Raw genomic sequence first — 71,684 nt, forward strand, 5'->3', positions numbered from 1 at the left:
GGCAAAGCCAGAGACAGCAAAAGCTGCCTCCAGCCCATGATACCCAGAGCTGTTCTCTCTTCTATTGCAGGGCTGCCGTGGACAGTTGCACGTCGTGCCCTGCACCAAGCACCCGGAAGAGGGTTCAGGAGCTGCCCTGTGCTCCTTGCACCCATCTGTGGCCTGACGAGCATCTCTGTCTACCTGGCAAAAGGAGTGTCTTTTCTAACTGAACAAAAGCACCAGGTGGGCTGCAGCAGCCCGTTTCTTCCCACATTTTCCCTCTTGCATTGAGGGGCGTGGGGGAGCTCTTAAAATTATATTTATATGCAATAGCAACCTCCCACATCCTGCCTCCTCACCTCTGGGGCAGGCAGTAACGACCACGTCCCTGATAAACAGGCACACACGGTGATTCAAAGGTGGTTTGGGATCTGTGCAGACCCTCGGTGTGCCCTTGGCTGCCCCTTCTTGGGGTGGATGTGAGAAGTCTGTAGTTTCCGGGAGGTGACGAGAATGCCAGCTCGGCGGTAGGGGCTCAGCTCTGCCACTCATGAACTGGCTCCTCAGATAAAAGTCTCTAACCCTAACAACACCAGTTCAGAACAAGGGCTGTTGCGAGGATTCCAAGAGGTCATGTGAAGTTAGTGTGTGCGTGTGTGCTGCTTGTGTGTACGTGTGAGCAGAGCCCTGACGTCGACGTCCCAGGACAGGCCACCCCCGCCACGCGTGGCTATGCGTGTGTGCACGCCTGGGGCCCCACCCCTGGGGCTGCCTGCAGGCCGAGCCTTGGCGACATCACAGCAGGTGCTACACGGTACTGTCTAGACAGTAGCGAACCTCCCAGGAGGGGCGTGTCCCGGGTCCCCTCCTGCCCACGTGGTGCCAGCCTGCCTCCTAGGGAGGGAAAGCACAGACCCCATGCTCTGACTGGCAGGAGTCCTGCTGCCACATGTGCCTTGGGACACGTGCCCAGGTGAGGGTCAGGCCCACATGGGCTCCTGCACTGGGGTAGACAAGCCCGTGTTCAAGGCCTGCTCTGCCAGCCACGTGACCAGGGCTACATTCACTTGCTCCTCGCTTGCTCCTCTGTGAAAGCACAAAGCACCCTGGATACCCAGGTGTGAGACAGGACAGGTAAACTGACTGTGCGGGTGTTCGAGTTCCTGCTATGGCTTGGACATGATCGTTGATATGATAATATGTTGACAATGACATTCTGAATTACGGCCCCGCGTGGGCAGGAGGCTGCACTTCTCTTAGGCTCAGTTTCCTCCGTGGAGCGAGGGGTGGGGGTCTTGGCCGCTGTGAGCCCAGACACGGAGTGAAAGCAACAAATCCCCGAAAATTGCATGCAACATGATAACCTTTTGTAAGAATACAAAACAACTGAAACGAAAGAGTATGTTTTTAGGAATATATATATGTGATAAGACTATAAAAAAGGTAAACACAGGTTCAGTATAAGTGGCGCCTCTAAAAGAAGAGGGACCCATAAGTGGATGTGAATGGCCATTAATGCTCCACGTCGAGTTGCTGGTGGACTCACTGGGGTCGGGTACATGCATATCCGTGTGCACGCGTGTGTGCACATCTGTGCATGCGTATCCGTGTGCATGCGTGTGTGCACATCTGTGTATGCACTTCCGGTGACTGGAGGATGGTCATCCGTGTCTATGAACCTGACATTGGAGAGAGAGAGACACAGACAGACAGACAGACAGAGACAGAAACAAGGTGTTCGGGGCTACCTTTCCCAGGCAGTCTTTCTGTCTCTTACCTGACATTCCCTGGACAGGAGAGCTGTCCCTGTTCACAACTGTTGGGGACAAGCATAAATGAAGGCCCACGTGTCCTAAGCAGAGTTTGGAGGGCGAGTCCCTGAGACCAGGCATTTTAGTCAGGTGGCAAGAGGACATAAATAGTGACTCCAACATTTCAGCAAGGTTTTAAAAGAAATACAATGTGCAAAAATATTATTGTGTGGCCATATGGTCCAAAGCTGTTTATTTTTCAGATGAACAAACTCCCGTTCCTTTAGTGAAATAATCAGAAAGGGATATTTCTGGTGCACGAAGCCAGTGCTTGCCTGGTGCTTTCTGTAGGTTCACAGCAAACCCCGTGAAAGCCAGAATCCCGATGTGCTCCGTGGCGCAGTGGTCAAGAGTGCAGGTGCCCAATGGCTGGTGCCACCGAGGATGGGAGGCAGGGGACACCCTCCCCCCGTGGGGCATGGCCGAGTGGTCGGCACTTAGGAACAGCAATGCGGCAGTTTCCCGTAAAGTGAAACACACGCTGATCCCATGGCCCTGCGATCCCACTCCTGGCGGGGGTTTGTCCAGGGAAGTGAAATGGAAACACTTGCCCGTGGAATGACTTGCCCGAGAGAGTTCGTTGCAGCTCTACGCATCATAGCCCCAAACTGAAACAGCCCAGGTGTCCGTCCACAGGCAAACGATCGCAATTCGTGCTAGATTCAAGCCATGGATGAGAGAGAAGGAACCACAACATACAGCAAGCTCTTTATTTATGTGATATTCAAGAGCAGGCAGAACCACTCTACACCGATAGAAATCAGGACAGTGGCTGCCTCTGCACAGGGAGTAGCTCAGTGAGAAAGGGGCACGAGGGAATTTTCGGGGGAGGAGGACGATCTGTTCGAAGTCTTGATTTGGGTGGGGGCCGCACAGACGTTAAAATTTATCAAGTCGTTTTGTGCATTTCACTCCACGAAATTTTATCTGATTAAAAATATGTTAAATCTTAAAATCTTAAGAAAAATGTTCTAAAAAATCTTTCTGAAGAATGTAGGTCCTGAAGTCAGACTGCCTGGGCTTAACTAACCCTTTCTTTACTGTGGGAGATTCCTGTGGCTGCTGTCACACATTGTCACAAACCTCATGGCTTAAGACCACACAGCTTTATTCTGTTCCAGGCCTGGAGGGCAGAAACCCGGAACTAGTGTCCCTGGGCTGAAACCAAGGTGTTGGCAGGGCTGTGCCCTCCCTGGAGGGTCAGGGGAGAATCTGCTCCTGGCTTCTGGTAGCAGCCGACACTCCACGGCCCGTGGTCTCTGCCTCCGTCTCCCAGCCGGCAGCACGTATTTTATTTCAGTGGTCATGTTGCCTTCGTCTTCCATAGCATGACCATCTGTAAGGACTCATGATTGCACTTAGGACATGCCTGGAGAACCCAGGACAATCTCTCCATCTCAAACTCTTTAACCACTTCCAAAAAGTCTCTTTAGCCATGCACGACACTTTTGGCCCCGGGAGCTTTCACAGGGTCCGGGGGTTAGGACGTGGATATGTTTTGGGCAAGCCGACCGCATGTACCACTCGCTAGCTGTGTGTCTGTGGGCAAGTTCCTTCCCCTCTCTGAGCCTCAGGACTCTCATTTTTAGAGTGGAGATAATTATGGTGTCTATGTCACAGCTGTGTGGATTCACTAGAAAGGGTTTATCCAGTCGCATAAGGACAGATAAAGCATGAATCCACTTCTGTGAGGCATCTGAAAGCGTCACACTCCTAGAAGCCGAGAGTAGAATGGTGGTTGCCGGGGCTGGGGGAGGGGAAGTGTGGAATTACTGCTCAATGGGTATAAAGTTTGGGTTATGCAAGATGAGTTAAGTTCCAGCTGCTGTTCAATGCGTAACTATGGTTAGCAATACAGTATTGTGCACTTTAAAATATGCTCAGAAGATAGACCTCGTGTTAAGTGTTCTTACCACAAAACACAAAAACATAGATGAGCAGGGAACTTTTTGAAGCTGATGGGTATGTTCAGTATCTTGACCATGGTGATGGCGCCATGGCTGAACGCGTATGCCCAAACTCATCAAAATTAGACGTTAAATATGTGCAATTTTTTTGTAGAACAATTATATCTCAAAAAAAGTTAAAAAAAAAAGACTATGCAATAGATTAAAGAACCATAAATAAATAAAATAAATAAGTAATGCTTAGCCCAGGGCCTGGCACATAGCAAGTGCTCCATAAGTCATAGCTCTTGTTATTTTACCATGATCATCATCATGATGCCGTTTGTTTAATTGTGCCAGGCACAAGCTAGGCGTTGGGGGTCCAAGGATGAAAAGACACAGCTCCCATCCTCAAGGAGTTTACAGTCCAGTGGAGAGACAGAAATACAAACCGCGCATCAGACAGCTCAGGCTGCCGTAACAAAACACCCCAGACTGGGGGACCCAAACAGCAGACGTTTACTGTCCCACAGCCCTGGAGGCTGGAAGTCCCAGATCAGAACGCCAGCAGGGTCGGTTTCTCCCGCAGCCTCTCTTTGGCTTGCAGAGCAGCGTTCTCGCTGCGTCCTCACATGCTCTGTGCGTGTCTGTGTCCTGGTTTCCTCTTCCTATAAGAACACGAGTTGCATTCGATTTGGATTCATCCTAATGATGTCATTTCGCCTTGCTCACCTCTTTGAAGGCCCCGTCTCCAAACCTAGTCCCCTTCTGAAAAACTGGGGGTTAGGGCCTCAACATAGGAGTTTTGGGAAGACACGATCCAGCCCATAACACGATGCACAGCGAAACAAAAAGAAAATTGCAGAAGGAAAGCACCATGTAAACAGGAAAGGAGGGGAAAGGAATGGCATCTCCTTATGGGCATATCTGCTCATGAGAGCAAAAGTTCAGCAGTCTTTCTGCCACTTGAATTAACCACTAGCAGTGGAAAAATGGGGAAACAGGCTTTGTGATTCTAGGAAGGATGGTGGAGGGTCAGACAGAGCATGTGGGTCGCAGCACTTATGCCACTGCCTTATGGAGGCAGCTGGCAAGGACAGGAGAGCTCAGGAGAGGTGGCGGGTGGCAGGGGTCGGGGAAAGAGAGCTCTTGTGTCTCCTGGCCTACTCTGTCCACAAGAGGCCTCGTGTCGGACCCCAGCTCAGACACCCTGCACCTTTAGGATGGGCACCTTGGCCCTCGCCTTGTGATGGCGAGCAGGAGACATTCTAGGGGACACTCCGGCAGGGAGTCACGCACACCTAGCTACTCAATAGATGCACATCTTCCTTCCTCCCTGGGCCGAAGCCCTTGTAGGCGACGTGTATGGCATTATTTTGCTTTCGTTTTGCAGCCTTCAACATGGTGCATTCTACTTTAAGAGAACTTGGAGGAGGGAAGACTGGGCAGGATGAAGTTCATTTTTTCCTCCGTTGGAGCTAATCACACCCCAAGAGAGCCTTAGTGGTTCTTACTTGAATTTGCGGCCTACGTGGGGCTTAGGTGGGAACCGCGGAGCAGACGGGAGAAGCGGAAGACATGCATTATGGAGAGAAACCAACAGCGGCTTTTGAGTTGAAGTGACTAAAAGGGGCATGTTAGGGCCTGGCTCAGGGTATGAAATTCCTGGTGCTGCTGTGACAAAGTGCCACCAACTTGGTGGCTTAAAACAACAGAGATTTATTCACTCACAGTTCTGGAGGCCGGGTGTCTGAAATCAGCTGGCTCCTTCTCGGGAACCCAGGCAGAGACTCCCTCCATGCCTTTCCCTGGTCTCTGGCAGCTGCCCACGATCCTCAGTGTTGTTGGCTTGCAGAGAATGGCTGCCACCGCACGGTGCTCTTCCTTTGTGTCCGCACGTCATCTTGCCTTGGGGCCTGGCTACCTCCTCTTCTTACAAGGACATTGGATTTAGGGTCCACCCTACACCAGCATGACCTCGTCTCAACTTGATTATATCTGCAGAAACCTATTTCCAAATAAGCCACATTCGCTGGTAGCAGGGGGTTAAAACTTCAATGTATTTTTTGGAGGGGACACAGTTCAACCTGACACACTCGGCAGTGCCCCGACTGCTGGTGGCTCTCTGAGTGGTTTGTGCTACAGCAGCAGGCATGTGGGTGACGGGCTCCGAGCAGCCGCCTGTGTTGTTGGAAAGTCTCGGTTCCTCCCAGGGGGGGACTCGCTCCGGAGGGATCAGCTGGCCTTCCAGACCCCTGAGAGGAAATGGCAGCTTCTCAGGGCCCGCAAAGCAGAGAAAATGAGGAACTATCTTAGGTCGTTTGCTGGAACTGACTATTGCCTGTTTAGCTTCGTTGAATCGAAGAAAGAAAAAGGAGAAGCAGCAGCTTAGATCTTTATGACTTTTTTTTTTTGGCCTAAAGGCAATTTAATAAAACGAGGGGTGGGTGGGAACAATAATGAGGGTGGTCTGAGAATAAATGCCTTAACCGTCCCCTGCATCTGGACGGAATGTACTGGAAGGAAGTCATATACGTTTAATGATGTGTTTGTTAGTATTCAAGCTCCCTGTGACTATTTAGGAACCGTTTCTTTAAAAGCATACTTTTAGGAAAAAAAAAAATCTGCTGGGTGGGGGGTAAGAGCATGAGCTAATCCAACCCCCCCACACACACTTTGTATATTGCACTCTGCCCGCTGCCGCCGGACCAACAGAGAAGCAATGACCTCACTTCCCAAAAGCAATGTGTTGCGCAACCTCAGAAGGAAAACTGGGGTTTGGACTGGGGGATGTTGCCCCATACGGAGTTTTTCAAGCTTCTGGCAGCTTGTCTGTTTCCTGTAATAGAGTGGGTGACGGCCGGCTCAAGGGGAGGCCTTTATCCCCAATGCCATCCTTGCCATCTGACCTTTAACTGTTTAATCCAAAGCCAGCTTCAAAAATACAAATACTCTCGGGAAAATATTCAAGGTACGCCTTGCAGGTATGGCCAAAAAACCCAGTTTTTTGGATGCCTCCTGATCCACGGGCTGCCAGGTTGGATTGCATCCCATGAGTTAACCTCTCTGCCCGCCATGCATGGGGACTGCCCTCCAGGCTGGCTGTCAGCCAATAAAGTGTCCTGGTAAAGGACTCTGCCTTAAGGCTGTGGTAGCTAGACGGTGTCCCCTCTCCCCCGCCAAAGAGGCCAGTGTCCTAATCCCTGGAACCTGTGACCATGTTACGGTACATGGCAAAAGGGGCTCTGCAGCTGTGACCACATTAAGGATCTTGTCATGGGAGATTGTCCTGGAGTATCTGGATGGGCCCCAAAACATGCCACTTTGGCATCAGGATTGAGCTGAAGGCAATTGAGAAGAAGCAGATATAAAAGAAGCTCCCTGCCTTTCCCCTGTTTCTCCAAAAGTAGGACATAAGCTTGCAAAGATACCCTTCTCCCCTCTCTACCAAGAAGTACAGAATGTGATCAGCCTACGATGGCATCGGAGGAATTTCCATAACAAGCCTTATCAACTAGCCCTTGTCTACCGTTGGAGAGGTTCCCCATATCTTTGCCTCCCCACACTTTGCCTTCCTCGTGAAACTCAAAGTTCTTTTCCTTTGTCTCGTCACGTTTCTGCAGGGCTGTTCTTTTGTTAAGATGCTACGTGCGCCTAAGTTCTAACCACCCCTCCACGTTACCCATCACTGAGTGCTCTCGTGTGTGAGACGCTCACGTTGATAAGCTTCTGTCTGCTCTTCTCTTGTCAATCTGCCTTTCATCAGTGCCTTGGTCCATTTTCTGCTGCTATAACAGAACACTGCAGACTGGGTAATTTATTTACAAAAAGAGGGTCCCAGTTCTGGAGGCTGGGAAGTCCAAGAGCACAGCACCAGCACCTGGGGAGAGTCACCGCGCAGCGAAGGCAGAAGTGAGCGCGAGAGACAGAGAGAAAGTCAAGCTGAGCACAGCCTTTGTATCAGGACCCCCTTCCCGTGACAGCTCACCCACTCCCACGGCAGCAGCACCATCGATCCATTAATCACCTCCTAAAAGCCCCACCTCCCAATACATTACATTGGCAATTAAATTTCAACTTGAGTCTTGCAGGGGACTTTCAACCCATACCCATAGCAGTTAGTGCCATTTACAGGGCTGTAGCTGGGGAACCTAGGAGGGTGAGGAAAGAAGTATTTTTCCTCCCTCCAGCCCCCAAATTGTGTTTCTTTTAGAACCACTAAGCCCATGGACAGAAACAGCAGGGAAACTAACGAAAGGGATATGGAAACTGGATAGTGACTGATCAACCCATCCCGCTGCCCTCCTGGGAGGCATGAGCGAGGAGGAGACAGGCTGAGAGCTGGCATTCCAGGAGGAGGCTGGATCTGGGAACCACGTGGCCACGGGGCTCACAGCAGAAGCAATGAGGAGGGAGGAGGGAGAGGCAGAGCTGCCCTTGACAGGAGCAGGGGACAGAGCCACCATCCTGGCAGAGCGACAAAGAGGAAGCCACCAGCCTGCTGGAGCCACCAGCCCACTGCACTTGCCCCCTCCTCCCTAGGGCATGTGCACAGCTCTGGGCAACGTGGCTGGTGGCTGGTGCAGAACGTCCCACCCCCACTGAGTGCTTATGCCCGCGTGTGCGTGAGCTTAAGATACCCCTCAGTGCGCAGGCTTGCTGCAAGGAAGAGAGTTGGAGGGAGCCCCGGGGCAGGGTCGGGACAGTGCCACTCGACCTCTCCATCATCATCGCCCCTCCAGGGGGAAAATTAAAGTAATTAATTTAAATTGAATTTCTTGCCAATGATGGAGATTAAATACTAAAGAGTAAGACTTTGTTGGGATGGAGTCAAGATTTAAAAGGCCACAAACCATTGTAATAGCTAAGATTTGCTCTCCCTTCGAGAACCCGTTTTCTTCCCTTTGGGGACGGCATGGCCCCGGTTGAGAACGCATGAGTTTGGGGAGGTGAGGGTGCCGCCTGCAGACGGGAGGGCAAACCGGAGGCATCAGACAGCCAGCTCTGTTTAGAGCCTTTCCTGTTCACCTAACATCATGATTGCTTCTTGACGCCCAGTTTTCTCTCGACCTCAAACATGTACAAGTTCTGTGATTACAAGAAAATCTTTCTTCAATAACTGGTGATGGTATTTGGGCCTAGCCAGGCCTTTATCTTGTTCCTTGGACTGTGGGGTATCTGATGCGGGGCATGATTTCATTTCCTCTCGGCCTTGCCACCATCCATGGTCTTCTCTCTGTCTCTCTTTCTCTCTGTCTCTCCCTCCCTCCATCCCCGTGGAAGTAGAAGGAAGAAGGGTTTTTATCACTTCTTTTTACCCTCCTGACCTGCAAAACTGCAGCTGATATTTCAGAATCTTAAAGCATCAGGGTTTGTCTGGTTGGGCTGTCTCTCTGCTTGCCCAAAAGCTTTCTTTGTTCTCCTGGAAACCACTGCTTCTATAAGACCAAAGCAAAAAAATATATTCGTATTCATGGCAAAATTAAAATCCTGGAAGATTAAAGATAAATATTCACTCATAGACTTAAGAGAATTAATGTTCCATTTGTTTCATCAGCAAGCATTTTGTGAGTTCCAGCTCGGGGTAGGCCGGTGTTTTAGGCAGTGAGAACTCAGTGGTGGACGAGGTGCACAGTTTCTGCGTTCGTGGTTTTTCAGTGTCGGGGCCTCAGTAGGTCTGACACTGTAGGTAAAACGCAGACACTGAAGACTAAGGAAGGTCTGTGGCCTGTGACCTGGGTCCTAAGGGCCAGGGACCTGCTGTTCTTTGGCCTGTTGAGTCACCTTGGAACATCTCACATGTTCTTGTTGCCACATTTTTTGAGAGCTGTTGACCAACCTGAGTGGGGTGTGTCAATGAGGAAGCAGGTTGGGGGGGGTGCCTCGGGACCCCGTAGCCCAGAAAGTAGGATGGAAGTCACAGGGCAGCCAGTCTGGAGCGAGGGCCTTTGAAGTTACACGTGAGCTGTTCTCAGACATGCAGAGGAAGCTTTTGTGTATGAAGAGTGTGCTGCGGGTTATCTGCTGCAGAACTGTGAGAGGGCAAATTGCTATTGGCCCCAAGTGTCACTGAAAATAGTAGCTTTAGCACAGAAAAGTTGCTGATGCAAGATACAAGGAGGAGTGGGTAGGGGCTGCGGAAAGGTGAATCGCAGCCCAGGCGAGGAAGCCAGTGTGCACTAGGCTGCAAAACGCCCCCCTCGTTCCCCCCGACAAAGATATCCACATCCTAATCCCTGGGACCCGTGAATGCGTCACCTTATATAACAACGACTTTGCAGATGTGATTCAATTAAGAGTCTTGAGATGGGGGATTATCTTGGCTCTTCCGGTTGGGCCCTAAATGCAATCACACATGTTCTTATAAGAGGCAGGCGGGAGGCCATTGGACAAAGAGGGGAAGTCCATCTGGCTGCTGACGCAAGGTGCTGCCCTGCTGGCCTTGAAGACGGAGGAAGGAGCCACGAGCAAGAATGTAGCTCTAGGTGCGGGAAAGGCAGGAATAGCTTCTCCCCACGGCCCCCCGAGAATCTGATTCTGGACTTCTGGCTTCCAGAGCTGTCAGAGGATAAATTGCTATTGCCTTAAACCAGGGGTGGGGAACCCTTTTCATGATGGAAGGCCGTATTAATTTATTTACCTGTAATCAAATAAGGCACTATTCAAGAAACTTCAATTAGATGTATTTGGAAATGTACATTATTTTGTAAAAATCTTTCCACCCTGTTGTTAGGGTGGAAAGCCCAGTAGATGCTCATGGAGTGGGTGGAGAAAGATTTCTCACACAGAGGTTCAGATGTAAAAGTAAAATTTATTGCATCTTCTTGGGGGGGAGGAAAGAGAGCAGGAAGATGGCGTGGCATCCCAAAGAAAGAGAAGGGAAATGCCAGCCGCGAGGCCAAGTGGCTCGCTGGTTTTAAGGGGGGGTGAAGATAACAAAAGCGGCAGCAGGATGTGAAAGTCCAAGACTGGGTTTCCTGCCTTTCCTTGGAGAAGGAATTATTTCAGGAGATGTGGTTGAGGCTTGGAGCTCCTTCTCCTGCTGTTTACTCAGGAGCTCTGCAAAAGCAGATTCTCAACAAACAATTTTGAGAAAGAGAGATTTACACCTCTTTTCCATCCATTCAGCTCTTTTCAGAAGTTGTGCAAAACAGGACTCCTGCAGGGTTGCCTGTCCGTGAGAGAACTCATAGGATCTGTCTTTAACTGTTACTGGGGAAACTGTAGAGATTAGGTATTTTCCTGCTATTTTTGCAAGGCCGCCCCTACAATGTACTTAGTAACTTCAAAAAGTGAAAACTAGTTGTTAATTTTAAAGCTAACTAATCTTTTAATAACTTCGTTGTGTCTGCTTTTTGTTGGAAAGCATTTGAATATCTGGTTGCAGCATGGAGGTCCAGTTTCCGTTTATCTTCCAGATGGGTATCAGCCATTCGTGACCTTAAGGGCATCTTGATTTGGGTTAGGTAGCAGCATGTAGAAATTCACAGCAAAAAGTGGTTGAAAAGCAAGAAAGCATTTTCTGGGCATGTTAGCAAAGGCATGGGTATTCTGTTGCATTTTTCCATATTTTAGTTGCATCTTTCTTATCATCAAACAATGATTTTAAAATGTCATCTACTAAGAGCTCAATCAATTCCATCTGTAGTTCTTTGGGTACCTTGGTGATATCAACTAGGTGAAGCTGAAATGCTAGTTTTATTGCAATGTCGTGATTCTCAAAGTTGGTGAAATTTTCATTGTATTCTCCAATGAATAGGTCTATGATGGCTGCATATTCTTCAAATGATTGGCATATATCATCCTGCTCATCAGTGATCTTTGCTAACTGGGGAAAATGTTCATCCAAAATTTCCTTTTGGAAAAGAAGTGCCTTAAAAAAAGTTGGCTTTTTTTCAAAATGCTTGGATTTTAGCTACATAACGTATATAGACTTCATTTTACCTTGCAAAGAAATATTTAAGTCATTTTGATTGATATATCACACAGAAATGCTGCATTCCTATAGACATCTTTCAGTAATTCATACTGCAGATTCTGTTCTTCATAAAATTTAACTATCTGTTCTAGCAGAGATAAAATTTTAGCTCACACCTGTCCCTGTGATAGCCAGTGCACTTTACAATGATACTGCAAGTCCACACGGAATACCTCCTTGCTCAACTTTAGCATGTTAGGAAGCTGACAATGCTGTGTTGCATTTGCAGGACTATATAGATTACAAATGCTTATAACTTGTTGCAAAGTGTCACTTGAAATAGTAGTTGCTTTAGCACAGAGATTTGGCTAATGCAAGATAAAATGAAAAGAAATGAGAGCATCCGGATCTGTTAATATATTTTTTTAATCTATACAATAATCCCTTCATGTTTTCCTGTCATGGAAGGTGCACCATTGGCACATACACTTACTAAATTTACCAAATTCAGTCCACTCTCATGACATTTATCTTGAAAGTTGTTGAAGATATCTGTCCCCTGTGTTCTGTTTGCAAGAGTGCCCAAAGCAAGTAAACCTTTGTAGCAAAGAAAATCTCAGTAGTATCAGTTGATTCATCCAAAGCAATTGAATAATATGTATTTTCCTTCTGGAGTATCTCATGAAGTTTTTCGGTTAAGTTGAAGGCTAATCCATGCTGCTGATCAGTTATGGTTCTCCTTGAGAGAGGCATACTTTGTACTTTGAAATGTTATCAGGGTCTAAGCAGCCTACAACTTTGACAATGCGTTTTTTCACAAATTCTACATCACTGAATGGCTTCTCTTCTTTCCCCAAGTATATAAGCTACTTTATAAGTTGCTTCAGTGCCATTATTTCCAGGTATTATTGCTGCTTGAAAGGATTCTTTGCTTTTCACCTTTTAATTTCTCCAATACAACCTCTGGTGCCTCTCCTTCTAATTTAAAAATATTTGTGGCCCTTATGAGTGTTATAATGCTGATGAACATTGAATATCTTTAATGTTGATATTGCAGTATCACAAAGCAAGCAAATCATCTTACCTTTAGCAGAACAAGATAATATTGCAACTCCCAATCCTCATTAAATAATCTATCTTCTTCTTTTAGCTTCCTCTTGAGGAGAAAGAGGGGGGTCTTCTTTGACATTCTAGGCTGTTAAGCAGACAGAATTAAAAAATACCGTCAAGCTATACAACTATTCACAAATTCCACTTCAAACAGAAACACGGTGCACTTCTGTCAAAAGCTGATAACAGTCCGGCATATTTGACCCCCACAAACTCTCGCCAGCCAGCCTTGTGCGGTAGTGGCGCCAGTCAGATGGGGAAGTTAGAACTAAATCATGAGCCCAGCAGCGGTCAACTTAGCCCCTATGGCTTACTAATGTTCTAGCTGTGCTGGTCAGTCTGGGAGGATTATTTCACTGAAACTTATTTTATTCTTTGGTATTTTATTTTAAAAAATAAAATAAAACTATAAAAGACGAACAAAATGTATCGATAAAAATAAAGAGGATTTGTTCTGTAAAATTTGGATTCAGTCAAAAGGCTGCAATTAAGGACCTAGAAGGGCCACATGTGGCCTTAAGACCTGCAGGTCCCCCACCCCTTCCTTAAACCCCCAAGATTAAGGATGTTGTTGCAGCAACAGAGGAAACACACCCCACGCCAAACAGTTCCGTGTGAAGTAGCGAAGTGTCCATCCCTGATGGCGACCAGGGACCGGCGTGTCTCCGAGTGTGTCCATCAAGGGGATGGTGGCTCTGGAGGGCAGGACCCACGGGGGATTTCTGAACCCCTCGCAGCTCTGAGACTGTCTGCTGGGGCTGCCACCGAGAATGCCACCGACTGGGCATCGCAAACACCGGAAACTTACTTTCTCACAGTTCTGGAGGTCCGAGATCCGAGATACAGGCGTCCGCAGGGTTGGTTCTGGGGCGTCTCTCTTTGGCTTGTACATGCCGTCTTCTCCTTGCATCTTCACACGCGTGTGTCTGTCTGTGTCCTCATCTCCTCCCCTTGTTAGGACGCCGGTGACACTGGGCCAGGGACCACCCTCACGACCTCGTTTGATGATAATTACCTGTTAAAAGACCCCATCTCCAAACCTCAGTCCAATTCTGAGCTCCTGGAGGCTAAGGCTTCGACACGTGAATTTGGGGGGACACAGTTCAGCCCTTAACAGTGGTGCTGTGTGATGACGTGGCTGGCATGGCTATTTCAGGGTATTTTTAAACACATCCCTGCTTTGAATTTATGTGCTTTAATGGGGGCAGGTAGAAAGAGGGAGAAAAAAAGCTCAAAAATGAAAACCCATGGTGCCAGGAAGCCCCGACAACTTTACGCCTCACATCCAGTCCCTTCCCACGGGAGACCTAGCTGGCTGCGCTCTGGCTTCCGGAAGCTTCCAGAAGCTTCTGGAAGCTTTCAGCAGCCCCAGAGCCAAGGTGGTCTCCCTGCCCATGGTCACAGCTGCGGCCCACTCTGGGGCTTCCTCCTGAGGCAGCAAACCACACCCAGCTGTCCCTCTGCAGGGACAGGACGCTGTGCCAGGACGCCGGCCGGACAGACGGGTTGACAGACAGAAACAGAGACGCCCTTGCTTCCCCGTTGTGACAAAGGGGGAGGAATTTGCTTTTGAAAAGAGCAGAGCCAGCTTTGTTGCTGGTCATTTTCTTCTCGCTGTTGTCCCTGGCATCACCTTCCTTCTCGCCCATCTGCTGACCTTGTGGATGGGACAGTTTTCTGTCGTGGGGGCTGCCGTGTGCCCTGGAGGATGCCGGCGGACTCCCACCCCACCTGTCAGGTGCCAGCGGCACCCTGTGCCATGTGTGCCAACCAAATGTGCCTCCCGAAATTGCCAGTGTCCCCTGAGGGAGACATGGCCCCCCGTGAGAGGGACTGGTCTAGTTACTCAGTGGGGGAGACAGGGCGGGAGGGACCGGGTGGCCTGGTGGCCCGGCTCTGTGTCTCCGGGGAGACTGGGACAGGCTGCGAGTGACGGTGGCGTGTGGATGGCAATGACTAGTGGAGGCAGGAGCCTCTTCAGCAGCGTGCAGCGGGGACAGGGAGCTGGTCACTGCGGTTTGGATCACACAGGTTTTCCATCAGCCTTCCGGGTGGTTAAGAAGCACATGCTCAGGGCTCCGGGTGAGAACAGAGAGTGGCCCCAGAGGACAGGTGGACACTGGCGCCACACCTCCCTCACGATGATGCTTGGTGTGAAGGCCCCACCCACTTCTGCACGTCCGTCCCTCCTTCCACTCTAGCCACAAGCACTGGCCAGTCGCTCCTGGAAAGCCCAGCCCCCTACCCCAGGGCCTTTGCACTTGATGTTTCCCCCCATACAAAGCGTTTCTCTGCCTCTTTGCTTGCTGGCTCCTTTTTGTCACTGAGGTCTTAGCATAGCTGTGCCCTGACCACCCCCAGGGCTCTGCAGCATGTCACCCTGTGTGCCGCTCCCCACAGCACGTGTCATTGTTTGAAGTCTGTGTGTCCTTGCTTAGCACTGTCTGTCTGTCTCTAGATCCTCAGCGGTGTGACAACAGGGTTCCGTCTGTCTCGTTTGCTGCCAGTTCCCGACCTCTCGAACACGGAGTGGGGACCCAGTGACCTGTCCCTGCGTGACTGAAGGAGGGAGTGAACGCAGCCGCTGTCCGCCTGGCCCATGGGAGTCCAAGGGCAGAAGGGCCCCTCCCGCCAGTCGTTCCCCCAGCCCCTTGGGCCTGGGCCATCTCCCATCACACGCAGGCATTCCTGAGACCCAACGCCCCCTCCTGGGGTTGGTGGGGCGCCCTCTGAGAGGACAGTGGCCTCAGGGCAGAGGGCAGCAGGAGGGCAGTGGAGGGAGAGGTGGAGGCCGGGCTGGCAGCCTCGCTGGGGCCGCCCCTGCCTGCAGCCTCTCATCTTGCTCTCGACAGGCAGGGGCGTTTCCTAAGGTCAGGGAGGCGCTGGCACCAGCCACCATGCATTCCAGAGCAAGGGACACCGTCCAGGGGCTGCAAGCACGGCCTGCCTCCATGGCCACCAGGCCCACTTTGCTGCGTGGGGACCTCCTGGGATTCCAGGTGGACTCTCGTCCTGCCTCTGCCGGACTGTGGGGTGAGGCGGAGAAGGAGTGGGGTGGGGGAGTCCACAGTGGCACCGAGGGCGACCACGCCTGTGTGATCTGCCCGCCCCCTAGAGCTAGTTGTCATCGCTGGTGTCACATGGCCCAGGGCCTGACGTGAGAAGGGGAAGCCCACCACGGGCGTTCACGTCACCCCAAACCAGCCCTAGCCAAGGCAGTGGGAGGTGCCTACGTGTGAAAGAAGGGTAGCAAGCTTTATCTGTGAAGTGTGTCTGACGATCTGGTCTGTGTTTGATGAGTTCAGTCCTCCGATATTCTTACTTTACCCAAATCCATCCAGGTACATGGTAGAGAGAGAGACTTGACCGGCCGGTTCTGGACAAATCCAGTTAAACAGATCATAATATGCTTCACCGGGGTTGTTTCTGGAACGTTATGACTGGTCACTTGCCCCGCTGTAGATGCCTTTTAACATGTAGTTCTGCAATGTGGGATGTGTCTCAACTGGACAGCATGGAAATACTCGGGAGATGTTTATCACCTCTTGAGTCATGCCAGAGGTTTTCTCGAAAATGAAGTTCTCCAAAGATCTTTATTCCTGCCATGGTTTTCTTATTTAAAACTCAAATAGTGAAATATCTCTTAGAGGTTTGAGCCAAGTGCCATTCATTGTCCTTGAACGGGCACACATGAAGTCCTTTATCATGGGCGACATTGCTTTTTAGGTGTTATCAAAAAATACCCAACAAGTAAAGTGCTTCCTAAAAACATGGGGTTGCCACACAATTAAAAATGAAGGAGCGGTTTTCAGATTAGGGTTAATTTTATGGCCAAATGGAGGGCCACGCTGCTTTGAACACGCCGCGGTTGACAGTTTATTACACGAGAACAAAGGGGTAGGTTCGTAAGTGCGTGTGATGCTACGATAACTGAAAACAATCCTTGGAGCCATCACATCTCTACAGTTGAGACTGTCTCCCAAGAAGGAAGGCTGCACCTGCTGCCTGCCAGCCCTGCCCGTGTCTCATGGGGACCGTGCCCATTTTGTGACGAAGCAGGTCTTAGCTCCAGCCAAGCCTTACCTTTGAAGAATGAATAACTTGATTATTTCTGGAGTAGCCATGCTGATAAAATCAAAAACAGGCAGGGAGAGGCCTCGGACCACTGGAATTTCTCAAAGTCTGCTCCCAGAGAAAACTGAACTTCTTTTTAACTGAGGTAAAGTGTGCATATGAAATTTACCATTTTAGCCATTTGTGAGTGCACAGTTCAGGGGCATTAAGTACATTCACTTTGTCATACACCCATCACCACTACCCATCTCCAGATCTTTTTCATCTGCCCAAATTCAAACTCTGTCTCCATAAAACACTAACTCCCCCTCCCCAACCCCTTGACGACCTCCATCCCACTCTCTGTCTCTGTGAATTTGACTACTCTAGGGACCTCATATGCGTGGAATTCTATGATGTTTATCCTTTTGTGACTGGTTTATTTCATATTACATAATATCCTCAAGGTTTGCCCATACTTGGAGCAACTGTTCAGAATTTTATTGCTTTTTAGGGCTGAATAATATTCCACATTTTGTTTATCCATTCATTGGTCATTGGACATTTGAGTAAAAACAGAACTTTTTATATTAATAGCTCAGACAGGATCCATGTTTCAGCTAATGATTAAAAAAAAGTTAGTGTCTTCTTTAAAACAAGAACATTTTAAGCAAGACTGTTCTCAACCTCTTTAATCCTTTGGGGGGGGGGGAAATACATGACAAAATCCAGAAGTGGGCAAATAGCATGTTTCGAGAATACCAAATGTGTCAATAGGAGTGTCATTCCTCCCCCTCATCTCAGAAGTTTTTTTTTTGTTGTTGTTGTTTTGGAAGATATTCGGGATACAAAGTCTACATTTCGAAAATAGAATTTATGAGTCTAATCATCTTTACAGGGAGCATAAATGCCAAAACAGCCTCTATGAGTCATTTCTTGGATTCTACATGCAATTCGTTTCAAACAGGAGTTTTCTCTTCTTTGAGGTTTGTTTTAAGAAGTTCCAAAAGCAAAATAGCAAAGTGCCTGGAGCCACAGATCTCAAAGTCGGCCTTTGGCGAGGCAGCCCTGGTGTGGAAGTGTGGGGCTGGCTCCTGGCTCCCCATCTCGCCTGCAGAACTCGGGAAGTCTCTATCTGACTTTGAAGCCACCACGCTGAGGAAAGGCAGGGAGTCGTGGGGGAAGGGGGTGCAGAAAGGGGACAAAAGGATCTGGGGGCTTTTGGAAAGACATGACCATTTTTGGAAAGAAATCCCATCCAGCAGCACCAACTTGATTACTCATTTTTCTTTTAAAAAGAAAGAGAAAGGAAAAGAAAAGAAAAGAAAAGAAAAAGAAAAAGAAAAAGGAGAAAAAGAAAAAGAAAAAGAAAAAAGAAAAGAAAAAGAAACAGGAATTCTGTTTTCAGCCAAGGGTCCATGGCTGAATTGTCTCATTGGCTCGTCCTTGCCCAGCCCTTGTGCCTGGGGGAAAAATACCTCCTGGCAAGGCTCGATCACGTCCACGTCTACACTGCCCCAAACACTGCAGGTCCCCCCTGCTGGGGGCTCCAGGTCCTGTCACCACAGGGGGCCAGGGAGCTCGGTGTGGCCAACAGTGACGCTGACGACATCAGCTCCTTCTTTCTCCGTGACCAAGTAAGTCTGGTGATCAAATAGGTTAGGGAAATACTGGGTTAGCCAATGACAAACGGGTGTGTCCACTGCAGGAATTATCAGAAATGTGGTGTGCACCAGGAATCTCCAGGACATGGACAAGGGATGACACGTTTTCCAAATGTATCTACCCATCAGGTGCTCCTGTCAGGGAGCGTCTCCTCGGAGCAGTGTCCTCAGAATGCATCTCGGAAAACCTCAGCTTAGGCACCTGTTCAATTCAGCAATTTAATGTAGTGTCCAACACATCATGGCCCATCAATAAAATAGCGATAGTGTTTCGGAGACCACATGTCGCGTGCGCCAATAATCCCAGTCTCTCCTTCCGACCCTAAGCTCAGTCCCCTCCGTCCTGTAAGGCCCGTTGGGCCTGACCTTCTGGTAGAAGGAAAGAAAGTACAGGGTCCCACGGGGCAGAGGGGTACTGGTGGGATTTTCCAGGAAAGTGTTCGAGAACTCCTGCTGCATAAAGAGGGACAGACAAAGCAAGAGAGTGTCCTGGAAGAATGTGGCAGGATTTTCTTGGAGCGGAGAAGAGAATCCCAAATAACCCAAACATGAGATGCAGAGAAGAGGATGGAGAAGGAAGGCGGGAGAAGCTGAGCGGGGTATTGTGCCGGGATGTTCCCTTGTCCTTTGCAAGGGACTTCAGTGGTGGCTTAACTTGCTCTTTGCTTCATTCTTTGGCTGCTGCCTTGTTTGGTTTGTCTGATTTTGAAGAAGCTTGCTTAAAGTTTTCTTTTATTTTACTTAAATTTTTTTATTTTTATTTTTCATTATCATGGATGTATAATAGTCATACCCAGTTAGGGAGTACGGGTGATGTTTTGATACGAGCACGAGATGTGTCATGATCAAAGCAAGGTCACTGGGGCATCCATCACTCCAAGCATTGATCATTTCTTTGTGTTAGGAACATTCCAATTCTACTCTGTAGCTATTGTGAAATACATAACAAATTATTGTTAACTACATTCACCCCACTGTGTTACCAAACACTGGGTCTTATTCCTTCTCGCTAACTGTATTTTTGCCCCCATTAACCTTCCCCTCTTTATCAGCCCCTCCCCCCTGCCCTTCCCAGCCTCTGGTCACCATCACTCACTCTCTGCCTCCATGAGACCAGTTTTTTTTTTTTTTTTTTAGCTCCCACCCATGAGTGAGAACATGTGATATTTGTCTTTTTGAGCCTGACTTTTTTCACTTAACATAGTGCCGTCTAGTTTCATCCATGCTGTGCAGACGGCAGGATTTCATTCTCTTTTATGGCTGAATGATATTCTACCAGACACTGAGCCACGGCTGGCTTCAGGTGCCAGCAAAGCGACCTGACTCAATGCAGGTTCACGGGCAGCAGCGTCAACTGTTGGCTGTTGTTCTTGTCACCATCTACCCGCAGATCTCCTGGCTGGCCATCTCTCAGACGGGATGTTGGAACTGGAACCACGGAGCTGGGTTTATCAGGTTGAGGACAGTTCACCAGTCACCCTGACCGAGATGAATGCCACCTAAAGACCCCACAGCTCTAACCCATAGTGAAGGGCTGGCTAAGGAAACCAAGGCCCACACAATTTAAGGGACCCCTTGGTCAGCAAGGTGAGCACTGTTTCCTGCAGGTGAACCTGACACACGTGGTTAGGGCGGGTCTGACCCTGCTTTCTGGTGGCAAGTGGCATCTGGGAGGTCCCTTCTGCCCGACTTTGGGAAATCAACCTGGTGTGTTTTGTTTCCTGCTTATCATTTCTGCCAAAGCCCAGTTGACCTCAAGGCCTCTTTCGAAATCAATCTCCAAAGCACAAAAGGAATTGTTTCGCACCTTCTTTCTTCACATCAAGGGTCGGATAAGCACGGTTGATGATTAAACCTGATGAGCCGGCTGGCGGAGAGCTTTGATTTGCTTCCACAAAGGCTCTTTGAGCTCGCTGGGTGGAAAACCAGAACCTGTGTGTGTTTGCTTTTGTTTGTCTCGGCTTTTCTGTTGAAGACCTTGCTTTACGCCTTCAAAGCGCCACGAGGTTTGCGGGAAGGTTCTGCAGGTGGAGGTGGCCGCAGCCCACCGAGGGGTCTAAATGAGAAGGTGGTCGCCGGCCACCCCGGGCAGCTCCCGGGTGATGGCGCCAGCCAAGGACGTGTTGGGAAGGGGTTTGCACATGATGTAGCTTTCAATGGTTTACTTTCCTAATTTTTAAATCAGAATAGGAAAAAAAAAAAAAGACCCAAAATGGAAGTGGTGCAGGAAGGGAAGAGGCTGATAATCTCTCAGCCTTTCAATGGGCCACTCCCAAGGGGTCTTGAGCAGTGGACTCGCTGTGGCTGGGTCACAGTTTGGTTATTATGTATTTCAGAGAGACAGGGGTTACAGGTAAAGCCATCAATCAATACATGGGAGGCATACATTGGTTTGGCCAATGGTCGGTTTTGCCTGACAATGGTCAGTTTTGCCTTTCAATTTGGATCCCTTTTGGGTCCCTGGGTAAGGCAGGCATGCTCATGCGCATATCAAACAGCCAGCATTGAAGTTTCTCCGCAGCTTCTTTGGTTATTTATTCATCCACCTCACAAAGTTACCTGGTGCCAGGCAGGTGACGCGACAGCTCAGAGACTCACTCAGGACGGTTTTGAGTCACTTCTGTGGGCCCCTCCACCCAGAGAGGCTGACTCAACCAGCACAAATGCTCTTTAACTACAAATCCTAAACTTTTTTTCTATGAGTTAGACATGGCTGGAAAAAAAAAAAACCCAACCTGCATACAAAGCTTTTTATCACGAAAGCAAGAGTTCCCTGCCCTGTCCGCTGCACACCCCCCAGGCTAGCTTCTCAGAAATCACCATTTTAAATGAAACCCTGTAACTATTTCTGCTTTAGCCCCGATGGCAATCGCCCCCAGGTTGCTAAGTGATATATGTGTGCTACTTCAGGAACACCCATTTTTGGCACCAGCGCTAGACTTTCTGCCATGAGAAGTGAGGATCTGCTCATCCCCCCTCCTGCTAATACAGTGCTTACGTTACTTTGGTTTCTTAGCTGGTGGTTTTGTAAGTTTAAATAATAAAGCTTTATTTGAAGCTTCTTAAACAGTGTCTTCTTAGGCATTCAGATGGAAAGACAATGATGCTGAGCTCCTGCCTGCCCCTCCCCACCTGGAGGCAGGCTGGTGGGCCCCAAGGCAGCCCTCGCTGCTCCCCTTTCTAGAAGCCAGACATTTCTCCTCTGTCCCCAACCCACAGAAGCTAATTTAGGACCAGTCACATATAACACAACTTAGCTTCAGAATCCCTGGTCTTTGGCATTGGGAAGGGCCTGGAATTTGCCTTCTTAGCACATGACGGTGGTGCAGGCGGTCCGAGAACGCACTCATAAAACAGGTGGCACAACACGGCAATTCTAGTCTGTGCAATGACACCGTGAATACCCACGGAAACAGAAAGTTAAAGTGGGGTACCCGTCTCGCAGCCAACCCTAGGAAAGAGTATAATATAGGAAAGGTCAGAGATACCATCGGAGGCTAGACTTCATTCATTCAGCAAATATTGACCGAGCAGGAGCTCTTACCCTGCGTCATGCACATGGCCTTTTTTATTGTAGTTTTTGTCACTACCCCCTGGCCCGGTGCTTTCACATATTTCTAACTCCAGGAGTATTTATCCAGTGTGCTGTTTCAAGAAAAAGAAAGGCTTCATAAATAGGTGCAACGAGCCACAGCCTGTCCAGGTGAGCACCAAATAAAAAAGCAAAAAGCAAAAAACAGGGGAAGACGTTTGATTTCTTTCTGATTTTCATACACAGAGAAGGAGAAAATAGCATCAGCTCCATTTTAAGTTCTTTGAGTTTGTTTGATAAAATAGACCCTCCTCCCTCCCTCCCCCTTCCTGCCTTCTCTCTTTCCTCCCTCCCTCCCTCCCTCCCTCCTTCTCTCTCTCCTTCTCTTTGTCATGCGTCAATCCTTATTTCTAACTAAAATATCCAGAAAACAAAGATATAAATTTCAATTAATTTTACAGGCATCTCTTTGATTAGCTCAAAAAGTAACCAAATGATGGTTTGATTTTTCTAAGGTGCACACAATTTATTGTGGGAAAACATATCCAGGGGCAAAGGAAAGTGCGGACTGTGGGCTGTTCTTTTGCAATCAACATCTCATTTAATCTTTATGGCCCGCCTGCCAGCAAGCTACTGTTACTACCGCCCTTCAGAGATGGGGACACCAGTCTAGACGTGTTAAATCAACCTGAGGTCATTCAGCGGGCAGATGGCAGAGGCAGATTGGAACTTTTGAGCTCTCGATACCAGCTACCATTGATTAAAAATGCCCAGTTCACACCTTCTCTAGCAAGAACTCTGAGATTGACTTGGTTGTGCAAAATATGCATTTATGTTGTGCTAATATGACAGGATGATGCCTGTCATGCTAGCACTCTGGGAGGCCGAGGCGGGCGGATCGCTCAAGGTCAGGAATTCGAGACCAGCCTGAGCAAGAGCGAGACCCCGTCTCTACTATAAAGAGAAAGAAATTAATTGGCCAACTAAAAGTATATAGAAAAATATTAGCCGAGCTTGGTGGCACATGCCTGTAGTCCCAGCTACAAAAAATAAAAATATAAAAAAATAAAAGAGAGTCCATCTAAGTTATGCAACGCGTAGCATTTTAAATCACTTCTCCTAAATACAATTCACCCAGTTAAACCGTGTCCTTGGAAATGACGCATCTGCCCTGAGTTCATGCCTCATACTGAAAACGTCCTCAGCAGCATTAGAAAATGGCTTTAGTCAAAAATCGCAGTATTAGAAAAAATAAAAATAGATAAGATGTCCAATGAAGAGCCCGGAACAGAGATGTGGGTCGTTCTCATTTTCTCTTCTGCAGTTGTTCTCTAGGTTGCGTTTCTCACGGTTGCTTCTGAGTGTCTTTTTGGCTTCAGATATTTTTAAACATGCTTTTTAATCCCTGAAAACAAAAGGTGAGTGTTTGTCTCTGTGCTCCATACTGTGTGCTCAAATAACCGGTGAGGTGAAGACAAGCAGCTTGCTCCCGCTACGGATAAAGGGGCCGGCCTAGCCCGCGTTGCTCTGGGCTTTGAGTTGGGCGGTGCTCGGTTTACTCTTTGAAACCCCCACCTCGACGCTCGGGCCTAGGGAGGGCCGGGTCAGAGAAGGCAGCCTCCCTGGAGCATGCTCTTTCCCGTGGCGAGACAGTGAACCGGGGAGGTCCTTCTACTTCCAAAGCCCACGCTCTCCGAAGCCCAGTGGTGCCTGCTGCGTGTCGTGTGCCTTTCAGGAGGGGACAGACGCCGGCGTCCAAGCAGGGGTTTGAGGGGGGCAGAGATTCCCTCAGATCAGCCTCTGGGAAGAAAGAACACGGAAACACGGGTCTCCAAAGCCCTTCGCTCTCAGAAAAGTTTTCCCTTTCCCATTTTATCAGCGTAATAGCTGGCTCCGCGTGGGATGGAAGGTTCTCACGGCGTGTGAGCTTCTCTCAGACACGGAAAGGCCGTCCGTGTGATGTCCCAAAGAGCCCGCCGGGGAGTGAGTGCCGCGGCCGGTCGCTCCTGGAGGTGACAATGAGGGAACTCTGTCCCGGAGCTCGGCCAGGCCTCTGTTCCCTCCCCGGCAGGACGGGGACGCGGGGCCACCCCGCCGTGTGCCGCCCCCACAGGTGCCGCTCAGGTCTCCCATGACAGGCAAGGGGACAGCCTGTCGCCAGCCACTGGCCACCCTCTTGTCCTCCCTGCTCAGCCCTTTCCCGAGAGCCGGGCCTTGGCATCACCTGGCTTGGCCTCCGTCCCCAGAGGGCAGCGGGCTTGTCGCCGGTCGCCTGGCGCAGAGCGTTCCCGAACCCGGGTTCGCTCCACGCCTCTGGCGCCGCACGCCCTCCTGCAGCCTGGCAGGCCCGCTCCGGGCTGGGAGGGGCTGGGGGCAGCGTGGCGGCGCTGAGGACACGGCGCTCGGCGAGCGCTGCTCTGGCGCGGATGGCGGCGCGAGTCCCGTGTCCGCGGCTTCCCGCGGCCGGCTGCCCCAGCCGCTGACTGCTCCCCTCCCGCCACGGCGAACGGGCGGGGACGGAGACGCGCAGACAGACAAGTGTGCGCGCGTGTGCTGCGGCAGCGTGCGGGCTGCGGCTGTGCCGGCTGTGTGTGTGTGTGTGTGTGTGGTGTGTGTGTGGTGTGTGTGTGTGCGTGTGGTGTGTGTGGTGTGTTGTGCGTGGTGCGGTGTATGGTGTGGTGTGTGGTGTGGTGTGTGGTGTGGTGTGTGGTGTGGTGTGTGGTGTGGTGTGTGGTTTGTGGTGTGGTGTGTGGTGTGGTGTGTGGTGTGTGGTGTCTGGTGTGGTGTGTGGTGTGGTGTGTGGTGTGTGGTGTGGTGTGTGGTGTGTGGTGTGGTGTGTGGTGTGGTGTGGTGTGGTGTGTGGTGTGGTGTGTGGTGTGTGGTGTGGTGTGTGGTGTGGTGTGTGGTGTGTGGTGTCTGGTGTGGTGTGGTGTGTGGTGTGTGGTGTGGTGTGTGGTGTGGTGTGGTGTGGTGTGTGGTGTGGTGTGTGGTGTGTGGTGTGGTGTGTGGTGTGGTGTGTGGTGTGTGGTGTCTGGTGTGGTGTGTGTGGTGTGTGGTGTGGTGTGTGGTGTCTGGTGTCTGGTGTGGTGTGTGGTGTGGTGTGTGGTGTGGTGTGTGGTTTGTGGTGTGGTGTGTGGTGTCTGGTGTCTGGTGTGGTGTGTGGTGTGGTATGTGGTGTGTGGTGTGGTGTGTGGTGTGTGGTGAGTGGTGTGGTGTGTGGTGTGGTGTGTGGTGTGGTGTGTGGTGTGGTGTGTGGTGTGTGGTGTCTGGTGTCTGGTGTGTGGTGTGGTGTGTGGTGTGTGGTGTGGTGTGTGGTGTGGTGTGGTGTGTGGTGTGTGGTGTGGTGTGTGGTGTGGTGTGTGGTGTGGTGTGTGGTGTGGTGTGTGGTGTGTGGTGTGGTGTGTGGTTTGTGGTGTGGTGTGTGGTGTGGTGTGGTGTGGTGTGTGGTGTGGTGTGTGGTGTGGTGTGTGGTGTGGTGTGTGGTGTGGTGTGTGGTGTGTGGTGTCTGGTGTCTGGTGTGGTGTGTGGTGTGGTGTGTGGTGTGTGGTGTCTGGTGTGGTGTGTGGTGTGGTGTGTGGTGTGTGGTGTGGTGTGTGGTGTCTGGTGTCTGGTGTGGTGTGCGGTGTGGTGTGTGGTGTGTGGTGTGGTGTGTGGTTTGTGGTGTGGTGTGTGGTGTGGTGTGTGGTGTGGTGTCTGGTGTGGTGTATGGTGTGGTATGTGGTGTGTGGTGTGGTGTGTGGTGTGGTGTGTGGTGTGTGGTGTGGTGTGTGGTGTGGTGTGGTGTGTGGTGTGGTGTGTGGTGTGTGGTGTGTGGTGTCTGGTGTGGTGTGTGGTGTGTGGTGTGGTGTGTGGTGTGTGGTGTCTGGTGTGGTGTGTGGTGTGGTGTGTGGTGCGTGGTGTCTGGTGTGGTGTGGTGTGTGGTGTGTGGTGTGGTGTGGTGTGTGGTGTGGTGTGGTGTGGTGTGTGGTGTGGTGTGTGGTGTCTGGTGTGGTGTGTGGTGTCTGGTGTGGTGTCTGGTGTGGTGTGTGGTGTGGTGTGTGGTGTGTGTGCCTGCCCAGGCGACGCGGTACCGGACTGGGGCTGGGCGTGCGAGGGCGCTGGGGCTGGCCGGGGCTGGCCGGGGCTGCGTGGCTGCGCCAGGGGCAGGCCGCTGCTCTGCGGGTCGGGGATCCGAGGGCTCGGGGCAGGGGACGCCGACCCGTGTGGCCCTTCACACAAGCACGGGGCGGGTTGAAGAGTGACGGGCAGGTGTCCCCTCCTTCCTGCCAGGCAGAGCAGCCCGAGGAGCGCCCGCTCTCTGGGGTGCAGCCGCAAAGCGCATTTCCCATCGAAGCCCCGGGGGGGGGGCGGGGGGGGGAGCCCGCCAGGCGGGCTGGGGTGCCCAGGACAGCAGCCCAGGGGACACAGCCCGCGCCAGGAAGGACGTTGCAGAAAGGCCCTTGATGTGGAAAACAAAAGCCCCGGCCGCCCACCCTCTGCAGAGCTCCTTGGTGGGGGCAGAAGAGAGGGTTTGTCCTCGGCACGAGGGAGTGGAAAGACAGGCTGAGGCTTTTTTGAAAAAATTAGGGCGTAATTCACATACCACAAAACTCACCCTGTTAACCATTTTAAGAGGTACAATTCAGCGGTTTTGAGAACGTTCACAGGGTTGTGCAGCCATCACCACGGCCTAATTGCAGAGCATTTCATTTCCATCGCGCCAAAAAGAAACCGTGTACCCATCAGCGGTCACTGCCATCTGCCCCTGTGCCCCCAGCCCCTGGCAACCGCGCATGTGCTTTCTGTCTCTAAGGGCGGCCTTGTTCTGCACGTCACGTGTAAACCGGAATCACACACCGTGTGACACCTTTGCCACTGGCTTCCTCACTTACCACACTCTTTCCAAGGTCCGTCTACACTGTGGCGTGCGCCAGTCCCCCCACTCCTTTGCATGGCTGGATAGTATTTCGTCCCGTGGCCAGATGGCATTTTGTTTCTAGCCATCCGTCAGGGCACTGCTGCCCCTGAGTTTTGGGACCCGCCCAGCCTTTCCTCCCCAAGGGCCAGGGCTCTGTGGTCCACTGTTTCGGAATCTTCTAGCAGACCTGATGACAACGTGCTGAGCAAATAACCGAAGGGTGCCTGCGTGCGGGAGTACCCAAGTCACGGTCTTGGGCTCCACCACAGACCAGGCAGCCCCTAAACCTCACCTGGACTCAGTTTCTTCATCTGTAAGACGAAAGGCTTGGACCGGAGGGGTCCCTGACATCTCTACCCGTCCTAACACTTCAAGATGTTTCAGCAAAGCGATTAACACGCGGCCTCACGTTACCTTCCTGGAGGAGGCAGGGGAAAGTAAGCCGCGGGCCAGCACGGTTAGGTGTCCCCGTCGCCGAAACTGCCCTCCGAGCAATCTCCAGAAGGCTCTTGCACCAGGTTTCCAAACCACAAACCGTCAACACTGGATGGCAGGGGAGAGATGACAGGCCAGATTAAAAAGAAGAAATATAACAGGGACAGATGTAAAGTCTGGCATTTTGCTCTAAAACCCAACAGAACAGCTACTGGGGGCAGGGTGTATGTGAGGGAGATGTGACCAGACAGTGCCATTTATAAAAGGGTTTTTGTTGACTCTAAATGAGCCTCATCGTGACTCGCCATTGTGGATACCAGAACAGCCAATGTGATTTTAGATTGTATTAATCGGGGTGTAGTGGCTGAAACAAGGGAGGTGATATTGGTGAGGTCCGTACTCCGAGAGGAAGCCACCAACAGAACAAGCCTGACGCAGGATGGACTAGACCGAGAAGCTCTCCAAACCACGAACTGAGTTGTGCCTCGATGGGGCGGGAGAGGGAGGTGGCGGGCTGGGGCCGAGCACGGAGGAATCCCAGGCCCTGGAGTCAGCTTTCGCCGGGCCCTGCCAGCCACACGAAGGTGGCCAGGCCGCGAGTCTAGACTCTAATGCAAACACGCTCTGTACCCCCTGAAACTGCCAGCGGCGAGCGGCTCTCTGAGGCAGCCGCGGGCCGCGCTGAGGCAACCAGCGATCTCCACGTGCACCTCATTCGGATCAGGGTGATTCACGGTGGTGTGCAGTCACGTTGAAAGCCGGCTTCTTCCCGGAACCCCAGCCCGGTGCCCTGGTGACCCGTCACGCCCAGGGCTGGCCTAGGACGGGCGGGCGGGGCTGTCTTTTGCACCCGGAGAGCTTTGAGAGCAGGGAAGCGAGCCCTGCAGCTGTGTTCTGGGCGCAGGTCTGAAAACCACCTAACCTAGCACAGTTGGCCGTTTCGCCACCAAAGCGCCCTCCGGCTTCCTTCCGCAGGCAAAGCCTGTGCCTGCGGGTCAGACGCCTGGGCCCTTCTCCACGCCAGCGGTTACTTCTTACACACCCCATGGGTCCCGCCCACGGGCAGCCAGGCCGGGCATGCCGAGGCGGATGTTCCAAAGGGCCTGCCCTCTGACACAGATGGCCCAGGTGAGGTGACACTCTGCTCTTTGCACACACGCTCCTCCTGGCCATGCTCCGCGCAAATAGAAGACAGGGCCCCGGTGGGCCTGGGTGACAAGTGCTGCTGCCTTGGGGAAGGAAGGCTTGCTTTGGGGACATTGTGCCTGGCAGGACTCACACATGGGACTCCCTCCCTGCGGTCGTTTCTGGGGCTGCTCAGTCCTTAGGGCAAAAGGCACCTGGGGGTGCTGGAACTCAGCCACCTGGAGCTCAGAGCCACACATTCCTAAGGGCTTCGGGGACAAGGGCACCCGGAACCTAGGAAACAAAAGGCAGGCGCAGAGGCATGTGCAGCAACCCCCTGGCAGCCCCCAAGTGCGTCCACGGCTGCGCCAGCTGCAGGGCTGCCCGCAGCGCACGGATGCGGGAAGCTGGCGCTCTCCCGGGAGGTCCTGCCACCGCTGAGCCAGGGAGGGAAGTGGGCCGGGCCAGCCTGCCCTTGCTTTCTGTGGCGTAGCAGGCTGATGACCCTCTGTCGCCGGGCGCCGGCCTCCCTGGGGCTGCAGCAGAGGCCTGGGGGATCCAGACCCCGCGCCTGGCCCCTCACCCGCCATGGGGAATGAGCGCGCCCGGACACCTCCCTGGGGACGCACAGCCCACGCCCCTCTCCGAGAGTTGGCTTTGGGAGGCTCCCGGGGACGCTCCTGCCAGAGACGCGCTGTGGGCCTCAGAGTCCAACCCGTCTAGAGCTGCTGGTCTGCAGGGCCTGCTCTTGGGGTTCCTGGGGACCCCTAGACCACCCCGTGCATTGGGAGGGGAGGGTCGCTCACAAAATGTGCGCGAAGCCAAGGCAATGTGAACACAATGTCCACTGTCCTCCCTGCACGGCCCAGTGCTCCTCTAAACAGACATTGGCTGCAGAGTTTGGGGAGGGTGGGCTTCTGGCCGCCCTTTCACTCCTCAGAAAGCTCTCTGCCCTCGACCCCCCATGCTCCCGCTGAGCCCCCTCCCGGGACTTCCTCCCAGGCCTTTCCCACCCCAGCTAGGAGCCCGTAGCTGTCCCTGCCTCCCTCCTCGCTGCTCCCCTTAGCTGTTCTCTCCTGCTGGCAGAGAAGCGCCAGGAGCCCGGACTCGATCCATCCTCCCGCGGGCTCTGCAGGCCCCTCACCAACAGGGGGGCCCCAGGACGTGGGGTTGTCAGTGTACAACCAAGGCTGACCGGGGCGCAGGGGCGGCTGCTCACCCTCCTGCTAGGTACTCTAGCAGGGTTCTAGAACAGTGATTCCTAAACGGTTTTTGATCCTGGGTTTCTCTGCAAACCTGAAGGCCAAGGACTTTCATCCCAGCACCACGTGCAGGTGCAGATACACGCGCCATTTTGCATGAAATCTCTGGGGTCCCCTTCACAATTCAAAGGAGAACTTGGGGAGCCATGGACCTGCCCAGAGACCCTGGCTAGAGGCGGCAGCGCCTGGAGAGAGGAGGCTGGTGTCCCGGTCAATTGCACCGCGGCCGCGCTTCCCAACGGCTGCAAACCTCGGGCGAGTTCCTCAACCTCTCCAAGCCTTTGCTTCCCTCGTCCGTGAAACGGGGCTCACACCTGCTTCTCGGGGCGGAAGAGACTGGGAATCGTGACACACGGACAGCGTGAATCGTGGTGTCTGGCACAAGGAATTCACACGTGCACTGATGTGTCCGAAACAGAGATTGAGCAGCTCTGTGCCAACGACGGTTCTGGGCTGGAGGCACGGTGGGGGACAAGGCAAAGTCCCCACCGCCTTCTGAGTGGGCCATGGCCAAGTCGACAGTAATTGCTGTGACCGCTGTTGCTTATTGTCGGTGGTTGATGCAGAGCCTACGCCGGCAGGCACTTTTATCTCCCGTTTATGGCCCGTTCCCTGCGGGCGTCTCTCTGCAGGGTCGAGGGACGGCGAGCTCTCAGACAAGAGGGAAAAGCCCCCTTTCGACCTCTGCCAGGACACTGTGCTGGCCCGAGTGCCTACGTCGCAGGCTTTCTCTCTCACTGACGTTTTAAAGAAGCCAATTCCAGCTTCCATTCTCACATTTCCAGTGTGGAGTTTTCAATTCTTTCTTCCAGTAAATTCTTTAGCCCTCCCATGGACTGTTGCTGAACTGTGGTTTTACAAGCAAACCATTCTCCTTTGTCCGGCGTTGGCAAGGAGACCCCTAACCGGGACCAGCGTAGACGGGAGACCCGTTCCTGGGGTGTGGTTTCAGCTTAGGGTCTCGGTTATCTGCGTCTTTATCCGCATTCTGGTCCCCTTTTCCTGCGCGGCCCAGAAAGGAACGTGGTCGCCTGGGAAGATGACAACCCGTCTCAGTTCTGAGTGCGGGATGGTTTCCTCAAGAAGACTCTGGAAGCTCCAGGAGCCAGCAGGAGCGGGCCAGAGCCTCGGGGTGCCAGGGACAGGCCGCAGCCGAGAGGGCTCTGGCTCAGGCCCAGCCCCGCCTTTGCTGACGTGGGAGGCCCGGATCAGCGCTGCTGACGTGCACCGACCCGGCCGGCTGTTTACTGAGTCGTTTTTTAACAGCTGCACTTCCAGTAAGACCCGAGGACACGCCGTGACACCCTCATTTACAGCACTGAGCGTGTCACTCGGGCGGCACGTGGGCCGGGAGGGGGAGAGTCCAGGAAAGGAGAGATGAGCTGGCTGTCAGGTAAATCACCTGGTGCAAAGAGCCCGGGGGGACTGCGGTGGCCGTGAGCATGCTGCAGGCTGCGTTCGGAAGGGGCCGTGTGAGCCGGATTTCTCGTGGAGGAAGTCCAAGTAGCCAGAGGATCTTGGTCTAGGAGTGGGGACTGGTCTCGGGCTGCTGGCTTTCAGAGTGACACGGGCAAGTCGTGTCCCCTCCTGGGGCCCCGGTCCCCCGCCCGTGCAGTGGGGGCGTGTGCTCACTGATTCCCTAGCGGCCGGGACAGCCCAGTGCTAGGCATGGGACTCTGGGGACCCAGCCCTTCGTCTTCCTCGCAGTAGGGCTGCGGGAAAGGCCTCGCCCTGCCCAGATGCGTCTCCTCGTGCGTCAGGTACCTGGGGCCTCGCAGGGCTTCTGGAGGGTTTTGTGTGACGGGGGACACAGACCTCTCGGCCGAGTGGCAGGTGCGTGGCTCACGGCACACACAGAGCTCAGTGCAGTGCGCGCGGCACACTACGCGGCCAGCCAGCGCAGCGCCGGGAGCGAGCGTCGGGGGCGGGCTTGTGCGAAGCCACCACTGTGTGCCGGGCTGGGAGTCCCCGAGGCATCGTCCCCTGACCCTGCAGTTTTCTGTGGGCTGATAACAAAGGCCACCGGCTCTCCTCCTCTCTTCTGACGGGCATTACCCAAACCTCCATTTCCATTTCACTACGACCCTTAAAGCATAGCCACTTTTTATTCCAAACCATTTCCCTAAGGTCAAGATCATTCTCCTGTCCATTTGGGGCGACAGAGAAAACAGCAATAAAGCAAGTTCCTCTCTTCTCAGGATTGCAGCGTCTTCAACTGCAGCAGCTCAGGGGCACCCTGCTACCGGGGAGGACAGGTGTCACCTGCGTGTTGAAGGTGAGGACGCTGAGGCTCGGAGCGGTGGCCAGAGGCCACATGGCTAATATGGGGCAGAGATGGGACTACACCTGGTTCTTGATCTGGCATCTTTCTAAAGCAAAACAATAAAGTCTATAGTTGGTTCTTCAAAACCTGGAAAAAGCACAAATAGATTTGGGATTTGTCTTCTCATCCTCCCATGTGGTTGGTTGAGAAGTGGAGAGGTGCACTTTCCGGGGGGGGGGGTGTGTGGGCATGTCACCCCCTGCAGGGGACAGGCTCTGGGGCTAGGGCTGCCCTTGACATGACCTTCCTCTAGGAAGACCGTCCCCTAGCTGCCACCTAGTGTGGAGGGATATTGATCTATCTACCTATCTGCCGATCCATCCATCCGCCCATCTACCTAGAAAGTGAGAGAGGGAGAGAATGAATGAGGAATCACGTGATTTTGGAGGCAGAGACACTCCGTCACCTGCTGCCTGCAGGCTGGAGCCCCAGGAAGCTGGCGGTGTGACTGCAGTCTGAGCCTGAAGGTCTGAGAACCAGGAGAGCTGATGGGACGAGCCCTCAGCCAAGTCCAAAGGATGGAAACTGAGAAGCCAATGATGTGACTCGCAGTCTGAGGACAGGGAAGACCAACGTCCCAGCGCAAGCAGTCAGGCAGAGAGAAAGAATCCTCTCCTCCTCTGGATTTTGTTCTATCTGGGCCCTCGGTGGGTTGGATGAGGCCCACCCACACTGGGGAGGGCCGTCTACCTTACTCAGCCCATCTGTTCAAACGCTAATCGCTTCCAGAAATACCTGCGCAGACACACCCAGAACGAATGTTCAATCAAACATCTGGGCACCCCATGGCCCGGTCAAGTTGACACATAAAATTACCCATCACGTTTATGTTTTTCTTCTGTGACTGTGTAGAGGACACAGAGGTGGTTAGATGCGGTTCTGGTCTCCTGGGGTCCACAGACACGGAAGGGGCAGAAGTACGTACACATGCACATGTGGCACAAACAAAAGCCATCGGAGGGCAGAGGGTGCTCTGGGAGGCTCAGAGAAGGCCGGGAAGATGTCCCTTGCCAGGCAGTAATGTGTTTGAGGGCACCAGGGCTGGATGGCAAGACTGGAGAGATGACAGGAGAGGGGACCTGGGGCTCCACACAGTGTGAGAGCTCTCGGGACTTGGCTGCTGATGTGAGTTTAACAGTCCCCTCCACAAGATAGCTGAAGCCCTAACCCCTGGCACCTGTGAATGTGACCTTATTTGGAAATAGGGTCTTTGCAGATGTCATTAAGCCAAGATGAGGTCATGAGGGTGGGCCCTAATCCAGTATGACTGGTGTCCCCCTCTTTTAGGAAGAGGAGAAGAGACACAGAGACAGGGACACGTGGAGAGGTGAATGCCGTGTGATGACATAGACACACGGAAGGAAGATGACCATGTGACAATGGAACCAGAGAGTGGAGGTACGCAGCCGCCACAGCCAGAGGACACCGAGAACTGCTGGCAGCCGCCACAAGCCAGGAGGGAGGCTGGGGCAGGGCACTCTCTCTGAGTCCCTGGACCCAGCCCTGCTGACACCTGGATTTTGGACTTTTGGTGTCCAGAACGGGTAGAATAAATGTCTGTTGTTTGAAGCCACCCAGTGTCACAGCAGCCCTGGGAATCTGACATGGCATCTGCTTAGATGCTTAGATGTTGGGGTGAGGAGTAACAGGGAGCACGCGTGGGGCGAAGACGGGGCCTGGGGGAGGAGGTGCAGACACTCGGCAGAGACAACAGAGTCAGACATCCCGAGTCTCCCGCGGTGGCTGGGGTTCCTCTAGAGAGTGGGCACACCCCTCCCCGTCTCCCAGAACAGAGCCCCTGGAGCGCGCCGGGCTTGGCGAGGGCGCCCCACACCGGTCTCCGGGCGACTGCTCCACGGCCCAGCGCGGCGCCTGTGTCCGGCAGCGCACACAGGTGTGCGGGTTCTGCCAGGTGGGGTGACGCGCAACCTGCCTTCAGGTGACCCATGCCTTCCTACAGCATCGATCCAGAAAAATGGATTCGATGACAATCGCACGGCAGCGGAATGGAAAGTAGCACGACTTAGAGGGAAGGCTCTGCCTCGTGAAGCCAGCGAACTCCCGAAATCCACGGTCCTCAGTCCTCCCCAGCAGGGGAAGCCGGGAAGCCTGGGAAGGAGCTTGTGGCGACGTGTGTCCCAGACTCCTGTCGGCCAGTCCCCTCCTCCCTGCCAGGGGGCTACGCTTCCAGTTGTTCGGTTGTGGGGGGCGCAAAGAGTGCCAGGGGGCTACGCTTCCAGTTGTTCGGTTGTGGGGGGCGCAAAGAAGGGAGGCTGTCGGGGGCGGTGTCTCCCACTCACACCTCCACCTGCCGGGCAGCTCGTCCTCCCAGCACACAGGGCCACCTCCGCAGGCTGGGGGCTCCAGAGGGTTCCCGCCGGGCCGCCTCGGGTGGAGGGAGGTCCTGCCACGTGTGGCACCTCGCTCCTTTCTGGGCCACGCTCTGTGAGCCTCGGACACACACGAATCCACACGGAAGCCGAGCAATGATCCAATCCAGTTCTCCCAAGGAGATAGGGAAGGTGTCTTCCCCATGGGGAACATGGGGGGGGTTCTTATTAAAGGTATCTGTGATAAGGGGAGTAGATACTTAAAAAAAAATACAAACAGCTGAGTTTTAGCTGAAAATTACCGAGCCACGAAAGGACAGGCAGCAGCCCCTCGCGAGGGTGCAGGTGGCGCGGGAGGCTCTGCCCAGACGTGCAGGCCTGGCACGGGACTCGAGGGGAGAGGTGCCCAGGACAAGTCCCGTCAGGCAGCGGGAGCCCTTCCCGGACGCGGCTGGCAGCCTGGCACCGACCTGCCTCTGGCTCACACGTAGGCAGCTTATCTCGGTCTTGTTTGGCCTCGAAATCTCTTAATCTCCCAGGATCGCTTGGCTAGATCAGCCCCTATTTTTATTCTTGGGGAGAGAAGAAGCTCATCAAAGGCTGGAGCCAATTCTGCTGAACGTGTGGAGGCCTGTCCCCCAGTGCCAGGGTCCTGGCAGCTCGGAGCAAGTGCGGGACAGCGGGAGACGCCGAAATGCAAACAGCTGGCAGAGGCGGCCGGCCCCCCAGCCGGAGCGTGGAGCGGGCACATGCGCAGATACACGTTGAAAACACACATCTAGGGATCCTACCCATTCAGACGCGGTCTCTCTCCCCTGCCCCGTGGAAGGCAAGGCGAGGCGGCCAGCAGGTTGTTCTCGGAACTGGGGAGCCCAGTGCCTGTCCTTTTCCCGAAACAAAACAGTCGTGGGTGTGGCTACAAGCAGTGGAACTTTCTAGGCTTCATGCAGGGTTGACAGCCTTGGTTGTCCTTCCTTGTGCCCGTGGCTGCATTTGCACTCCACATTCTTTCTAAGGAAGCCCCAGGGAGCGCCGGTGTTCTGTCGTCCCAACGGGCCCTTTCCCATACTCTCAACGCTCATGGAGATCCATTCCGGACTTTTGGAGATGGGAGTCTGGGTTGTGCTGGAGGCCTTATTGGGGAGCCCGGGACTCGCTGGAAACCGCAGGGGCCGGGGTGCTTGGCAGTGAGGCTGTTTCGTATTAAGCTGCCAACACCTCCCTAAACTGAAAGCTGGAGGGTCAGAGTCCTGGGCAGCGGGGAGCATGGGACAAAGGCTCGGAGGCTGGGGTCCTGGGCACCTGGGCGGTGTAGTGGCCGCAGAATGGTCTCAAAAGAGAGGTTGGCTGTGCTTATGGTCAAACACAAGCCCGGTGCGTTTCCCTCTCTGGCTCACACGGCCACGTGGGCTGTGCTGAAGTCACACGCCACACACCTGCGGCGGCTGCCCAGTGAGAGGGAACTGCACGGCCCCCAGCCAAGCTGCAGTGCCTTGCTCAGGGAAGGCCATGTCTGTGTTAGAATTCTCCAGAGAATCAGAACCGGTTGAACATGTGCGTATATGGAGAGATCAGTAGGATCTATCTATCTATCTATCTATCTATCTATCTATCTATCTATCAATCAATCATCTAACTATAGAGCGTGTAGAGGGAGAGATTTAATGCAAGGGACTGGCTTACGTGATCATGGAGGCTGGACGGTCTCGAGACCTGCAGTTGCAAGCTGGGGACCCCAGGAGAGCCCGCGTTTCCGTCTGAGTCTGAGGGCCGGGGAAGACGGAGGCTCCAGCTCCAGCAGTCGGCCAGCCAGGCGTGCTTTCCTCAGTGCACCAATTCCGACGTCGCTCCTCCCCAGAAACTCCCGCTCAGGCACGTCCGGAATAGCGTTTGGCCAGATACCTGGGTGTCCTGAGGACCAGTCATGGTGACGTATATAATCGATCATCACAATGTCCCACAGTTCTCATCCTGGGAGAGGCTGGGGTCCTGCCTGAAACAAGGGCAGCCTCGTTGTGGGTTGACTGGTGACCCGCAAGGGACCAGGGGATAAAAGCCCTAGAAAGAGACCACAACATTGAGCAAGGATGGTCGTGTTCTCGCTCCTGGAGGCAGGGGTGGAGTCGGCTGGATGGTACAGGACGAGAAAAAAGGTACAGGAGGAGGCACCTGCAGTGAGGCAGAAGCCAAGAGATACAGGGGATCAGCCAATGGCGTAGTAGAGACCCCAGAATACCTGATGTTAGTGGGGCAACACGACAACATAGAGTCCGGGGACCCAGGGCTATGTCTGAACAAGCCTCAAGTCCACCCTATGTGGGGCCAGTAGAACAGCAGACCCCTATACACCTCATGACTGGGGGCGTCTTTAAGTGCATCATGAAACCCCAGTTCTTAAAGTGGCATGAATGAGTCTGAGTCTATTCCTTATCAAATGAGAGGAACCAATTTATCCACCACCCATGACAATCTAATGCCAACGACGTTGTCCCACTGTGCTCTCCTGCGGCAGAAAGGGCAGGAGGCCCCCTCAGTTGTCTTTTAGGAGGACACTGATCCCATTCGTGAGTGCAGAGCCCTCAAGATCAAATCGCCTCCCAAAGCGCCCACCTTGTAATACTATCACACTGGGGACTGGGCTCCACATATGAATTCTGGGCAACAGCAACAGATTGCAGAGCACAGCAATCTGCAAACGCTCTTCTAAGGCGATCCTTACCTTTACCACGTGTATTCCTACAGGGTATCCTGAGCAGAACTACACCAGATAGCATGGTAAAAAACATTTTTTTAAGGCTGTTAAGGGATGCATCTTAATGTAGCAATATATTTAGCCCAGTAGGGCTATTCATTTCAAATCACAGAGCCAGTCCAAGCTCCATCACTTCTGGATGGGGCCAGACTGAGGAGTGGTGACTATGTGATGAGTCAATGTCTTAGTTCATGTGGTCTTGCTACCCAGGAGGTGAGATTAAGCTGTCCTTTTAGACCTCATTTAAAACATTCTCTATGACTTCCTTTTGGTGTTTTTAATATTCTATCTTGCACAGCAGTTACATCTTGAATTTAAAATCCCCCCTCTTTGAGCATTTGTAAGCTAATGTAGAGGTTCTAATATGTGGCAAATTATAATTTTTCTGATGCCCAAGACTTGGACACTGCAGGGTGGACCCCAGGGGTGGGTTCCTGCCTCTACCCGGACTCTGGCCTCACTGTGGCTTCATCATCTCATGCTCGGCCCTGACCTCCTTCCTCCCATGGCAAGGTGAGCATTTTATTGGTGCAGTTGTGTACTATGGCGATATTAACAACTTTGAGGCTTTTTGTAGTCCTTACAATGCAAACTCACAAATGTCAAATGTCTACTATTTCTACTTTTACCTTTTCTGAGCGTTAAAAAAAATTGAAGTATAATTTAAGTACAGTAAAATGCACGGCTCTTAAATGTCTAGTTCAGTAAGTTTGGACAATTGCACACCTGTGTAACCATCATCCCAATCAAGACCCAGAACATGTCTGCCTCCAAGAACTTTCCCTTCTGCCCCTTCCAGCTGGCGTGTTCCTACAATCCTGGCGGCAACCGCGTTTTGACGTCTATCACGATAGCTTTGTCATCACAGAGCAGCTCTGCCTATTCTAGAGTTTCAAACAAATGAATTCTTTCAATTCGTATTCTTTGTATGGATGACTTCTGTCACTCAATGAGATGTTTTTGCACCTGTCAATAATCTGTTCTTTTTTATTGCTGAGTAGTATTCCCCTTGTATGACTATACCATAGCTTGTTTATCTACCCTCCTGTTGATGGGCATTTACTTTGGGAGGAGCTATTGAAAAAAAAGCAGCTATATAAATTTTGCATATGTTTTTCTGTAGATGTATGTTTTCATTTCTCCTGGGTAAGCACCTAGAAATGGAATTGCTGGATCATAGGGTGGATGCATATTTATCTTTAAAAGAACTGCCAGATTTCCAACATGGTTGTACCATTTCACTCTCCCCTAGTAACATAATGATAGTTCCAGTTGCTCTACATCCTGGCCAACATTTGGTGTTGTCAATCCTTTTTATTTGAGCTATTCGAGTGGGTGTGAAGTGGCATCTTGCTATAGTTTCAATTTCCTTTTCTCCGATGACTCATAGTGCTGAGCAACTTGTCATGTGCTTCCTGACCATGCATAGATTTTCTTATGCAAAGTGTCTGTTCAAGCCTTTTGCCTATGTTTAAAATTAGGTTATTTGGTTTTCCATGTTAATTTTTAGTTCTATTATTTATTTTTGTACTTGTCTTTTTACCTGGTTACCCTCTAAATCCTTTAAGATATTTTATCAATTCTCTCTATAGCGCCCATCTCAATTGTTTGTAAATAGCAGGTGCTTACTAAATATTTCTTAGATAATCAGCACAAAGTAGTAGCTCTTCCTATACAGTGGCACAACCTGTTGATTTGGTTAAAAATAATTCAGCCAGGTTTAGATTTTTAATTTTTTGATTGGCATCATCTCTTACTTTTCAGTTTTTGGTTTCGACATGACTTTTCCAGTAAGTTGACATTTTGTAAACGTTCAGGGTATTCATTTCCAAAAAAACGTTTTAAGCCCATCTGGCATATGCTACTTGATTTTGGAAACTATAACAAACTTTATAGTTAATTTTATAAGGCATAGGAAGATCTGAAGTTTTCGTGATAGGTGGTCTCTTTTGGAAGTTAAAATATTTATAGTCTTAAAAAATAGAACATTCTGTCCTTATGTTTTTCTCCTCTTCTGAAGTTTATGAGACATTTCTTAACCAAGAACCAGAGCCCAAGGGGCAGAAAGAAGAAATATAAATACTTTTATTTGGCGATAAAGATGGTGAGCATTGACAAAGGGAATATCCCAGGCTTTTTAAACCTTGTCTCCCTTCCAATTTTGTCAGCCAGAAGCATTATAAATTTATGCTCCACTTTGAAAGAACACCTGCAATGATGTCATCTTTATGTTCTTAAATTAGTTTCTAGACAGACTGGCCAGCTTGGGAAAGCTAGAGAAATATTTCCATGCTCATCCACTTGAACTTTGCCTCAGATTCTTTGTTCCTGTGTGTTACTTCCAGGTTTTAGAAAAGCTCTCATCCCCAGATCGGTTCAGAAATCTTGAAAATTATATGTCACCAATAAATTTATTACTTTTAGTTGATTGGTTTTAAACTCAAGTCGGTTCAACAAATTCAATTTATTTTCTGATCTCAAAAGTAATACAAGTAATACTTGTAAATAATATAGCATGAAAGCATAGAGAAAATAAAAATTACATAAAAATTGATCTCACAAAATAATTACTATTAAAATCTCTTAGGTGTACATATGATCATTTTTATTTTTATGTTTCTGGGAATATATATACATATGTGTGTATATGTATGTATATGTGTGTGTATGTATATATATTAATATAATCTCTATTCTACAAAAAAGAATCAGACTGGGCTTTTTCACTGATGATAATATATTTTTTGTTTGTTTCATGTTGGTATATGTAAAGCTATTGACTATGGTACATTTATATTTTTTTAATCTGGCCCGTTTAGTAAGATTTCTTTGAAATGTTAAGCATTTTAGAGTTGATTTCCTTGGGTGTTTAGGTTCTCTAATTATATCGTTAGTTTATACTAAACTTTTAATCTCCTCCTTTCTAATAGTAATAGTTTGTATTTCTAGTTCAGATCTTATTACCTGACACAGATCTTCTTACACAATGTGAAATATTAATAGCAATGCTTCAAGCAGACCCATCTGCTTTGTTTCTGATTTTTATGGGAATACTTGTAATGTTTCACCATTTAGTAAGATGCTGGCCTTTTGTCCATATAATCATGATGTGAAAGAAGTATCCTTTAGTTCTAGTTTTCCCTAAGAATTTTTAAAAATATGAGAATGTGTTTTAGGTGTTATTTAACGCCCTCTAAATCACTATTAAAAGTGGAGACTGCTGACATACGGCATTATAATGTTGCATTTCCTAATATCGAAGCCTTTTGCACTCTCAAGATAAGCTTTCCTTGATCATGATAGAAAATTCTTTCCAGATACTATTTATTTTGCAGCTATTTTATTTAGGATGTTTACATTACTCCCAAATGCAACTGGCTTATAGTTTTCTTTTCCTGTGTTAGCTTTGTTAGGTGTGGAAGCCAGGATTAATCAAGCCTCATGAAATAGACTGTGTGGCTTTCCATCTTTCTCTGTGCTCTGGAATAGTTGATATAAACTAATTCTTTACAAGTTTGAAAGAAACTTTTGAGCTATGTTAATTGTATTTTAAATTTCTTCTGGGGTTAGTAATATGTTCACATTTTAAATGTCTTTCCTGTCAATTTTGGTAATATGTCCAGAAAATTGTCCTTTAGGATTTTTAATTATCTTTTGCATACAGTAGAACATCATAATCTCCTATCACTTTTGTTCTCACCTCAGTTTTAATTTTAAAAACTTTTTATTATATAAAATTAGAGAAAATAGTACAAGGTCCTATTGTCTCATCTAGCTTCAACCTTGGTCGGCTTACGGACAACTTTATTCCATCCATACCCCTCTTCACTTCCTTTCTCATTGCCTCTCCCTCTCCCATTATTTTGAACAAATTCTATCATCATGATTTTGCCTTTAAATATTCCAGCATATATCTTGAAAATCTGGGAACTCTACAAATAATAAAAATATCACTATCTACCTAAAACAGCAACAATAATTAATGTCGGCAAATACCCATTCAATGTTTATGTCTCCCCAATTATCTTTTACTTTTATATGGTTTGAGTCCAAGCATTATAATCAGTTGCCATGTCTCCTATATTTCTATTCTTGTATGTTTCTTCCCCCAGTTCTTTTCTTCCCTTGAAATTTCTTATTTCTAATTGGCCCGTTTTTTATTGATTATATTTGCCAGAAGTTTGTTTATTCTATCTCTTCTCATTTCTTTCTTCCTTTTTTCCTGTTTTCTTGATTATATTTAACTGGAGTTTATTATGTTTTCTAAAGAACCAAATACTGCATGATATCAAATCTGACAGTGTATTCTCTGACTCTTCCAAAGCATATTTATCTTGTTGCAACTGTAGTTTCCTTAGCATCCTTTCTTGTCTCACTAACCCTGTTTATCTCCTCCTCTTGTGGTCTTGGCTCATCTTACTGGGTTTTTTTTTTTTTTTTTTTAGTTGATGTTAATTTTCCATTCAGCATTTTTCTGTTTTCTGGGTAAGAGCCTGTGGAAGACCGGTTAAGACGACTCAGGAGGTGGCTGTCCCCAGCCATGCGGTGGCCCGTGCAGTGACAGACGCAGACCATTCCCCCGTCCTGCACAGGGACCCAGGGGCACCTGCGTTGTCACCTTCAGCCCGGTCCACGACCTCAGGTGAGCAGGGGTCACACGGCAGCTGGAACAGTCCCTTCCCCCCAGAATTCCTGAGGGGTCACAGCCTTTGCAGCAGCGGCCTGCTCTTCCTTTTCAATGTCTCCAGGCTCCCTGTGGAAGCAGAGATCAGGCGTGAGCTGCTATGGGCACCCACGGGAGGTGCCACCATGCACAGAACCTCCCGGGCCAGCACGCACCGTGTCAGACCCAGGGAGTGAGCGCCCAGCCATGTTTCACAGGTTTGAATCTCTCCTCAAAGCTCTCAGACGTGACAATTACTATCAAGTCGCACTCGCTGGGCCAGAGAATCGTGGTGTGGGTGAAGAGCTGTCTCCTCATGCAGCACGTGGCCTGACTCTGTTCTCTTTAATGCTCACCCTCTTCCCCCTTTCATCACAGCCTGTTCTTAGGCCGTGGCTTTCTGTTCTTGTTTCATGGCATCACTGTCTCTGTGTATTTTGTTAGGGATGGAAAACTGTTTCCAGAACAATTTATTTCCAGTTAATCTAGTAAATCATCCTCAGTTTCCAAAATAATTTATTATTCCTGGTTTGAGTAGTAAATCATGTCCAAAAGTCTCTTCATCTTCTTCTGAGTCATCAGGGTTGTTGTTTCTTTCAATGTTTTTGAATTTTTTATTCCAATTGGCAGCATATTGATGTTTTTCTTTTTAGTTCACTTTTAGAAGAAGAAATATTTACCTAGACTTGAAGATGGCCTCCAACACAGTGTGTCAACTATCATTGTTGGTGAGATCACTGGTTACGGCTCATAGTGGCAGACAATAGAATGCATTCCAGTTACTAGCAGAAGAAAGTGATCTATCAGCTGGTCTGATGGATCTTACAGAACCTCAGTGAGAGTCCGAGAGTAGGATTTGATTGATACACAGTTGGAAACAATGGCAATCAAGGGAAATGCCCAACCATATGTGGAACTTCTCTAGTGGAAACACCAGTGTTGCCATCACCTTCTGCTCAGTACCTAAGATTCTGGGACCCAGAGTCTCCAAACTGCCAGAACTGTTCCAGGAGAGCCAACATGCCTATTGCTTGGGAAGACCTCCAACTTCCCTGAGCATGAGCAGGGCCACTGCCTCCCATTGCTCATGTCCTCCTACTCTCACCTGGACATCTGCCTAGCAGAATCTAATCCACATCCAAAATCCTGGCTCTGGTAAGTGGGGTTTATAGTTTCCGTGAGTCTGTGGTACTGGAAGGATCACTAACAGGAAGTGGGAATGGCAGTTGAGTGAGCTGCTGGAAAATCTGCTGCACTAAACAAGTTTAGTGATGGATGGAACACCTTGGCCCACGATCCCAGGTCTAGATGGCCTTCATCCATGGTGGTTTTGCTGTACAGGAGTGGGTCTTCCTTCACACCACTGATTTCTTAGGACCCTGTACCAATGAAGGATATTTTAAAGATCACAATTCATTCTTGAACTAACTCTAGGGCTCCTTATACCTTCATCTTCCCTCACCAGAATTTATTTTCTCAAATGAAATGTGTCATCAACAATCTCTCCCCAAACACTTCACACCGCAACTTCCGACATTCACTAGTTTTTTGAGAGTTTTGGTCTCTGGGTGGAATTACAAGTATGTGGAGAGAAAAAGGAGAGGGGGATTCTTACCACCAACACGGTTGAGAACCAGCTGCAGAGTTTCTGGGTTGGTATAGGTTCTGGGTGCATGAGTTAGGCAGAGAATTGATGCAGGAAGGGGCTTGGGTAAACCAAATGACTTGTTTTCAGGCATTTGGGCTACCTCTAAGCAGAATTCTACAGGTACTGTCCTATGATTTTATAAAATTACAAAGTCATTCATTTATATATTAGAAGAGTTTTTTTTCTCTCTTGGCAAAAATGATGCCTGGCTTTTCAACAAACGTTGCCAGAATAAGTAGGTACCTACATACAAAAGAATGCAGTTGGGGCCCTGCCTCATAACATACACAAAAATTAACTCAACATGGATCCTGGGCACAAATGGAAGAGCTAAAAATGTAAGATGAAATGTAAGATATACAAATGGTCAATAAGCACAGGAAAAGATGCTCAACATCATTAGTATTGCAAGAAATGCAAATCAAAACCACAATCTGATACATGTCATACCCACTGGGATGGCAAAAGTGAAGAAAAAAGGCAATAACTAATGTTGGCAAAGATGTGGAAAAACTGGAACCATCATTCATTGCTGGTGGGAATTTAAAATAATGCAGATGCTTTGGAAAACAGTTTGGCAATTCTTCACAAAGTTCAATCTAAAGTTACTGTATGACTCAGCAATTCTACTCCATGAGTATTGAAAACATATGTCCACACAAAAATGTGTACACAAATGTTTACAGCAGCAATAGTATAGCTATTATTATTCATAATATCCAGAGAGTGGAAAAGCATCAACTGATGGATGGATAAACCATCCATCCATCCATACGGTCTACCATTCACCATAAACAGGAAGTATAGATACATGCTCAACATACTCTTGAAAACAGTATGTTAAGTGAAAGGAACCGGTCACAAAATATCACAAATTGTATGATTCTACTTATACTACACGTCCATAATAAGCAAGTCTGTGAGGATAGAAAACAGATGAGTGGTTGCTAGGGACTGAGGGGAGAGATGGGGAGAGTCTGCTAAGGGGTACAGTTTTTCTTTTTGGGGTGATGAAAATGTTCTAAAACGAGAGAGTGATGAGATGTACAATTCTGAATACACTAAAACCCATGAATCGTACACTTTAAAAGGATACATTTTGTGATATGTGAATTATATCTCAATAAAGCTGTTATTTTAAAAAGTAATGCATGAAACTATTATTTAAATGTTACCAAAAGCATTACTCTCTTAACACATTTATTCATGATATGCTCAGTGTATGAAGTATAGTCCTAGACTCGGTAAAAATTTTTTTAAAAAATTAAATAGAACATTAAAAATTGAAAGAGTTTTTGCTCCAAGTGAAAGAGTTTTTAAAAAGCAAACTCAAAGAAAGCAAAAGAAAAGAGATAATATAGATAAAAGCAACAATTAAGGAGTTAGAAATTTAAAAGAGATAGTAGATATGTAATAAATTCAAACCTAGTACATTGAAAAACACCAACAAAGCAGACAAACCTATTTAAGGAAAAAAAGGGAGAAAACACAAATACAAACAAATAAATGACAAGGAAGAAATAACTATCGAAAGAAAGGAAGTTTAAAAAGTAATGAGTGAGATGTGCACCATCTGAGGGATGGTCATGCTGGAAACTCAGACTTGTGGGGGGGGGAAGGGCATTTATTGAAACCTTAAAATCTGTACCCCCATAGTATGCCGGAAAAAAAAAAAAAAAAAAAGTAATGAGCATCTCACATCTGGCCATGAGGGAATGGCGAGGCTCGGACCTCCCCTCTCACAGTAAAGAACTTGGAAACTGGACAAATAGATTAGACAGCTGTTTTTGGACATTCAACAATAGACAGCACAGAACTGTGATCCCTCATGATACAGAAACAAAGAGAGAAGTCTCACAGGTGCCCCGACTTTCTGCCTAGCGGCATCTCCCAGACCATGGGTGCAGAAGCAACAACCCAAACAGAGCCCAGTGGCCTCAGTGACTTGAAGACGCAGAGACCTGAGTTCAGGGAGGCTGAGTCTACAAGAAGCTGCAGGGAATGTCTCCAAAGAGGAGGGAACTACCCAGAACACAGCTGCAGAGATTGTCATAAGGTCTTTCACTTGCATCTTTAATCATGGCCATTTTAAGTCTTCTTGTCCACAGTGAACTGCTGTATTATGATGCTTTTTTTCCTGAAGCTCTTTGCAAATCCTAAAATGTTGTATCTCCGGAGGAGGTTTATGGAAAACACTGCAATAATTACTCTTAAATACAAATTTCAGAGAACTTTGAGGCCATACCATTGAATTAGGTAAAAATTCCAGAACTCTAATTAAAAAACAGAACAAACAAAATAAAAAACCTAGACTCAAAAAGTTGCTAGCCTAATATGAAGTGGAACAGGAATAACATGGGACCGAACTGATGAAGGACTGAAATGATATTTTTTATGACTTTCTTGTTTGAAACATTGCTAATTCATCTCATGTTTTGTTTTCCAGTGTTAAGAAAATTTTTTCCTCTTAAGGTATCTATTAGCTTTACAACAAAAGCTATAAAGTATACCTTTGTGAGCAAAATTGTAACATTTACCTTTCTGTCTACCTGGTCCCTCCAGCATTTGGGAATTCTTCATGAGTTTTGCGGCAGGTTTCATCTACAGGTTTCCTAAAATAAATGGCTTCACTGGGGTGAACTAGATTCCCCATAAACGCCAGCCATATGGTTAGATTTATACAGGTTTTTATAATCACAGACATCGATTACCAGTTGTCAGGGTAACATATTTGCATATTAGGGAATGCAGTTGCTTAGGGGATAGACCAAATGGCTAGACCATTTGTTTTTGAGCTTTTTATTATTTTGACTGAATCCTGAATTTTTAGTTTCTTCTAATATCTGGCTGCAACTCTCCAGACAAACGTTTCCCATTTTTTCCTGGACCCTCTGACTTGGTAGTGGGTTGGGGTCAAAAGTCCTCTCAAGGGGCTTCTCATCTATCTAGGTGAACAAAAACAGGTACAAAGTCCTTCAGGGGCTAACTTCTGAGTTATAAGAGGTAGTTGTCAATTAACAAAGGTATAACAAACGAGGTATAGTGACTCTATATTTCTTTGATTAGTAATTGTGGACTTAAAGATATACAGACAGGAGAGAGCAGGAAACCCATGTCTCAGGGCAAAACCCTGCAAACTCCTGTTTCTGTCTTTAATATAGTAACATAGGGCGATACAATAAAAATAATGGTCTCATGAGCCACATCTCATTAACCCCTCAATCATATTTTCCCAACACATGAGTATTGTTATTTTACAGCAATATAGTTATTTGCATAAGTTCATGAAGAATTTGTTCTGTTTTGTAACTGAACACAATTGGAGACACTGGCTATGTTACTAGGGCCTTGATTAGAATCTAGCATTTTCAGATATGACCAGACTACATTAAGGGATTAATGTTGACTTTTATGGAGCCAATAAAAATCCCCTTGGAGAGACTAGGCTGGTGCTTTGTCTCCATGGTTTCCTTACATGGTTTCCTTGTGGTAAGTAAAGAATGCCACTTTATGACAGGCTCACAAAACTCAAGATATTAACATTTGGGAGATCTCAAGAAACGAGCTATTCACCCAATTTATACAAGTATTACAGACAAAGTCTGAAGGTGAGTCAAACCCTTGGCTTGGCTTCCTACCCTGGGGAGGCTTTTTGAAAAGTCTAATCTGAGATTCCTTATGGAAAAATCCCAGCAAAACCACCTTAAAAAGAGCCTACGTGGTTAATCACCACTCTTACGAAACTTATGTAAATAATCAGACCAAAGACTAAACTTACTTTGTGAACAAATTGGTCTAACCATGATTATCTTTGGTAGTAATTGCAGGACTAGAAAGAGAAAAATTATGTTTCCTATAAAAAAAAGTTATAGAACACCTGCTGTTAGATTGTGGCCCTGACCATTTGTTTTTGAGCTTTTTATTATCTTGACTGAATCCTGAATTTTTAGTTTCTTCTAATATCTGGCTGCAACTCTCCAAACAAACATTTCCCATTTTTCTTGGACCCTCTGATTTGGAATCACCAGAAATTAAAACTACCTTTTTCCTGAGGCTGAGGCTGAGTCTAGTCAACTTGGTTTTGAAGGGAAAAAAAAAATCACTGTAACAGCTTATATTTGGACAAAACATTGCATGCACAAACTGCAAACTAAAAAATCCTGTCAGATTGTCACAAATCTTCTTGACTGCCTGCCCTCCAGACTCTAAAGAAACTACTTTATAAACTCCCCAGCCATTAACCTTTTTTTTTTCCCTGTTCCCATAGAAAGTCCTCTTAGTAAAGCTCTGTTTCCCTACATCACAGATGGAGGCCTAGTCTGGGAACCCATCTGTGACACCATCTTCTAGAATGAAAAGCACATGTTTAATTGGACTGGCCTATTTCCAGAAATAAGAGACTGGTTTAATTGGATGTTCAAAAAAAATATGCTTAGACTTGTTATTTTCTACATGTTTATTCTCATCCTAATCTGTGTTCCTTTCTCTTTACACGGATCCCTTGCCACTCAGCTACTAACCCAATTTCTCTCCCCAGAGCTACTAATCCTACTTTAATATGTGAAACTTCCTGAAAATAAAGTTTCAAATGAAGGACTGGAGGAAACCAGAATATTTCACCCCAAAATATAACGGAACTGCAGAAGCAGCTTCAAGTTCTCTCTGACCCTCCCCAGTTCCTCAATCTTCTTTCTCTCCTAAAGCGCAGGATGAAATTGTTCTCTGATGTTCGCTTACCCACCTAGAAACTGGCCCTGCCTGTGAGGAGCAGGGTTGCCTTCTCTGAAATCTCATATACTCTGTACATAGAATTGTTTCCCTTATTTTGAGTTTTAATTACATATATTAATTAAAATTTTAACTCTTAGTAAGCCTAATTTCCAGTAAAAATATCTAGGAACTAAGTAATTTTAATTCTTGGCTATTAATATTTATAGATGAAAATATTTCATGATCTTTAGAAAGATATGCTTTCTCAATTTTTAATTTTTATTAACAGATCCAGATATATTTAGGTTTTTTAAACCATATGAAAACAAGATGTCAATGTATATAAACTTGAACTTATGTTTATTAACGTTTTAGTGACTCAGACATTTTATGATTATCTATTACTCAATTTAATATAACATGACTTTAAGATTTGAAAATACTGAAAAGATTTTTGAAACTATGGTGAGTTTATTTCATTTACATTTACCTGATGTATTTGTTCATAGCAATCATATCGGAACTGCTTATAGAAAATAAAGCTAGCCTTTGAAGTTTCTTCTTTTACAAAAAAGCAAAACCAGGCTAACCCTGAAGACTGGCTAATGCCTTTGAGATACTAGACACAGGTACCCTTCCCAGTGCTTCTTCTCCAGTCATTCTGGGTCCTGAGTACCTGTGTGGAATCCAGGAAGGCTATGAAGGGGAAGGCCCATCTGAGCCCTGGATTTATGTGTCAGGTGCAGAGCCCAGGACAGAGGACAGAGCTGTGAAGACCATGCCTGGAGGCCTCACCAGGGCCACCTGTCCACATCCTGGAATCCAGAAGCTCAAAACCCGGCCAGAGGTGTGTAAGCCTTCGGGGGAGCCCAGCAGCCTGTCTTCACTGCTTTCCCTCACAGACAAATCAAGCAAGTATCAAAAATATCACAGAAGCAACAGTTCCATAACCTTAAAGCATCCCAAAGAGACAGCACACATCTGTCTGACCAGTAGACCCAGGCAAAAATGTTTGAATTAATGTTGACGATCATGAAGACATTCCTATTTTGCTTTACCAACTTTACCATTTTAAAAACTAGCTTTATTCACCAAAGATTCATTAAAGTCATTTGAAAAGTATAAATCTGAAAAGTATGTGGGGTTCTTTGAGTAATTTATGAGTGTTTATTTTTAAATCAATTTGGTGGCATGTGGACAATATACAAACACACGTACAGACATATACATGCATACAGATGCAACATACAACATATACAAGTACACGTGCTATGTACGTAACAAGTCAATTCAATGCAAAACAGATCGGAGCTGGAGACCCAAGAGGAACCTGCCCGTGACTCTCGGGGCTTGTAGGAAGCCGGGGAGCATCGAAAGGTCAGTGCTCCCTTTTCTGTGCCCCTCAAGTGTTCTAAGTGTCGCCAAAAGTCCCCTGTAGATGTTTTTATGTGATGGCCAGAACTTGGGTGCTTCCTTTTGGTAATTTTTTTCTATTGATCACCAAATGGGGGAGATAGAGGATTAAGGGGAGCTGGACGGAAGATTGAAGGTGGCAAAAGGAAGGAGGGATGGAAGTAAGTGACTCCTCAGAAGAGCCTGTTTGAGGAGATACTAAGTTTCCCAAAAGGCCAGTGAAGTTCTAGGTAGCACGGGTTCGAGAACAAGGGGTCTAGTTGACTAAGAAGTTCCCTTGGGAGAAATAGGGTTTAATAGAGAACAAAGAATATCTGCTTTTTATTCTTTTTTTTTTTTTTTTTTTGAGACAGAGTCTCACTCTGTTGCCCAGGCTAGAATGCTGTGGCGTCAGCCTAGCTCACAGCAACTTCAAACCCCTGGGCTCAAGCGATCCTCTTGCCTCAGCCTCCCAAGTAGCTGGGACTACAGGCATGCACCACTATGCCCAGCTAATTTTTTCTATATATATTAGTTGGCCAATTAATTTCTTTCTATTTATAGTAGAGACGGGTCTCGCTCTTGCTCAGGCTGGTTTTGAACTCTGACCTCAAGCAATCCTCCCGCCTCGGCCTCCCAGAGTGCTAAGATTACAGGCGTGAGCCACTGCGCCCGGCCAGAATATCTGCTTTTAATTAACCTGACTTTTGACCATAGAACTCTGTAAAAAAATCCTTTTAAATATGCAGGCAGCAAACCTTCAGCTGTGCAAGCAGCCAGCCTTTTGCTGGAGCTGGGAGGACGGTGGGGTGGCGGTGACGGCAGGAGGAGCATCTTGCTCTTGCCACCTGCGAGGGACCCGCCATCCTTACTCAGGGCTTTGGTTCCCAGTATTGGAGGGAGACATTTTTCTCCCACCCAGTAGAGGATGCAGGATGAACAGACAAAAAGTTGCTGTCACACTGCAAATACAAACTGACATTTTAAGCCAGAAGTATTACCTGAACGAATGACTCAGAACCAACCAAATAAGCCAACAGGAGACTAAAACCAAGAAGCCCTTCATGGCTTTAACCAGGACCTCCAAAGAGGGAGTAAAAGCTGCAACCCTTCCAAGATACAGACCACTGCCGATGACAGCTTAAACAAAGGAAAGTTTCACCAGTCACAAATGGGGTACAACCCACATCTCTGTCTGGCCACGTTCTCTAGAGTCCCAACTTCTCAGCCAGCCATCCGAATACAAAGTCCCAATAGTCTGTGTGCCCCATACATGGAACAATTAAAAAGAGACAGTAAGACAACAGAAAACCAAAAGCTGTTTATGAGAAGAAAGGATTACAAATAAATGGGCACCTCAAAGGTTACAAGTCATACAAATATAAATTCAAAACAAATAATTCAAAGTAATTTTTAAAAATATTTCCCCTTGAGCTAAAGGGTTTACATTTTTTAGGGATGGTTCCCCAACTAGAGAACCAAATCAACCCCGGGAACAGTGGTGTTTGCATGGAATGGTAACCACCAGTCCACAGGCCGGAGGGTTTTTTCTTACTATTATGATTATTATTTTGCAAATGCTGCAGGAAATTCAGAGTGTTCAAAATGTTACAACTTTTTTTTTTAGATCAAATTTCTGCTCTTTAATGTTCTTGAAAGATCTTTTAAGATTACTCATGACATTATCACGTGTTTTTCTTTTAACCTGATTCTCTCAGACACAAATAAGGCAATTGCTTATCTTTTCCAGATAGTCTTTCTAATTCAGAACATTTATCATCTGGCCATTGAAGATTAGAATTTCTAACAGTGGGGCTTACTTCAATAGCAACTCAATCCGACAAACTTCTTTATGAGAAGATCAGGAGGTGATTTTCTAGGCTTAAAATAAGTTTTTAAAAGCCATATAAGCAAGAGCCATTTCTGGAAAGGATATAGAAGAAGCAGCCCCATGATCCTCAAAAATTCGTTCCCAGAGATAAGCCAAGATAGCAAAAGATCTTTGTTGCCATGGGCAGTTAAGGATGCGTTTGTGCAAATGGCGTCCCTGGTGTCCCCTCAAGCACATGGGCATGTGGACACCTGGGGGTGCCTCCCATCATAGACCCACCAACCTGCGACCCCAGGTAGGCACTTCTGGGATTGGGCTTTCCCAGCAGTAACAGGGCAACAAAGCCCCTTATCAAGACAATCTGCCTGCGGAGCTTGGCATGTTCCGAGCAAGGAGCACGTGCTGCTTAAAATCTCATGTGTCTTGGGGTTACCGGTACTTTCAGCCTGGTCACTGGACATGACCTGAAAATCACAATCCCTGGATGGCAGAGACCAAGAGAGAGTGGTCGCCCTTGGTCACAAGTCAAGCTGTCAACACAAACGAGGTGAGAGGGCAACCTCATCCGGGTTTTATTTCTGAGACCCAGAGCACCCTTTGTCTGAATAGATACCAGTGATCTGCTGAGAACACACCGCTCACCAGTCTGTGGAGACCGGCTCGAACGATGGGCTTAGAGGGGCTTGGGGCCTGTGTTCTACCCTATGATACCCCTCTTTATGGCAAAATGACACAGGAAGACAAAGATAAAGGAAAAACAAGACACTATTTCTGGAAGGAAAAGGAGCAGACAATATGAATATTCATACCCAAAATACACCAGGGTTGCTATACCTAAGACTAGTCATACAAATGCTTTTCTCCCATTAATTGTAAATCTGGAAAAGACAAAGAGACAAACAGTAATTTTTACCATCTGCTCAATCAGATTCCACAGAGAGAGACTGGGAGTCTAGCTGGTAAGGATTTCTTACCCTACGCCAGCTTGTCAGGTCCCCGGTCCCCTTGACTATGGCTTCCAGAAGAGCGAGGCAGTGTTGGTCACCCTGCTCACGGCACCAAAGCCGTCCCCCTCCCTCTCCCCGTCGGAAGGGTCGCAGAAAATAGACTGACAAAAGGCAGATTAATAGGAGAAAGGAGCATGCAAAATCTATTTCAATGTGTGCAGTGCAGGGGAATTGCCAGAAGTGATTACTCAACAATCCAATGGGGTACAGACACATATACACCCTTCTTCCTTGGGGAATGAGAGAGAAGGAAAATGTGGTAATTTGAGGGGTAGTAAATGATTTTCATGGGGAAATGAATGGGCCTAATGTTCAGACAATGGCTGGCAAGTAATTTTCTTTGGAAATTGAATGGGACACAGAGCAGACAATGGTTTGGGAGGAAGTCCATCTGGTATTTCATTTTCAATTTCTTCCTCTGTGATATGAGTTTTAATCTTCTCTGATTAATGAAATTTCAGAGAAGACAATTGCATTCCTCTTTGGCAGGTCCAGTTTCTAGGTAGGGAACATCAGAGAAGAGTTTCATCCTGTGCTTTGGGAGAGAGAAGACTGAGAAATGGGGGAGGGTCAGAGAGAACTTGAGGCTTCTTTAGTTCAGCCATATTTTAAGTTTCCTTTAAGATTTCCTTTAAGATCCATGAACCTGTAGATACAGCAACAGATTTATCCAAAATGAGGCATAGAGAAGGAAAAGACTGAAGAAAAATGAGTTTAAATTCAGTGACTTATGGAAAAATACGAAGTCTTCCAACATAATGGTAATTGAAATCCCTAAAAGAGAGGAGATAAATGCATTTGAAGAAATAATGTCTGAAATGTTTCCAAGTTTGATGATTAGTCAGAGATCTAAGAAGCTCAACATACTCTAAGTAGGATAAACACACACATACACTACATGATGAAACATCATAACAAAATAGCTAAAAAACAGTGATAGAAACATTCTTAAAAGCAGAGAGGGAAAATGAACATAAGTACAAAGGAACTAAGTTAAAATGATAGCAGATTTCTTTTCAAAAACTCGCAGACCAGAAAACAAAGAAATGATATTTTAAAGGGTGATGGATTTATTATCAGTAGATAATAAACAAATTCTATATCCTATAATTGCATATTCATGGGAAATAATTCTTTGAAAATAGAAGTAAAGTAAACCCTTTTCCACACAACACAAGTTGTAAGAATTCCCTTCTAAGGAACCTACATTACAATAATTATTTAAATCAAGTCATTTACATCACAGGAATACGAACCCTATGATGACATTGAAATTTGGATCTTTACAAAAGAATGGAGGGTGTTGAAATTAATAAATACATGAGTAAATATAAAATGTTTGCCTCATTTAAAATTTCTTTAAAAGATAATTAAATATTTAAGGCAAAAAGTAAAAATGTATTTTGTGGTTAAAATTATATGAGAAACAAAATGTTATGACAATAATTGCACAAAGAATGGCAGACAAAAATAGAAATATAACATTCTAAGAATTATACATTATATATGAAGTGCCATAATATTATTTCTATATGGATTAGGAGAAGTTAAACTTAAATATTGTAAATCTTCAAATAACCTCTTTAAAATAATAAAACAAAAGAATATAGCTTATCAGCCATTAGAGTATACATTAATAAATAGAATAGTAAAATCTATATCTATTTACATCTAATTTAAAATAAAATTGGAATTGAAGAAAGAAAATCAAAAAGGGATGATATAAATAGAAAAACATAAGAAGATGGTAAATTTAAACTCAATCACATTGATAATTATATAACATGTAATGGTCTATAATCAAAAGACAGAACTTGTAAGATAAAAAAAAAAGAAAAAACTATTTATGATCTACAAGAAACCCACTTTAAATGTCAAAGACAGGTAGAAGAAAAAGGATGGAAATGGATATTCCAGGCAAATAATAATCAAAATAAAGCAAAACTGGTGATATAAACATCAGAGAAAATAGACTTCAGAAAAGGAATTATTAGCAGGGATGAAGAAAGACATTTCATACTGACAGAGGGTCAATTCATCACAAAAATATAACAATCCGAAATGTTTATGCATACAATAAGTTAAGCAAAACCTGATGGACCCCCAAAAAGAATAGACAAATCAACAATTATAGTTTGAAATTTCTGCACTTCTTTCCTAATAATTTATAGAACAAGTAAACAGAAACTCACTAACACTATTTACTGATTTATTTTTTTTTACTTTGTACTTTACAAACTTTATTAAATAATAGGCATTACTTTTATTAGTGAATGACACTATTTACCAACTTGACTAATTGTTGTAAATATGTCTATACAATAGCAACAGAGTAAACATTCTTTTCAAGTGTACATGGAACATTAGCCAAGACAGACCATGTGCTTGGCCAAAGAACAAGCCTCAACAAATTTCAAAGAATTGAAATCTCATAAAGTTTATGTTCTGCCCAGAACTTAATAAGACGTCAACAACAGAAGAATCTGGAAAATCCCCAAATATTTGGAAGTTACACAACACACTTTTAAATAACCCGTGGGTCAAATAAGAAATCAGAAGAGGGATTAAAATTATTTTAAACTAAATAACAATAAAAACACAACATACCCAAATTAGTAGGATACAGCTAAGAAAAGATCTAAACTTCAACCATAACATGCTAGAAAAGAAAAAAAAAAGCAAATTAAATCCAAAAATAGGAAGAAGGAAGTAACAAGCATAAAAAAAACCGCCAAGATGCGAAAAAAAGCAAAAAAGCCAAGATGGCCGACTAGAGAACTACCTTGTCAGATTGTTTCTGGCTAAAGGGTAGAAGATTGGACTGAGGAGAATGGAGAAAAATTGCGGCTTTAGTGTGGATCACAGGGAGAGACGGTATAGGCCTCTGGGGACTCCACTGAGAAGGGCTGTGAAGCTGAGACAGAGGATGAGAGAGAAGAGAGGATGGCAGCATGGGCCAAATGCATAGAGGCCAAGAGCCCAGTGAAAGGGTAACAGAGGCTCTCCTCCCCCACGTGCATGACTCTAGTGAGCAGTGGGACACAGATCTCTCACCCCCTGGGAGAGTGCCATGAGAGAACAGACAGCCAGCATTCTCACACCTAAAAACCTTCTCCTCTGAACCTCCTCCATTCCTGGCATCACAGAAAGGTAATTTTAGCTCAAGATGGCTTATACTGTAATCCCCCTTCCCCCAACAGCAACCACGAGAGTGCTGTGTTCTGAGAAGCCTGTTTCTCTGTGGTGGAGCATGTTCCCAACTGAGCCTTCTCCTGAGAGTGAAGCCACTGCAGTGGTGTTTTGTGGGATCACCTGCTGGCGACTTGGACAGCTGAGCAGGACCTGGTGCCAGTAGGTCACAAGAGTGGTGCAATGAGACCAGTGGCCCCTCCTTCCCATAGCAACCACGATAATTCTTGGTGCTAAGAAGCCTGTTTCTCTGTCATGGGGGTGCATTCCCAGCTGAATCCACCATTGAGAGTGGAGCCACCACAGCTGTGTAACACCAGAGTTTCATCAAACCTGCTAAAGCATCCCAAATGCAACTCAGGAACAGCACTCCTGTCCCTGACATGGTGAGGGACTGATCTTCAGTGTCTCAGAGACAGGTCCATAAGCCAGCCCTAGCACCCTGAGTTCTCAATTAAGAGGACTGATGAGAAGGAACCAGTGAAAGAACTATAAAAATATGAAAAATCAAAGAGAAAGGACACCCCCAAAAGAAAACAATAACTCCTTGTCAGTGGAAACTAACCTAAATGAAAAGATTAAAAAGACAGATAAAGAATTTAGAATATGGATTATTAGGAAGTTCAATGAAATACAAGAGAAAATAGAAACCCAATAAAAAGAAGTCACGAAAACAATGAGGAATGAATGAAAAATTCTCTAAAGAAACTGACTTATTAAACAAAAAACCAAACAGAACTTCTGGAAATGAAAAATTCATTCAAGGGTTTAGAAAGCAGTGAAAAGCCTTCACATTAGGCTAGATCAGGCAGAAGAAAGAATCTCAGAGCTTAAAGATAACTCTTTTGAGCTAAACAAGTCAGTTGAAGAGAAAGAATAGAGACATAAGAGGAATGAGCAAAACCTACAAGAAATGTGGGATTATGTAAAAAGGCCAAACATAAGAATCAAGGCATCCCTGAGGCAAAGAAGAAAATATTTGCCTCAGGGCAAAGAAGGGTTGGAAAATCTATTTGAGGGACTAACCAAGGAAAATTTCTCTGGCCTTGCTAGAAATCTAGATATCCGGATACAAGAAGCTCAAAGGACTCCTGGGAAATTCATCACAAAGAGGCAATCACCACAACACACAGTCATTAGATTTGCCAAAAAAAAAAAAAAAAAAAAAATACAAAAGAGGCACTCCTACAAGGTGCAAGGCAAATATATCAGGGAACTTACAAAGGAAAACCTATCAGATTAATCACAGACTTCTCAACTGAGACCTTGCAAGCCAGAAGGAATTAGGGCCCCATCTGAGTCTTCCCAAACAAAATAATGGCCAGCCTAGAATCTCGTATCCTGTAAAACTGAGTTTCTTATATGAGGGAGAAATAAATACATTTTCAGACAAGCAAACAAGGGGATTTGTCAAGACCAGACCTGCCCTGCAAGAAGTACTCAGGTACTCAGAATTGCATTATACACAGATCAACATGATATACACCCACCAGTGTAAAACCACCCCAAAGCTAAAAGTCAGAGCCCAGGTAAAGTTCTACTCAACAGGATGAACAGAAATCCACCCCTCTTATCAATTCTTTCAATGAATGTGAATGGCTTGAACTCCCCACTGAAGAGACATAGGCTGGCTGAATGGATAAAACACACACACACACACACACACACACACATAAACACAAGCCAAGTATCTGATGTCTTCAGGAAACACATCTAACCCATAAGGACTCATTTAGAATCAAGGTGAAGGGATGGAAAACAATATTCCATAAAAATGGAAATCAAAATAAAGCTGGTATAGCTGTTCTCAGATCAGATAACATAGACTTCAAATCAACAAAAGTAAAGAAAGACAAAAAATGGTCATTATATCATGGCAAAGGGAACCATTCAATAAGAAGACATAATAATTCTAAATATTTACACACCTAACAAAGGAGTACCCAGGTTCATAAAGCAAATTTTCCTTGATCTAAACAAAATGAAAAATAGCAGCACTGTAATATCCAGGGACTTCAACACCCCATTGACAGAATGGGGACAGATCCTCCAAACAGAAGATAAACAAAGAAACAATGGACTTAAATAGAACTCTAGAACAAATGGGCCTAACAGCCATGTATAAAACATTCTACCCCAAAACCACTAAGTGTATGTACTTCTCATCAGCTCATGGAACATTCTCTCTTAGATTGGTCACATCCTAGGCCACAAAACATGTCTAAAAAAATTTTTTTAAATAGAATTATATCATTTATCTTCTCAGACCACAATGGAATAAAATTAGAAATCAATTCCAACAGAAAACTCATCTACACACAAAATCATGGAAACTAAACAACCTACTGCTGAATGATAGCTGGATTAAGGAGGAAATTAAGAAGGAAATCAAAAGATTCTTCAAACTAAATGGTAAAGGTGACACAAGTTAGTAAATCTGTGGAATGCATCTAAAGCAGTTCTGAGAGGAAAATTCCTATCCCTAAATGCCTACATCCAAAAGACAGAAAGATTATAAATCAATAATTTATGAATCATCTCAAGGAACTGGAAAAGGAAGACAAACTAATCCCAAACCCAGCAGAAGAAAAGAAATAACCAAGATCAGAACAGAGCCAAAAAAAAAAATCAATGCCCACAGAATTACATAAAAGATGAATGAAACAAAAAGTTGGTTCTTTGAGAAGATAAATAAAATTGACAGGCCTCTAGTTAGATTAACCAGAAGCAGAAAAGAAAGGATTCTAATAAGCTCAACAGAAATTAAAAAGGAGAAATGACAACTGATACCACATATAAATACAAAATATCATCTCTGAATACTATAAAAAATCTCTATGCACATAAACTTGAAAACATGGAAGAAATGGATAAATTCTTGGAAGCACATGGCCTCCCCAGGCTCAGTCAGGAAGAAATAAATCCTTGAACAGACCAATATCAAGTATCAAAATTGAAGTAGCAATAAAAAAATCTTCCAACAAAAAAGTTCCAGACCAGATGGTTTCATAGCCATATTTTATAAGACCTTCAAAGAATAACTGGTACCTATACTGCAGAAATTATTCCATAATATTGAGAAGAAAGGAATCCTCTCCAACTCATTTTATGAAACCAATATCACCTTGATACCAGAGCCAGGAATGGACACACACACAAAAAGAAAATTACAGACCAATATCCCTTATGAATATAGATTCAAAAATTCTTAGTCAAATTCTAGCAAACTGAATTCAGCTGCACATCAAAAAAATAACCCACCACAACCAAGTGGGTTTCATATCAGAGATGCAAGGATGGTTCAACATACACAAATCTATAAATATAATTCACCATATAAAAAGGAGCAAAAACAAAGACCACATAAACATGATCCTCTCAATAGATGCAGAAAAAGTATTTAACAAAATCCAGCATCTTTTTATGATAAGAATGCTTAAGAAAATAAGCATAAGCCGGGTGTGGTGGCTCACGCCTGTAATCCGAGCTCTCTGGGAGGCTGAGGCGGGCGGATTGCTCGAGGTCAGGAGTTCGAAACCAGCCTGAGCAAGAGTGAGACCCCGTTTCTATTATAAAAAATACAAAGAAATTAATTGGCCAACTAATATATATAGAAAAAATTAGCCGGGCATGGTGGCGCATGCCTGTAGTCCCAGCTACTTGGGGAGGCTGAGGCAGGAGAATCACTGGAGCCCAGGAGTTTAAGGTTGCTGTGAGCCAGGCTGACGCCATGGCACTCACTCTAGCCTGGGCAACAAAGCGAGACTCTGTCTCAAAAAAAAAAAAAAAAAAAAAAATAAGCATAGATGGGACTTACCTCAAAATAATAAAAACCATATACGACAAACCCACAGCCAACATCATACTGAATGGGTAAAAAGTGAAAGCATTCCTGCTTAAAACTGGAACCAGACAAAGTTGCCAACTATCACTACTTCTATTCAACATAGTGCTGGAAGTCCTAGCCATAGCACTGAGACAAAAGAAGGAAATCAAGGGTATCCAAATAGGGAAAGAAGAGGTCAAACTATCATTCTTTGCTGATGATATGATCTTATATCTGGAAAACCCCAAAGATTCTTCCAAGAGACTACTGGAATTGATAAACAAATTCAGTAAAGTTTCAGGTCACAAAATTAATGTACACAAATCAGTAGAATTTATATATGCCAACAACAGTCAAGGTGAGAATCAAATCAAAGACTCAATATCTTTCATAATAACAACAAAGAAAATAAAATACCTAGGAATATATGTAACTAAAGAGGTGAAAGACCTCTACAGGAATAACTATGAGGAAATGAAAAGCAGAGGATGTCAACAGATGGAAAGCATATCATGCTCATGGATTGGCAGAATTAACATTGTTAAAATGTCTATATTACCCAAAGTGATCTACAGATTTAATGCAATTCCCATTAAAATACTGTCATTTTTCACAGACCTAGAAAAAAATAGTTCTTTGTTTTGTATGAAACCAGAAAAGACCCTGAATAGCCAAAGCAAACTCAAGTAATAAGAACGAATTGGGATTGCCGTGTGCACCCTGCACTCTGTCCCTCACTCGCCGCTGATGACCTGCCGCGCCGTGCACATGCCCTGTCGCCGCCCCTCAGAAATGCTTCGATTACCCACAGTGCTTCGCCAGATAAGACCTGTGTCCAGGGCACTGGCTCCTCATCTCACTCGGGCTTATGCCAAAGATGTGAAATGTGGTGCAGATGCCCAAGCCTTAATGCTTCAAGGTGTAGACCTTTTAGCCTATGCTGTAGCTGTTACAATGGGGCCAAAGGGAAGAACAGTGATTATTGAACAGAATTGGGGAAGTCCCAAAGTAACAAAAGATGGTGTGACTGTTGCAAAGTCAATTGACTTAAAAGATAAATAAAAAAAATATTGGAGCTAAACTTGTTCAAGATGTTGCCAATAACACAAATGAAGAGGCTGGGGATGGTACCACCATTGCTACTGTACTGGCACGGTCTATTGCCAAAGAAGGCTTTGAGAAGATTAGCAAAGGTGCTAATCCAGTGGAAATCAGGAGAGGTGTGATGTTAGCTGTTGATGCCGTAATTGCTGAACTAAAGAAGCAGTCTAAACCTGTGACAACCCCTGAAGAAATCGCTCAGGTTGCTACGATTTCTGCAAATGGAGACAAAGAAATTGGCAACATCATTTCTGATGCAATGAAAAAGGTTGGAAGAAAGGGTGTCATCACAGTAAAGGATGGAAAAACACTGAATGATGAATTAGAAATTATTGAAGGCATGAAATTTGATCAAGGTTATATTTCTCCATACTTTATTAACACATCAAAGATCAGAAATGTGAATTCCAGGATGCCTATGTTCTATTGAGTGAAAAGAAAATTTCTAGTGTCCAGTCAATTATACCTGCTCTTGAAATTGCCAATGCTCACTGTAAGCCCTTGGTCATAATTGCTGAAGATGTTGATGGAGAAGCGCTAAGTACACTTGTTTTAAATGGGTTAAAAGTTGGTCTTCAAGTTGTAGCAGTCAAAGCTCCAGGTTTTGGGGATAATAGAAAGAGCCAGCTTAAGGACATGGCTATTGCTACTGGTGGTGCGGTGTTTGGAGAAGAGGGGTTGACCCTAAACCTTGAAGATGTTCAGCCTCATGACTTAGGAAAAGTTGGAGAGAAGCAGCCTTTCTGTGGAGAGTAAGAATAATTGTGTACAAAGTAGAGAACTATCCAATTATGTGACAACCTTTGTGTAATAAAAATTTGTTTAAAGTTAAAAAAAAAAAGAACGAATTGGGAGGCATCACTTTATCTGACTTCAAGCTATACTACAAGGCTATAGTAAACAAAGCAGCATGGTATTGGCACAAAAACAGAGACATAGGCCTATGGATCAGAACGGAGAACCCAGATATAAAACCAGGCTCACATTGCCATCTGATTTTTGACAAAGCACATGAATACATACACTGGGGAAAAGAATCCCTATTCAATAAATGGTGCTGGCAAAATTAGATAGCCACATGTAGAAGACCGAAATAGGATCTGCACCTCTCACCACTCACAAAAATTAATACATGATGGATAACAGACATAAACCTAAGACCCATAACTATAAGAATTCTAGAAGAAAGTGTTGGGAAAAACTCTCCTAGATATTGGCCTGGGCAAAGAATTTATGAATAAGTCCTCAAAGGCAATCATAGCAACAACAAAAATTAATGAATGGGACTTGATTAAATTAAAAGGCTTCTGTACAGCCAAGAAAATAATCAATAGAGTGAACAGACAACCTATAGAATGGGAGAATATTTGCATACTGTACATCTGATAAAGGACTGGTAACCAGAATCTACAAAGAACTTAAACAAATCAGCAAGAAAAAATTAAACAATCCCATAAAAAAGTGGGCAAAAGACATGAACAAAAGCTTTTCAAAAGAAGATAGACTAATGGCCAATAAACATATGAAAAAATGCTCAAAGTTTCTAATCATCAGGGAAATACAAATCAAAACTGTAATGAAATATCACTTACCTCCAGCGAGACTGGCTTTTATCAAAAAGTCCCCAAACAACAGATGCAGGTGTTAATGTGGCAAGAAGGGAACACTTATATACTGTTGCTGGGACTGCAAACTAGTACAATCTCTATGGAAAGTAGTATGGAGATACCTCAAAGAACTAAGAGTAGACCTAGCATTTGATCCAGCAATCCCCCTATTGAGTATTTACCGCCCCCCCAAAAAAATCATTTTATCAAAAAGACACATGCATGTGGATGTTCATTGCAGCACAATTTACAATTGAAAAGATATGGAATCAACCCATCAATACATGAGTGGATTAATAAAATGTGGTATATGTATACTATGTACTACTACTCAGCCATAAAAAAAATGGTAAACTAGGCCGGGCGCGGTGGCTCACGCCTGTAATCCTAGCACTCTGGGAGGCCGAGGCGGGCAGATTGCTCAAGGTCAGGAGTTCAAAACCAACCTGAGCGAGACCCCGTCTCTACCATAAAAAAATAGAAAGAAATTAATTGGCCAACTAATATATATATATATAAAAATCAGCCGGGCATGGTGGCTTGTGCCTGTAGTCCCAGCTACTCGGGAGGCTGAGGCAGGAGGATCACTTGAGCCCAGGAGTTTGAGGTTGCTGTGAGCTAGGCTGACGCCACGGCACTCACTCTAGCCTAGGCAAGAAAGCGAGACTCTGTCTCAAAAAAAAAAAAAAAAAAAAAAATGGTAAACTATTACCTTTTGTAACAATCTGCACCCGCGGTGGCTCCACCCAGGCCCCCGCCCTCGGCTGCAAGCCTTCAGCCTTCAAAATTCTCATTTGAGTATCTGCTACTACCACCAAGATCTATTTGTAACAATCTGGATAGAACTGGAAACCATTCTTCTAAGCAAAGTATCACAAGAATGGAAAAGCAAACACCACATGTACTATTCAGTTGGAACTAATTGATCAACACTCATGTGCATGTATGTTAGTAAAAAACTCAACGAAAACCAAGCAGGTGGGAGGGGGTATAAATTCACACCTAACGGGTACAATGCATGCTATCTTGGTGTTGGGCACACATATAACTTTGATTCAAACTTCACAAAAGCAGATCATGTAACCAACACGTTTGTACCCTCATAATATTCTGAAAAAAACAAAAGAACTATAAATCAAAAAGACCAAACAAACATAAAAGCAGACAACAATAAAATTAAAAATTAAAAAAATAATAATAACATGAATAAAACCCTAGCTGTTTCCTTGGGGAAAACTGTTTGATGAAATTAAATCTTTCACTAGACTTATCCAGAAAAGAAGAAGGAAGACACATCAGGATGAAAAAGATCTTATAGATTTTTCAAAAGATAATAAGAAAATATTATGACCAATGCTATTCCAATCACTTTGATAACTTAAGTGAAATACATTCTTTGTTATAATGCTACTTTGCGTTAGAGAATGTGTTTATTCTCAGGAGATAGGTGCAGAAATATTTAAAGTGAAGCTCACTTTCAAATGGTTCAGCAAAATGTTGACAATTGTTGAATCTAAGCAGTGAGTGTACAAATGGTCATCATATTCTTCTGTTTTCATTTCTGTATATTTGGAAGTTTTTGTCATAGAACATGGGAGAAGATAAATTGGACATAAACACTTATCAGCAGAAAAGCTCCCACTCCAGTTTGTTTGTTTGAAATAGGGCTGCTGAAGGGAGGAACAGTGTCATGATCTTTTCACCCATGAGGCAGGGTTGTGACCTCCCTTTTGCTACAGGATGAAGCTTCTTGGTAAAGCTGATGTCTGTGGAAACTCCCACAGGACAAACGCAAAGAGTGGCCCTAGACCACTGGGTGGTCGGTCTTGTTCCTTTCACTGGCAGTAAAGGCCAGCAAAAAACATTGAGTAACTTTAGTCATCCAGCCACTAGGAATAACTTGTAAAATGCCCAGGGCAGTCAGCGTTGGGTCTTGCTTTGTAAACATAGGCCTGACCTACTTAAGTCTTCCCAGAGGTTGGAAAAAGAGTCTTGACTCACACAGACATGAAACCTTGGCTTAATTGGATACTAATTACTCATAAGAGCTCTGTTACCCAAACTTCCCGTAAACCAAGCTGGGTATAAAATGAGAGCATGCATCAAGAAGCAAGACACTTCAAGAAAAATGACACAATTAGATTTATCAGTCCCGAAAGTCATTTTTTCAGAAATGATGTTGCTAATTGCACAAGAATAAACAGTACAAGGGTTGATAAATCCCACATTTAGGGGCTGAGAATAGGTTTTCTACATTTCCAGGGAGCTGTATATTTGGAAATGAATAAAACTGAAAGTAAGGATAATTGGCATTCTAAAGCCAAGTTGGGTTAAACAAGCGGAATTTTCCATATTTCGATAAGTCTCTTTGTGATTAGAGTAATTTTAAAGCAAAGAAACGATTGTACATTCACCAATTTTATTAATGCGCAGGAAAAAGAGGCCTGGGGGTGTGAGTTTCCTTCTGGCCCGGGGTCTTGGCTGATGCCTGGACATCCCACGACCCTCGCTGCCTTGGATGGAGACCCCAGAGGGAGTGGCGGGTGGGATGAGCATCAGAACTTCTTTGCAGGACTTAGTCAAACCACTTACCACTTGTTTTCTTATGATCCGTTTATTCAACAAATAGAGCATCTCAATTGCTCAATGCTATTGTAGACACTAAGTTTAGGCATAAAAAAGACAAAATGAATTGTTTTTATGCAGCTTGTATTATGGTTGATATAGTGAAGTCAAAATTATTTAAATAGAGAAGATGTGAGGAAGACTTTGGACTTAGAAGATCTGGGCTCTCATCCAAGTTTTGCTGCCAGCTTGCTGGGGGAGCCCGGAGTGATGTCCTTTGACTCCCTCTGGACCAGAAGGTTCTTCCAGGGAGCAAGGGGACCTGGCCAGGTTTTCTAAAACAGCCCTCCCAGCCCCATCTTCACATGAAGGGGAGGCCTCAGCACAGCCAGCAGGGAAGAGCGTGGACTTTGGAGTAAAGCATTTGCAGCTGATCAATGATTTAATCTCTGATCTTGATCGACTCTGAACTACTCTGAGCCTCAGCTTCCTTGCTGCAAAATCAGACCACACTGTCTGCTCAGGTGAGATGGCAAAGCAATGGCCAGGGCTCCTGGCGCTCTGTTGTGCATGGCTTTTGCTCTCTTGGGGAGCTCATATATGAAAAAAGGTTTTCCAATGCAAAAACAGTAATGATTTTGCTAGTGAAGCAACCAAAGAGTTGGGCAATTTCTCTTCAATCACACCATCAGCTGATGTTCAATGTAAAAAAGCATTTGGCTGATAATGGGAAAGGGGTCCTTCCAGTTTCCCCGATTTTGACCATCTTTGGTCTGAAGGACTAGAAAATTTCCTTCGATTGAAAAAGTTCCTGATGGCACATACATTCTTGGTCACAGTAAGCTTGGGTTCCTTTTGGAAACTGTCCATTCCAAGCAGTCAGGGCCATGTTCACGCAGCTTGTCCTAGGCAGTGAGATTCCCCAAGAGGTGCAGGCGATAGCACAATGGTCTGGGCTGCTGTCACCACTCTGTCACTCTGGGGGAAGATGGCACCAGACAGCTCTCATGGGTCCAAGTCCCAGAAGGAAGCTCCCTGGGACAACAGTAATATCTTCTCTTAGGGGCAGTAATCTCTTCGCTTCTCTATAGTAGAAACCTTGAGGGTAAAGCTATAGTAATGTCCACTATAACAACTATGATTTTTTAATTTTCAGAACATGATAATTAAAATATGAAACTGAGATTCAGAACTCATAGAGAACTTGTACAAATCAGTAAGAAAAAGATAATTTAAAAATGGGCAGAGGTCTTGAGCCCGCATTTTGCAATATAGCAGGGGTCACAAAATTAAGGCCCCAACTAACAAATCTACCCCTTCACCCTAGCCTGTTTTTATAAATAAGTTGTGCTGGGACACAGCCATGCCCATTCATTCGTGTCTTGTCTATGGCTGCTTTTGCTCTACAACAGCAGAGTTGAGTAGCTGGGACAAGACCATGTGGCCTGATTTGCAGAGCCCCTTGTAATGGAGGAAATATAAGTGGCCAATAGGAAATATAAGGTGCCCAACATTATTAGCTAAGAGGAGAATGCAAATTAAACCCACCATAAGATACTATTATGCACCCATTAAAATGGCTAAAATAATAAGACTGACAACACCAAGTGTTGGCAACAATGGGGAACAGCTAGAGCTCTCATACATTGATAGATAAAATGTAAACTGGTTCAACTTTGAAAAACAGTTTGGCAATGTCTACTATAGCTAAACATGCATATCTCCATGGCCCAGAAATTCCTGGGTATTTACTCAAGAAAAATGAGGGCTATAGCTACCAAGAGACATATGTTAGAATGGTCCTATCACCTTTGTTTGTAACAGCCCCAGACATAAAACATCACAGATGTCCATCAACAGTAGAATGAAGTAAAGAAATTGTGATAAATACATGCAATAAAATGCACACATAGAAATTTAGGAAAACAAACTATTGCTTCATGCAAGCGCATTTCACAGACATTATGTTGAGGTGAAGAAAGCACATTCCAAAGAATCCACGTTATACGATTCCAGCTATTTGAAGTTCAATAACACGTGGTACTAGAAGTTAGAGTAGCAGTTTCCTATAGGATTGGGGGATTCATATGAACAGGGAAGGAACATCAAGGAGCCTGCTGAGGCCTGGGAATGTTCTAGATTTTAGCTTGGGAGGTGTTTAGTTACATGGCTGTAGGCATCTGTATGAAATTGTCTATGGCAATACCACCCTGAACATGCCTGATCTCGTCTGATCTCAGAAGTGAAGCAGGGTAGGGCCTGGTTAGTACTTGGATGGGAGACATATTTATAAAGTCCTTGAATAGTACACCTAAGATTTGACCATCTACAGTGAAGGTACAGTGAAGGTACAGTGTTATATCTAAGTAAAGAAAAAAAAAATATTAGAGAAAAAAAAAAAAAAAGACTGTGGATCTTTTAGAACTCGAACATTATGCCGGATACTACGGAGTCATGTTTTAGCTGTGATTTCTTTTAAGCTTTGCACTGAACAGAATTAGTTTCAGAATGTAATTCTGCATTTGTAAAAAGTCCTCCATAATAATCGATTCCTTCCCAAAGCCCAGGAGACTAACTGTGGTTTCCGTGGTCCCTTACCTGATCTCCCATGAGTGCGTGTTTGACAGCACGTCACCTAGGGGGCCCAAGTCCCGGGATGACGACACGGATGACGGCACTCCCTGCACCTGGCTCCTGTGTCCCGCAGCAGTCGAGAGCCTTTCCCGTTCACTCACCAAAGGTGGGATGGGGGAAGCACCCTCTGTAGGGTCACGTTGTCCCATTGACTGCCAGGAAGATGACGGCATGAAGAGCGAGGTCATCTTCCGGTGAGCCTGGCCTTACGGAGCAAATACTGCAGATCGCCCGTCACCCCTCAGACAGGAAAGCGGCCCCCATGCCCACGAGCCCTAGGGCGCGGGGAGGAAGGATCGCAGATGCAAACAATGCAAAGGGATGCAGCTGCCTGCGGGTCCCACGGCGGAGCAGGTGTTTCCCATAAGGTGACCTGGATCCTCTGCCGTGCTCAGACCATCCACGCGCAGCACTCTGTGGCTTTCTGACTGGTCCACACTTGCTGGGGTTCTGGGTCCAGTTGGATAACACAGTTTTAGAGGGCTGGTGCCACATCAGAGATGTCCTCGTGCCTCCATCCCAGCAGGCCCGCCACGCTGCTCACTCTAAGTGCTCCGTCAACGCAGTACACGGAAGGGCTGGTCCGTGAACGCCTTTTCCAGGGGCGTTTGACTTCAAACCATCTCTGTCCTCACTACGGAGAGAGGAGGGGACCCTCGCAGGGGTGAAGTCGGCGGGCAGAATCTCCAACCCTCCTCTGCACGCATCCCGGACAAAGAAACCGTCGCCAGGATGCAAGGGTCGCAGAAGCAAGCTGTCTGCGTTTCCCGCCGTTCCTCCTGCCGCCCCTTGGCAGGGCAGTGCCTCCCTGCCGAGTCAGCAGAGCAAATCAGACCAACCGGCCTCGTGTTTACCGAGCACCTTGCAGTGCTCCGCCCAGCTTCCGACGGTGAACTCCAGGTCTTTGGTCAAGTGCATAAAGCGTTGGTGGCATGCCAGGGCATTCTCGAGGAGGCGACTTGTAAACTAAATATCCACCAGGAGGGACTTAGCCTGTCTGTGTTGTTTGTCTCATTGGCTGTGTCTCCTAAAAAACATGCAGAGTGGATATCAAACGTACGTGCGTTTTCCCTTTAGTCGCAGGTTCAGGCTAGTTGGATTCCGCCCGGCGGTTGCGCAGCGCCTGCGTTTTGAAGTGTTTGTGTGGCCTCGTGTGAGTTTCCTGCGGCTGCCTGGATAAAGTGCCACAGACTGGGTGGCTTAAAACGCCAGATATGTGCGTATGTGAGACTGTGTCTCACAGTTCCGGATGTCAGAATTCTGAAATGAAGGAGTCGGCAGGGTTGGCTCCTTCTAGAAGCTCTTGGGGAGAATTCCTTCCTTGCCTCTCTCCCGGCTTCTGGGCTTTGCTGCCAGTCCTGGTGTCCCTTGGCTTCTAGTAGCCGCGCCACTCCCGTCTCTGCCTCGGTCCTCACCTGGCTCCTGCCCTGTGCGTCTTCGTGTTTCTGCTTTCCCTCCTTATAAAAACACCGGTGCCCACTCTGAGCCAGGATAAGCTTGTCCTAACTCGTCACACCTGCAAAGACCCTCTTTCCAAATAAGGTCCCGCTCTGAGGTTCCAGGAGGGACATGGATTTTGGGGAGATACTGTCAAACCCAGCACCAGCTCCGTGCACCAAATGTTCAGTGCTGTCACCCTACTCTTTGCTGGCGGGTGGAGAGACCTGCCTGTGACCACGTCACAGGATGTGGATGGACCTCCTCAGCTCTCACGTTCTGGAAGGAGAGTATCTGGACCAACGAAGGGCTGGAGAGCTGGTTGCCATGGCAACTCCTTCTCCGGTTTCCATGGCCTTCTCATTCCCCATGCTGTCCTGTTTCTCCCCCCATGGACCCAGATTATCCCTAAGACAACATGCCCTATACTCAGGGGCCTGCGATAGCCAGGCCTTCCCCCGCACCCCCCATAGTTTGGGGCCCTGCGACGTGGTAGCCCCGGGGGCCTGGGAAAGGCCTGCCCCTTGCGAAGTGCGGAGCTACAAACCTACAGCGCACGCAGCTTCCCAGGGGCTTAGCCTTCAGAGTTCTAGCGAGAGTTCTAGCTGCAGTTTTATACCAACCCACAGCAGAGCCTTCAAGACGTTTAGTGTCGTTGCTATTACGTTATGGAGCCTGCAGAAATGGGTGAGGGTTTTGCTTTGACAACCGTACCCGGAAACTCCTTCTGGGGCATTTTCTCTTGGGGTGCTTGGGTGGAATGGTCTAGTCTAGTCTACGCCTGAGGAGTCCTTGGCACTTGCGCCAGCCTTAAATCCCCCACACACTTTTCCCTACACCCCATTTCTCCCCCAGAGAGTTAACTGATGTAGCTTGGCATTAACTTCGCCCAAGGGAAAATATGTTTTTATCTCCAGACTATTTTTTCATAAATCTTAACAGATGAGGTAAGAGCTGCCTTAGTCTCTTATCCCATGCAGAGAATCCAGTGGTGCTGGTGGGGTCAGGATTTCCTTTCGGCTTCAAGGTTCTGTCCGATGCCTGAAATTAGCTACTTAGGAGGCACGGGAACAGAACTGTCCTTTAAGATCAATTTTACAGTTATTCTAATCTGCTGGGTTTCATTCACCCTAGCCTTATGAATCAGACTCGAAATTTCATCAGCAGTGAGAATAGAATATTGAAATGTGAAACTAGCCCCAAATTGGTCATGACTGAAATTAATGACAAAATTACAGCAATGCGTGTTTGCCAAGGCGGATGATCAGACACTGGTGTGGGATGCAACAGCGGAGAAGGGGTGCTCGCGGGTGATGTGAGAGCCCCGTTGATCTGCTGAATTGGGTGCCTCTTCTGCTGGCATCGCTGAGAGCTTCTGATGGGGTCTGAAGTTGGGGGTTATGATCTGGGCCAACGTCCATCTCATCTCTCTGCCATGCTGAGGCCCAAGGACGGTAAGCAATCGTTGGCCAAGTGCGGCTATACTTGTTCAGCCTTTCCACGCAGGAAGATGTCCCCAGTGGGGTGCTAGCTCCTTCCCAGACACTTCCAGGGGTGGGGGAGGCTCCCTACACACAGGAGCTCAGAGCCCCTGGGATCTGGACCTGCTCCCAGGAGGGGCCTGCCGTGGGCCTGGTGGTCAGTGTCTAAGGCTAAGGCCTTAAACGCCTTGTCCCTGCCTGGTTCCCCAGGGAGGGTTTGGAAGTAGGACTAAAACAATTCCGCTCACCCCAGAGCCCTACAGAGAGACCGCAAGGGCAATGGAAAGGGGGCGAGCCCCGGAAGGAGAGTGCCTTGTGAACTCGTAAACAGCGGAAGTTTGTTACTGCTTTTGCATTCGTAAGGTGTGAGTCCCGTTTTGTAGCCAGCTGAAGCCGTGAGCTGTCTGTCTGATCTTTGTTCCGATGGACTCTGAGACTCTGGACAGAGCATTCTACTTAAGACAGTTTGCTCATTGGCAGAATTATTAGAAATGACACCAACAAGATTCTTCCACTTGAAAGTGACAGAACCTCTTAAGATTCTAAGGGGAAGCGTTGACTTGGGTAATTCACCAGACCAGGAGATGGGGCTTCGGGAACAGCTGGATCCAAGGTATGGTGCTGTCAGAATCCCTCCCCTGTCTTTTAGTTCTACGACTTTCTCCTCATAGCTTAGTTCTCAAACTGGATATTTCCAAAAGGGATGGGAAGGCCACTTATGCCCCAAGATCACAGGATTCTTGGTGCTTAGGGTTTTAGGAGAAACTGGACCTGCTGGGGTCCCATGCACACCTGTACCGAGGGACTGGAGGCCATTCCCAGGTTGAGGAGGACATCTCAAGGTGGCAAGAGGAGGGGCAGAGATGCAGGTAAGCCCAGCATCCGGCTTCCACTACCGAATGTTTGGAGACCATCCTCCCAGATGGGATGTACAGGGGCAACTGGCGAGAGCTTGGTGGAGGCGATCAGCAGAAGTTGGGGGAAAAATACATTGAATAGCAGAAAATAAAAGAGCCTCAAAAGCCCTCCGTACTGACATTCTCGCAACTCTGCAAACTTGAAAATGTTGCACAGATAATGGCATAAAGAGCTAGCAGGTCCCTTTCCCCCAGCTCCCCTGGGGTAGCTACTGCCGGTGAATGCAGCGCCTTCTGGAGGCTGTGCCCTTCGCATCCATTTGGAATTTGACATTTTACAAAATGCTTCACCCACAGGTTTCCTTTGAGAGACTAGAGTATCTCTGAACTTAATATTCAGGTAAATAAAGAAAGCACTTAGGGGAAAATTGCCTCCTCTGAAAAGCTTGTCACTGAATACTTGTTTCTTAGGAGAACTACAAGAAAGAAAATAAAATGGTAGAATTCTTCTTTGACATTTAAAATTTTCCATGTGGTTTGCCATTGAGAATGAGGTGTATGGTCCTTTCAATTTCCTGAACCCTGCTGCCCCAGGCTGCATCTCCGCTGCACAGCCCAGAGAAGTGACTCTTCTGGGTCCAAGAATAAACTTGGTG

The 71,684-nt window shown here is 46.8% G+C and overlaps 2 long non-coding RNA genes and 1 pseudogene across 4 annotated transcripts; 2 read left to right on the forward strand and 1 right to left on the reverse strand.

The window, feature by feature from the left end:
• Nucleotides 1-22,456: 22,456 nt before the first annotated feature.
• Nucleotides 22,457-28,030, reverse strand: LOC105880596 (uncharacterized). Of its 2 annotated transcripts, XR_012918167.1 has the most exons (3): nucleotides 27,919-28,030; nucleotides 27,268-27,396; nucleotides 22,457-23,756 (listed from the first exon to the last, which is right to left on the reverse strand). It is a non-coding gene; the product is annotated as an uncharacterized LOC105880596 (long non-coding RNA). The 2 variants fall into 2 exon arrangements; XR_012918166.1 differs by having other exon boundaries at nucleotides 27,268-28,030.
• A 297-nt stretch (nucleotides 28,031-28,327) lies between these two features.
• LOC105880597 (uncharacterized) lies at nucleotides 28,328-33,571 on the forward strand. 2 transcript variants are annotated; one of them, XR_012918165.1, is made up of 3 exons: nucleotides 28,328-28,416; nucleotides 31,874-31,950; nucleotides 33,286-33,571. It is a non-coding gene; the product is annotated as an uncharacterized LOC105880597 (long non-coding RNA). The 2 variants fall into 2 exon arrangements; XR_001158341.3 differs by lacking the exon at nucleotides 28,328-28,416 and adding an exon at nucleotides 30,939-31,068.
• Nucleotides 33,572-60,051: 26,480 nt separating this feature from the next.
• Nucleotides 60,052-61,291, forward strand: LOC105880594 (60 kDa heat shock protein, mitochondrial pseudogene; annotated as a pseudogene).
• The last annotated feature ends 10,393 nt before the right edge of the window (nucleotides 61,292-71,684 follow it).

The sequence above is a fragment of the Microcebus murinus genome, chromosome 1 (genome assembly GCF_040939455.1).
Source record: "Microcebus murinus isolate Inina chromosome 1, M.murinus_Inina_mat1.0, whole genome shotgun sequence".
Taxonomy (NCBI): Eukaryota; Metazoa; Chordata; class Mammalia; order Primates; family Cheirogaleidae; genus Microcebus; species Microcebus murinus.